We start from the raw sequence: 72,089 nt of genomic DNA, 5'->3' as shown, positions 1-72,089 counted from the left end.
GAGGTAATCTCTTTTATATATACTAACATTATATTCAGGTTTGGTGTCCCGTCCGAAATTATATGCGACAATGGGTCGCAGTTTATTAGCAACGAGACAAGACGTTTCTGTGACGAGTGGAACATAACATTGCTAACGTCAACGCCAAGATACCAGCAAGCCAACGGACAGGCAAAGTCTAGTAATAAGACGATCATTGACACCTTGAAGAAATGACTCACAGCCAAGAAGGGTAAATGCGCGAAGGCGTTGCCTTCCATCTTATGGGCTAATCGCACGACACCGCGCAAGGCGACAGGACAAACACCGTTCTCACTAGTATATGGTTGCGAGGTTGTCCTGCCTTCAGAGGTGAACGTCCCGACTGCGAGATGTGGTCTAGCGACGGAGCGACAGAACTGTGATGAGCTTGTAAACGACCTGGATACCATTGAAGAGTTGCGCAACGCAGCATTGGTATGCATGGCGGCTCAGCAGCAAATAGTCGCAAGGAGTTTCAATAAAACGTCCAAGCCAAGTCCTTTGTCGAAGGTGATTGGGTCCTAAGTATTTCAGAACACACAAGAGGCTAACGCTGGTAAGCTAGGACCGAAATGGGAAGGACCATACCAAATTAGTAAGGTAGTAGGCAATGGAGCCTACCAATTGGTCCGACGTGACGGAAGCTCTGTGCCACGTAGCTGGAACGCTACGCACCTCAAACGATACTTCTTTTAAGCTAATTAATGTGTTTTGTTTTCCCTTCATTATGTAAGAAGTAGATGATAATACTATTGTATCTGTGTCGCCAGTCGCTAGCGACCTTAGTGTTCTCTCACTGGGTGTTGTTGAATTTCAGGGAAGTTGCTCCCATCCATCTTAATAACATTGCGGCGATTTTTACAAGGCAACAGGCAGACTTGCACCTTACTACCATATAAAGTCTTTTGGTCCTCTCTTACCCCAGCCTACGCTACAGCAGGGGCACAGTCATTTTAAAGCCACAACTGCTTGCGACATTTCATTGGCCTTTCTGACAAACACACGTAAGTATTTATATATTTCCTATGTGTACTCTAAGTTACTGAGTCCAAACGATCACGTCTGGACGACCAAGGTCGACTTTCACCTAGTCCAAACGTTACGTCTGAACGACCAAAAACGACTTACTAAGCGCCCGATTATCTCCTAGAAATGTCAGAATAACGACTGAGATACATGCATAGGACGCAAAGTGAAAACATAGGATTAACTTGGCTAAAGACTAAAAGCAATCGTCAAAGTAATGGTCACCCCCATGGGCGACCCAAAAGTTCAAACGTTAAAAGTAATGATCACCCCCGTAGGTGATCCAAATAGTACAAAGCAAACAGTCACTCCCTTGAATGACCAAAAACAAAGTTTGATTAAAAGTTCAAAGTAGAAAGGACGTAATATAGAAACGATTAGAAGTTAAGCATCAGGAGTCTCGTCAGCCTCCTTCTCCGTTGACGCTACAGCTGGCGGGTTAATGGCTGGAATCTCCTTCTCAGTCTCGGGGTCAGGGGGCACATCCGACGCGATGAACCCAGTGCAAGACGGGGGTTCTCATCTACTTTTGATGAAGAATCCCCCGTCGCAGCCATGTCCTCCTCTGACATAGTAGACAATTCGTCTTCATTCTCACTCCTCTGTTCCACAACTTTCTCTTTCCCTCTCGATTTTTCTTGGTTTTTTACAAAAGTCCTAATGCTACGTCTGCTAGGTGCCATAAGATCAGTTGGAGAAGAAAAGAAAATAGCACGAATTAAAGGAAATATCGAACGGAAAGTATGAAATTACCTGGTATCAGTAATCGATTTTCCGGCTGAGAGAATAATGGAAGTTAAGGAAACTATGTTACTTAAGAAGAGAGAAAGATTTGAGGAAAGTGAAGATCTTTAAACCGCCCACGATATTTATGTCTTGGAGAGTAATCATGACATTATGCCAACGGTTATAATTAAAACGGCTATTTAAAAAAGAAAACTACCTTTTTATGTCTTGAGACCATTGGGCTGCCCAATATAACCGCCTAAATGGATTTTCCTTCCTTCCTTGTGTTTCTCCGAAGGATTTTTTCTATAATTGACAAAGCGAGTTTCTTTCTGTGATTTTTGCTAAAATATCTTGGTAACTTAGAAGGTATTTTATGTAATTTATTGATTTCTTTTAACAATTGTCTCATGGATTTGGTGATACCCCGATTCAACAATTGGGGGCAAACTGTTATGGCTGAATTTTTTCACAGGATGACATTAACGCAACGTTATGATGACGCGATGACATGATGACATCTGACATGATGACGTAGTGACTATGACATGAAGACGCAACAGAGAACACAAGACTGGAGCTAAGCACTAAGTAGTAACGGTTTTGCTAAATAAGGAAGGAGCATAATGAGGCATAAAATCAGCCGTTGAGAAGCGGGGATTATGACGTTGGAGCATAAATGAGAAAGATCTCCCATGATTAAAGGACCGGAATCATTGTAATAAAGAGAGAATTTATTATGTATTCGTTGGAAAAAGCCAAAGAGAAAAAGAAGCATACAAAAGAGAGGGTGAGAGCATTAGTGATTTTACACGCAACATTGCTAGAAGTAAACTAAAGAGAAAGATATTTCTGTAACGATTGTCACTCGCTAATAGGGACAGTGAACCATAGTAGATTGGTGGATCTCCATCCACCCGCGGTTTTTACTCATCTTCATTGGGGTTTTCCGCGTCACCATTTTTGTGTGTTCATCCCCTTTGATCCCTATTGCATTCGTTCATTGCATTGTCTTCAACATAATCTGGTTAAATCGTCCCAAACTTTAATTTCGTCGTAAGTGATAAATTTTAGCATAAAGACTAACCATAAGAGGCCTGGTGGTTTGTTGCAACCTTTGCCTATTCCTGCTTGGAAGTTCGACTCGATACTAATGGATTTTTTGATGGGTTTTCCTAGAGCTGCTAGTGGGGAGAATGTTGTGTGGGTAATTCTGGATCGGTTGACCAAAGTGGCTCGTTTTATTGCGATGAAGAACACTTGGTCTATGGAAGAGTTAGCTGAAGCTTATGCTAATGAGATCATTCGCCTTCATGGGGTTCCCAAAGACATTGTCTCTGACCATGATCCGTGACTTCTATCCCATTTCTGGATTGCTTTGCAAGAGGCTTTTGGTTCGAAGTTGAAGCTTAGTACTGTATCTCATGTAGCTACCGATGGTCAGACTGAGAGAACTACCCAGACCTTGGAAGATATGCTTTGTGCTTACCATGGAATTTCAACAGTCTTGGTTAAGTCGCTTAGCCTGGTGGAGTTCTCTTATAGTAACAGTTATCAAGCTAGTATCCAAATGGCTCTGTATGAGGCTCACTATGGAAGGAAGTGTCGTAGTCCTACTTGTTGGAGCGACATCAATGACTCATTGATTTTGGGCCCGGAGTTAATTCATGATACTGTTGAGCAGGTGAAAGTGATTCAAGCTAAGATGAAGGCTGCTCAAGATAGGCAGAAGTCGTATGCTGATTTACGTTGAAAACCTATTTCCTTTGAGGTGGGAGATAAGGTGCTTCTGAAGGTTTCTCCTATGAAGGGAGTGATGTGGTTTGGTCAAAAGGGCAACTTGACTCGGAAGTATGTAGGTTCCTATGAGATTCTTGAAAGGATTGGGGAGGTTGCATATCGTTTGGCCTTGCCACCAGAGCTGTCGAAGGTTCATGATGTATTTCATGTGTTGCAGCTGCGCAGGTATCGTAGTAATCCTTCGCATGTGATTCTTGTTGAGTCAGTATCAGTCGAGCCGAATTTGACTTTTGAAGAGCGACCTGTTTGCATATTGGACCGTCAGAACCGTGCTCTGCGAAGGAAGGTGATTCCTTGGTTAAAGTACTTTGGAGAAGTCAAAAGTACGAAGAAGCTACTCGGGAGGCCAAAGAGTCGATGCTACTGAAATACCCGGAACTATTCGTTTCAGGTATTCTTTGTGTGCTTGTCTTATTTGTGTGTGTTTTTAAAGTTTCGGGGACGAAAATTTATTTAAGGAAGGGAGATTGTAACAACCATAATTTCGCTCCTAGTTTTTCGCTAAAGTTTTCCCTAAAACTATTATTTTCTCTAAACCAATGATTTTTATTTTTTTAAATATTGGGAGACGAATTATTATTTTTATTTTACGACGTGCTAATGTGTGTATTTATATTTTTATTTATAATATAGTTTATTAGAATTATTTTTTATTCTTAAGTATTTTCAAAGTTTAGGCGCGATTTAGGAAGTTATCGGTTTATCGCGTGACAGACCTTTGACGTATGGATCTTTGGATTTGGGCCGAAATTACTTGGTGTGGTTGGGCTTTGGGTCAGCCAGCCATCTGGAGGGAAAATGAGAAGTTTTTCTTCTTTCATTTTTTTTATTTTATTTTGATGACTCTTTCTTTTTTGTAACCTTCATAACCCCCTCATCATTTCTCCTAATAAATTCATTTTATTTATTCTTTTAAGCACTCCAAACTCTGATTAAAAATCATAACTTCATTGCTGCCATTTTCTTATAATTTCATACATCATCATCTTTACCATTCTTTCTCAAATTCTTCCATTTTCACTCTTCATCAATTGTTCATGACTTGTTCTATTTGCCTCTTTATTGTACGTGGTGCTTTGGGGTTTGAAGAAGGAGAAGGGTGCATGCATATATCGGGATTTTTCCAGTTTTTTTCAGTTCGCCTCCAACGATTCATGTAACTAGTAGTTAGCTTAGAATGATAGAGATTAGGGTGTTTTTCGGTATTAGAATATTACGCTAGAAAATTATTTAAAAATAATTTTTGAAAGACATTATTGATGATATTTGAGATGAATATACTTGATGTATGCTGTGTGAATATTGTATGCAGAAAAATAATTTTCGTCTGAGTTTGTATATTTATTCGATTTATTTGGCAATTTATGCGTTTATGGCTTATTTGCAAAATAATTACAGAACTAATTTTATAATTGCTGAAAATTATTTTTCGTGAAGCATGTTATGTGTGTAGTATGTATTTCATGCCTTGGAATAATTTTTGTCTACTGTTTACGGGTTTATCTAATTGATTTATTTATTTTTGTATTTTCGTGTTTACTAGTATTTAAATCACAAATATTATTTTTGCAGGCCGAAATATCTACTTCTTTGCATTTTATGTATTTTCATGAGTTTTGGCATGTTATGGGAATTTTTAGTAATTTTTGGGCGTTTGTTTCTATTTTTAATTATTATATTAGCTTTATGGAGTATTTTTTAAATTAATGTTAAAAATTACTTTTAGAGGCCTAAAATTAGAAATAAAATTTGTACCATGTCAGTTTAGTCATAATAGTCGTATGATAATTTTTGTAATAACTTACTGATTGTTTTTATTAGTTTAATAAATTTTATTCTGTTTTGGTTATGAGTTTGAGGATATTCCTTTTAATTATTTAAGGGTTTATTAACAAGAAATAATTCGTGACCTTTTATGTTGTCGGAAGCTGATGATTTGTAGGTTACCATGGTTATTAATCTTATTATTAAGTATCATTATGCTTACATTTGGTTTATGTAAAAATGATTAGTTGTGTACGTTTCACTGATTTAATAAGCTTTAGAGTTAATTGGTGGTGACGTCAGACGCATGCTGATGCGCCAGATGCAGGTTGGTTAGTGCGCCAGACGCACAGTGTGGCGTTGAGCGCAAGCTCAGGCGCCGAGCGCATAGTTTTGTGTAGTCTAATTTTTCGTATGATCTTGTACGTATGTTCTACTTGTAGTTGGTGATCTTATTTGATGTGATGCATTTCTGATTAACATTGTTAGTGCTGTAAAAACTATTTCATGATCATTATTGATGCTTAGTGATAGTCAAAGTATTGTGGTTGGAGATTTTTGTTATAAGTTTGTAAGTTACTACTTTGAAGATTTTTGAAGAATTATTTTTGATGCATTATGGGTATAAGGTCGGGTGGCATCCCTTCCCGTTTTGACGAATGATTCTGAGTTAGATGATACTTTATGATTTTTATTTTTTTTTGAGATAAGAACATCCGGTGGGATATATTAGTCCCCGGTGAACAACATGCTAACCACCTGGTTTGCGAACTACCTTACATCAGGAGTTTGGCCATTCTTAGACACGGGTAATGGGGAACGTAAGCCTATAGACTGACCGGGAGATTGCGATCTGACAAACCTTAGGAAGTGAATTGTGATTCACTAGCCTTCGGAATCTGACTCAATAACTTGATGTACCTTTGCTTTTATTATGATTTGAGTACTCTTGAAATGATTCATTCATTTTATCCTATTTACTTTATGTTTACTATCACTTGTATTACTTGTAAGTTTTATGGTTTTGGATGCATGTTATAGTTGTCTTGATTGTATGCTTTCCTTACTTATTAATCTATGTCTGAATCATGCTTTGATTTCTTTTGTTCTGGAAGAACTGCTAGTTACTCCCAACTGATTGTGGAATTATTTATTATATCCTTGTAGATGGAAATGACTGCTAGACTTGTGACTGCTTGGGCTAGCAGAGTGTGGGTCGGTAATAAGAGGAAACTGTTTGTAGTCTTTTTGGTAGATGCGTTCTATGCAGACAATAGGGAGTCCTATGTTATGCTACGTCTCAAAGACATTTAGTTTTATTTGAGATCATGTCTCATAGTTTTGGATGATGTTATGTTCTATTATGTTTTGGGATGTTCCTTTTATTAGAATTATAATGTTTGAGATATCTCATTTGGAAGCTATGAAACTTTAGTTTGAGGTTATCTTTACTTATTGTTTTAGAGTAGCATAATCGTCTTGACGTTATTTCCTGCTAACGTCTTTTAATCAATCTAGAGTAGATATTGTTTAGTATCTTAGTAGTAGAAGGACGGGGTGTTACAACAGTGTTATGTTCATATTGCTTCTTGAACTCGCTAATGATATCACCATGTTTTAACATGTTTGGGGTCCATGGAGTAGAACCAGTTTTGACAGGAAGGGTCTGACAACATTGGAAATACCATTGAATAAAGTTCAAGGTCCACAAACTTAATGATCATAGTGGCCTTGAAGTTCCTCAATTGGTACTTGAGATTGTCAGTAGGTTTGAACTTAGGAAAGTCACTCGTGGAAAAAAATTTAGGCAACTTTCCCTTGAATTTGTTGTTCTCATCCAAATCGAAGTAGGACTCCTTATTGGTGACATTTTGAACAACATTTTCCATTTGTTTGGTGAACACAACATTTTCACCACTTTCAACTTGGTGCAGATGGAGAGCGACCCTCCTCGAATTTCTTAGACATTCGTTCGATGACATTAGTTAGCTTAGTAATCTTTTCATCACCCATGTTTGCTTCAACAATTAATTGCATTTCAGCTGCTTGAACAGATCGAGACTTTCACGCACGTGAGAAAGCTATTGGATATGTTTTCTCGATTACCCTGTTTGACAGGGACACATTAACTTAAGGCTCACTCAAAATGGATAGGGTAAGAAATTAAAATGAAGGAGAAAATGTTTTCATAATAGAACTTTTTCAAAAGATCTTTTTAATTTGTTCAAAACTCTTACTAAAAGGATAAGATATGTATGGAAGGAAATCTATTTTATGGAGGGAAATGGATAATGGTATGTTAGATTTTGTGAGATGTTTACGGAAAGGAGTTTATTTTGTTGAGGAAAATGCACGATGATATTTTGGATTTTGTGCTTATGGATTTTAAGGCAAGCGTTATGTGGTGATATTTATGTGATGATGTGAAGAACGATGACTTGGCAAGAGTCTTTCACTAATCAAAATGAAGTTTTAAAATAGGAAAGATGAGTTGTGTAAAAAAACATTAGATAGGGATGGGGTAAGTTGTGAGGAGGATAGGAATATCCGACTTTCTCCAAATTAAAAGAAAAAATGAAAAGAAAGGAAAATCCTAAACATGACTGTTCACCTAGATGAAACCTAATGACAGTGGAACTCTAAAAAATTAGACGAAGAATCTCTTTTTTTACAAGTGAAGTTAGACGCAAGATGTTTTGAACAATCAATGACTCTAATGCATGCAGACAAGAACATTATACGGAATTGGCCACCACATTGCCTAAAGTGACTGAAAACGTGAGATGCATAAAGAACATGCCACGTAGCAAACCTGCACGTGGCGCAGTGTGGTGCGTCTAGCGCAAGACCAATGCATCATGCGCATCCTCATGCGTCTAGCGTACTTATCTCACATACGTTTTCATGACAATTTAGGCGATATTTTGACAAATTTGGCATAATTCAGGATGCGAAGACCGACGCACTAATCATATCAAACTGGACATACTAAAATTGATGTTTTGACAGGTGTGTTATTTTTAGACTCGAACAAAGGTCAAAAGACCAATAAGCATGGAACGAATAGACTATGTGTCACGCGATTGATGTGCGCGGCGCGTAGGCTATGCGTCTGGCGCAAGAACGTTGCGTAATGTTATATTGACGAATGTTCGGGCGAAAACGACGATAGTTATTAGACGCGATTTGCATTATTTTTAGGCGCAAAGCATATCAATATGTTAATAAAATATGAGCATGTATAAATTACAATCACATGTACATGTCAAGTAACATGGATGCAAAAGTTCGCAACCTAAAGTCCAGTTCTACATTTAACTATTGGTCAGGTTTAGGTTAAGGCTAAAAAGATCCATGACTAAGAGATTGATCCCACGTTTTGTACCTTTGCTCAAAAAGGTGGCCATATGTAAGACGCAACGCAGTTCTCAAGTTAGGAAGAAGAGAACAGTGGCATGGTTGGGCAGATTTTCTTATAACTAAGATCTAACACTATCGCTCAGGAAGCTTTTTGGAAGGACAAAGTGCAAACCCCCAGGGGGTGACCTCACACAGAGAACATGTGTTAATGAGGCAAGGTAGATTGTCCTTATGGTGGCTGAACAAAAGTCGTGTGTATGTAAAACAATATATTATTATAAGGCATAAAATAAGAATGAATCATATTTTTCAAGTTTCACCACTCATTTTTAAATTTATTTTAAAAGGTCCTCCCTAGTGAAATCGCCAAATTGTAGCGTGGATTTTTATTTTTATTCCTTTAAAGCTAAACGCAGTGTGAGCGCGTTTATTTGACTACGCCATTGTTAAGGTTTTATTAAAAATATGGTTTTGAAGTCGCCAACAATTCTTCAAAGGAAAAATCATAAAGTTAATTGGATATTGAAACGGTAGGGACATCTTAGGGAATTATCCAATGTAAATATTCCGTCTAGACTCCATAGATGGTTAGGAACCAAAAATTAAGTTTGGGAGTGAAGGTAAAACACAATCAGGAACTATGTTACCCATTGATCACCTCGATAAATATCGATTCGTTATAGATTTTATGTAAAAGTATAATCATATAACGTTTTAATGCACCCTAAAATTATTTAGTCTAGGTTGGTTCAGGAAACTCATAAAAAGACTATATTTTTAGTCACAAGTTATTAAGCCATCATATTACAAGGTTCCTAACAGATTTTCCAAATTATCTGAATGAATTATAACAACTCTTTAGGTCTTGTTTAGCAATAATAGGAAAAAAACACAATCAGGAATATTATATACAAGAATAAAAAAGGGTAAGAATTTACAAAGACTCACGATTATCAATTAAAGATCTACATCATGACAAAAGATGTAAGTAACTTCAATTCAATAAATATAATTGATTATTCAAGGGTACTCATGATTATACCTATGCGGTTTAGACTGAAGAGCATAAAGGCCTTCAGGCGGAGCAATCATGAAACCGGGAACGTAGTATGATCAGGAATTAGAAATTGATTTGAAAGTGTTTAAGTGTTTGGATATTCTTAATAGGATTCGTAAGTATATTTTGCTCGTAAAATCATTAAATGAAAGTCGTGTTTAATTCGGGAAATCAGCCCGTGTTCATAGGCAGAGAAAAACTACACTGCATGCGCGTACTGCGCCAGGTGCAGTCCGATGTGGCAGGTAGAAGGACACACTTGAGGCGCAGATTGGAGCGCCTGACGTGGTATGCCCATTCAGATTTGAACGTTTGTAAATGCGTTTTTGAAAAGATAGAAAAGTAACTTGCGTCTCACACAGGACTTGCGTCAGACGCAGGACTCAGTGTGAGTCACAAGTCCATGTGTCAGGCGCTCATTGGTGCGCCTGGCGCGATCTGACCAATGCGTTGGACGCACGTGGCGCGCTGAGCAGAGCAGCCACGTCCTGCGCATGTTCCAGTATATTCAAATTTTTTTTACGCGTGCTTTGAAGATGCTATTTTATCCCTAAAAATTGGGAGATTGAATTTTACGGGATACAAAATCTGATTTATGCTCAAAGTATTTATTAAAGATAATAAAAGCATTTATGGAAATATTTATTAAAATAATAAATATTTAATTGGGCTCTTAAAATGGACTTAAAACGTTTTACGGGATTAATTTACAATTAACCATCATGGATAATTAATTAGGCTTTAGAGTACTATTTCAAAACACAACATGGCCTGGTTATTTGGATTTGATCTTTCATTAGGCCGCGCCAACTAATACCGCGATATATTTCATCTATGGACCTATATGTCTACAATCAGGTATTTACAGTAGCCAGGAGTGTCCTAAGGATAATAGGATCCATCTCCTATTGGCTCGTTTAGTATTTATGCTCTCATATACACTTATCTTTTAGGTCCACAGACCATTTAAGAGGTAAATGAATCAGGCTGAGGATCATTACAATGACCCAGATGAAGAATATCGATCAGGCGCACGATAGGGACCGATATGCCCTAGAATGTCCATATTATGAAGATTCCCTTCCTGGATCTTTACGCATTAAACCTTGGCGTTTTGACCATGACAGCCTTGGGCGGTCAACAGACTAGTATAGAACTTGGACAACCCTCATACAATGGGCTTCAACTTGTTCATTTAAGCAAGAATCTATCTCTTGTGTCTCATGGATGAAGGGTTAGTCTTGTTTAGAATATCTTTAATAGCTTTTTAGTTATAATAAACCCATGTCATAAAGATAACTCTTAAAGTTAGGGTTTTACATGGTGTAAGTTATTAGTGAAAATAGTTATGTTGTTTTAGTTATTAAATAAACTTGTAAAAGGTCTGAAAGTATGAAAAGAAATTCAATTCCTTGGGCTCCAAGTAGTTGAGTTGTAATCTAGCTAAGATTAGTTCTTTTAGTGGGGGATACAATAAAGAAGAAGCGTACTCCTCTAAGAGGGAAAAGAAACCCAAAAAAAAAGATTTTGTCTCTAGAGTGGAATATGAAGAAAAGATAAAGTGTTTAAAGTGGCAAGTGAGAGAGCACATTGCTTGTAACTGTCCTAGTAGGAAAGCTCTCACAATGCGATAATATGAAGCCTTGAATGAGGTGGAAGACAACTATGAGTGGGTCATAGGAGAAAAGGTGGAACAAGAGTGTCAAGAAGAAGATGACTCTGCAAAAAATAATGAAACTTTATGGGGTTGTTAGGAAAATTCTTCCTGTTAATGTCCCACCTAGCCAATAACAAAGGGAGAATCTCTTTCATACACGGTGTAAGGTGGGAAAGAACATATGTAGTGTGATAATTGATAATGTGAATCATGAACCAATAAAAATTCTTCAGATATGGTTTCTAAACTCAATCTCTCCAAGAGAGATCACCCTTAACCTTACAAGTTGAATTGGCTTGATGATAACACGACGATGAAGGTAAAGAAGCAAGCTCTAGTGGTATTTTTCATAGGAAACTACAAAGATGAATTGTGGTGTGATGTTCCTCCTATGAGCACATGTCATCTTTTACTTGGTAGACCATGGAAATTTAATAGAAAGATAATCCATGATGGTGATTCTAATGTGTATTATATCTTGCTGGGCACTAAGAGGATCAAACTCTAGTAGCTTCTAGTGCTATTGTCCATATCAAGAAAGGGGAAAAGAAGAGTGACTTATTTCTTTCGGCTAAAGAGTTCGAGAAAGAGGTAGATAGGAGAGTATCAAGTATGCTTTGATGGTTAAACATACACATGACAATTTCATCCAAAGCTTCACCTAGCTCTTAATTGCCACAACGTATGGAGGAATTCTCAGATATGTTCCATACTGATTTGTCGCAAGGATTAGCTCCATTATAGGATATTGAGCACCCCATTAATCTTGTCCCAGAGGATCATTTGCCTAACAAGCCAGCTTATAACACTGGTGGAAATGAGGTTATATGTGACGTAAAAACTGATCACGTTAGCACTAAGACGGATTAATTAATGTCAACTGATACGGTTGTCCAAGTGAACCGGATTAGCTGACATTAACTGATCCGGTTGGTCAAGGTCCAGATCAGCTAATGGGTCCTTTAACAAGGAACGAGTCATGTGCAGGAACACTGATCCTTGGGCTTGTTTTGAAAAAAGTGCGGCCTCTCATTTCCCTTCACTCATCCTCGTCATTTCCTTCATCTTCTCATCTCCCTCATTCACATCTCACCTCCCTCATTCGCATCCTCAACATCCACTCATCCTCACTTTCTTCTGCCTCGACTAAAACCAACACCACCAATTTCCTCATCCACCGATTTCCTCCGCCGAGTTCCTACGAGCCCTAATCGTAATCCCCGATTTCCTTCACCAATTTCCTCCTCCACAGACGTTACTCCTCCATCTTCGGCACTCCCACACCTTCACTTGTCAGATCCACCACCGCTTTGTTACCGTCGAGCCAGAAAAAGCTTTGTGAAGCGACTAGAAGGTTAAGGTCGAAATAAATAGGGATTTTTTGTAATTAAGAATTCGATTTTTGTAATTAGTGTTTTTATATAATTAAGGTTTTTTATAATTAGTTTATAATTAGGGTTTCATTTTTTTCCCTTGTTAAGTTTGTTAGTTTTTCGTTGTTGGCTGAATATTGGTGAATTTGTTGTTTATCGATTTTTCGTTTTTACAGCATGAGGGAGGAGAGAGAGTGGCGTGAGGGAGAGTGGCTTTAGTGGGGAATGGGTTGGGTTTTTGTGGTGGGGTGAAAGAGTGGTTGTGGAAAAAGAGGGAAGGTTGTGATTGAAAGATTTAGGGGAAAGATTTAGTAGTTTAATTATTTTAGATTAGAGTAGGTAATCAATACCAATTTCATAGATTAAGCGTATTTAAGTATTTTCACCCCAAAAAACTTACTAAATAAGGAAACAAAAAAGTGTAGCATTTATTTTGAAACATCCTTAAATGGAAAGTGTTGCAAATATTATGGCACGGAGGAAGTATGTATATTATGGCTAAATCTTCCATATTCGGGATTGAAAGGTCAGATCTTCATATGCGACGAATGAGGCGAATTTAATTAAAGCTAATCCACCCCAAGTTCATGTGATAACTTTAGGAGTCATCACACATAAAAAATACATCTTGCAGGAGGCCCTCCAGTTTGATCTGGGACACGTTTCGACCTCCAAACATATTGAGTTTTAACCTTACAAGGTAAAACTCCGGATACCCTCGAAACAAGGTCACAAGTCACCAAAAGATGTGGCTACTTTGATAGTTCAATCAGTAGAATCCCATAAATAAGTTTCAGCTCAAGAACCTCGGGATTTATCATCTTGTGAATAAAGAATTCAACAAGATGAAGTGCATCAAGCCCTCTCTCAAAATTGTGTGGTTTTCGACATCTCAAGTCTCAACAGATTCTCTATCATGTCTTTTTCAACAAGATAGTGTATTCAAATCCACCAAATGTCACCCAAGATGATCATTTGAATTGAATCAACATGTTTTTTGGTAGGAAGATTATGTAAGAAGTGTATCTCATTTTAATGTTGGTGTGTTCTATGTTTTATGTTATAACTGTAATAGCATTATGTTGTAATTTCGTTTTTAATTAATACAGATCTTCAAGATGTCAAAAAAAAAGGACAGGAAAGAACAAAATCCAATTTCATACTCATATTGAATACATTAATAATAACCCGCATTACTAGGGACAACCCCAAATGAAATAACTACTAGTGACGAGACACAGCATTATTAAAAATGATAACAGAAAGTGACTCAAGATATACCAAAAGTATTCGTCACAATATAATCAACATTGATAAAAGAAAACAAATGACAGAAACCAAAAATGAAATGGGATTTTAGTAGATAGAGTAATTCTCACTGACATTCGGCCTCAATTTTGATATAGAGGGAGAGGGCAAGAGCAATTGGCATGAGACCAGCATACGCAAGAGCAAGATGATCAGAACTGCTTGTCCTCGCTGTGATCTGCCCACTCTGTTTGTTGTTCAGGGCAACACGAACAACCATATTCGAACCCCGACCAACAGAAATTTGCGACTGAAGGTTACCTACGATTGCCAAGTCCCCTCTCCATTTCATCAATGATAGCACAAACGAGGACTGATCTTGGCCAATAGGATAATCTGCCTCTCTGAGACGCACTTCCAAATTAGCTCCATAAGCAGCATCCTTTTGAGAACGAACAGTTCCTGTGCTCCCCACCAAAACCAGCCTCTTGCCTAAAGCAATTTGATCTTCAAGCTTCACTCCTGTGGCCACATTCTCCCCCAAAAAGGTAACAGATACTCCCGCAGTTGTCTTATTCTTCTTCAAGTTTTTGAATTTGCTTTCCCCTCTCACAATGTAAGCAAGCTGCTTACCAATAGTTTTTGAATTGGCACTTCTACAAGCTTTGGCCGCTCTACTCCAATGCCCATAATGGCCATCACTTCTTCTGATGAAGCTGCTTCTTCCTTAATGGTCATGCATTTCCTTTTCTTGCTCGACAAGAGGCTGGACAGTTTGCTCATTGGAGGGGTCTTCGTCTGAGGTCTTTCAACCACTGTCCTTAGAGCATCTACTTGGCCTTTCACAAACTCAGCCGCCTTACCATTATCAGTCATCTTTGGCTTCTCTGATTTTTCTCCTCTCCATGATGAAGGTTTCAGAGTGGTGAGATAGCACTCTCTAACTGCTTGTTGGTCTCCATATAGAGATCCAACTTTTTTCCCCATCACTCGAATTTCATCAGCATCAGATGGGTAACAATTACTGCTTTGATATGGTTCAAAGTCGGTCGTCCGAGAATGACCTTGTAGGCCGTCAAATCTCAAACAACCATGAACTTAACGAACAACGTATTGGATGCTTCCTTGTCCCCTACCCTGACAACCAAGGTAACATTTCCCATAGGATGGATTACTCCTCCCCAAAACCCAATTCTGGGATGATGAACTGGGACTAAATCGCCGTCATTGAACTTCAGCCTTGACAAACAGTCCGCGCTTATGATATCCGTCGAACTCCCAGTATCAATTAGAATTCTTCTTACTCTCATATTGACTATCTTCATTTCCACAACCAAAGAATCATCATGAGGAGTCCTCAATTTCCCACGATCCAGATCACCGACGATTACCTTAGGAAATGGGTCAGTCTCTGCTTGATTGGTAAGCATGATCTGGCCGAGTTCCCTTAGGTAATTTTTATGTCCTCAGTTGGTTGGTCCTGCAGCTGCAAAGCCTCCGGATATGACTAGTACTACATCCTCGTCAGTACTTTCACTTTCTTTTCTCTTGCTTTGACGGTCATCTCTTTTCTGAAACTTTCTTCCCCCTTGGGGCAGATATGAATTCATCTTCCCTTTTCGAACCAAATCTTTCAGAGCTCTCTTCAGATGTTTACATTCATTTGTTTCATGGCCACAGTCCTTACGGAAGTGACAATACTTACACTTATCCCTATTTCTATAGGGAGTGTTCATTTCAGCCGGAGCCTTTAATTCATGTTGATCAATAATAATTGAGTATTGATCTTTACAATAGGTTCCGCCAAAGTTTCTGGTCCTCTTCTTTTACTTCTCCTAGACGAGGTCGTCATAGAAGTCAATGCCCAAGTTTCTGCTTTCTTGGGATTGTTCTTCTTTGGTTGAATAGCTTCTTTAGCCTTTTTTTGCTTCTGGGTGCTTTGCCTCTGCATATACGTCTGTTGCGTGGATGAACGCTTCAACCTCCCGAAGGGATTCAGCTAGAGTGGTTTTACTATATCAAACTTGATACTTCCTGGCCTCAAACCCCTGATAAAGGCGTCAAAGGCCACCCTTGCATTCAGATCTTGAATCTGAAATGCTTCTAAATTGAATCTTTTGAAAAAACTTCTTAAATCCTCTTTTGGTCCTTGGATGATCTTACCCAAGTGCATACTAGTTTTCTGTTCTTGCCGATTCGCTACGAAATGACTGGTGAATAGATAGCTAAGCTCTGTGAAATTATTCACTGAGTTAGGAGAGAGGTTATTGAACCACTTATGAGCCACACCTTTCAAAGTGGCTGGGAAATTCTTACTCCATGTAGCATGATCAACCATCTGAACGTACATCTGATGCTTGTATGCGGATAAGTGGTCATCTGGATCAGTTGTCCCATCAAAGGGCTCTATCGTAGGCAACTTAACCTTTGGGAAAGGGGTGCCTTCATGATTCTGGCCGAGAATGTAGTCGATCAGTTAATCTTGAGAGCCCCCGACAGACCCTCAATGGGTATGTGCTTCCGGAGATATTCCTTTAATACGGGATTAAAAGAGGTGTTCGCAAGGTCTGGACGCCTATACACCATAGATTGCAACACGGTTTTTCCTTACCTCGGCTGAATTGCGGATAGTCCTAGACTTCTTCCCTCAGTTTTGGATGGCAGCCTCAACGGAGGGTCTCTTAAATAAGGATTAGATCCTAATGCTGAGCGTTGCAGAGCTGTGGCCTTCTTTGCTTCTAAATACTCCCTTGCATCTCTCTCCATTCTATGACCGCTTGGATGCATGTTGTCTTGAGTTCGGACCACCAACTTCCGGTCCATCTTCCTTCGGTGCTCACTTATCGCCGGCTGCTTTTCTTTGGATGGTCGTTTAGACATTTCCTGACGAGGAGGCCTACTTGGACCTAGTGGACCTTCTAAGGAATATCCCTTTGGCGGATTTACAACAGCTGGATCTGGATTGACCTGAAAAAACAGCATGTTATTCTTGATTTGCTCCTGAACAACAACAGTCATCTTAGTTTGAAAATCATTCAATACATTTTTCAGATGGGCAGGTGTCACTAGACGCTCATGATTTTCCTGGATGACAGGCTCCCTACTTCGTTCAGAGAGATTGAAAATGGTCGGGGGCCTATCTCTTCCTCTCTGTGGCCTTTCATCGTCCACCGTATCTTCTACTCGAATCCCGAAACTCTTGTTTCTTGCAACGTTAGATGAGTGACAATCAGTCATTGTTTCGTCTCCCCACAGACGGAGCCAAATGTTACGTAGCTCTGAACTCGTAAAATACTTCTATTTCCACAACAGGTTCTTCAATAGGAGACTTGTGCAATAATACCCTAATCCGAATAACCCAAACTTGAGCTCCGCTTCCGGACCTGCCAAAAGGGACCCACCTTGGAGGTTTGGGTGGTATTTTCCCCTTCGAAGGTTAAGTCGGGTATCAGGAGTAATAAAGGAAAATTTTAGAGAAAGAAAGTAGAGAGAGAATTATGACAGTAACAGTACACTGCTCTGAAAAATGTACCTTTCTCCTGATTTTAAGGACTATTTATAGTGTCTGAGATAATTGTTGTACCTTGAGGTCACCCTAATTTGGGAGCAGCTGATTGGCTAAGCAAGAAAATCATGACACGTGGCAGACATTTATTGGAGAGTACACATCATCCAACTTTATGAAAATGCTCTTTTGAGACCCTGGGCCTAAGTACAAATCAGGCCAGAAAGATGGGCTTGTACTTCTCCAAATTTGGGAATTGTACTTTAGCTATCCTCCTTTTAGACCCTGTACTTTCATTAACAAAGATGGGACACGTGTACGGGAAAGAGGAACCCACGTGTTCTTTTTAGAGCCGTCCATCTTTAGGCTACAACATAGCCCAACTGATATATTAATGTGGGCCACGCGACCCAGTTGCCCTCTTCCCTCTTGTCCGCTCATCAACAAAATGGCGAAGGCAACTGGTTCCCTCTTCCCTCTTTTCCTCAATTCTTCTGGCCCATGTTCTTTTTGTTCGTAAGTGGTGGCTCGAAGTACCGTCTTCATCATCTTCACCTGATTCGAGAATAGCGGAAACAAAACCCGCAACCTTCCATCCTTGCCACCAACTCCCGCACCGCCACTATGGCATGCGAACTAGGCCACCACGACTCCAATATGCTCTCAGGTCTCTTTCTCTCTCTCTTCTCTCATGTTTTTTCGTGTTCCTTTTGATTTAGGATTTAGGGTTTCTCAAAATTGAATTGATTGGTTTTTGCTGAACTTGTAAATTCACTACATAAAGCAGAATAAGGCGTCGATCGTGGCGTTAAATGCTGAGATTCATCGAAGTAAAGGACGGTTTCTTGAAGAGGTTCCTAAGTTGTAGCGATTGGCGTAGAAAAGGTTTCTTTTTGTTTCTTTTCTGATGCCACCGATTACTTAACTTGTTTTACACCTACATTCAGTTGACATGTGCCTTTTTTTTGGATCCATATGTTTTCTTTATTTTCTCTTTTTTTCTGTTTAATTTTTTATTCTGTTTGATTTATTTTGGGTTTTGATTTAGGGTTTGCTAATTTGTGTTGGATAATCTATTTGAAATGGCGACTTGTGGTTTTTCATGTCTCTCTCTTCTTCTTTTTCTTTTGTTCGATCTAGGGTTATGATTTGTTGTTCATTTGTTTCATGTGTAATTTGATGATCGTATGTGGTTTAAATACGAGACACTATAGGAATATAGGATTAACCTTCTACTTTTAGAAGGAAAAGTTAGAGAGAGTGCCTTCAATATTAACCTGTGCAACATGTTAGCTATTATAGCTAAGTTATATGTTTTAGGAGGGGTTATTGACAATATATTTTAGGGTTTCTAGAGTGTGATTTTCACTTGCACTTGGTTATTTAATTTACGGATTGTTGGATTGGATTAGTTATTTGAGAGTTTTGGACTTATGCTTTTCATCTGTTTGTCATTTAGGGTTTCAGAGTCTATCTACTACCCATTTTTCATCACATCACATTGGTTTCAAATTTAATCATTCACTCATATTCCTAATTCTTTCTCGCCAATTTTGGTCTCTGTGTTTGATTCACGTGATTAAGTTTTTTTTTTTTTTTTTTTTTTTTGCTTGAACATGGATTTCAGTTTCTCAATTGATTGATTTTGTGATTGTAAGTGTGAAAATTTGTGTGCTACATGTGATTCATGTGATTAAGAGTTTTGATCATTTCTAAACTTTTTTTCTTTCGCAATTTGTGTGCTACAATTGATAGTGAAGCTGACGATAATAGAATTTAGCTATTCATGTCCCAAGGAAGGGCAAGGAGGTTGCAAACTCCAGTTTTCCACTAGTCTTTAGTCGGGCATTCATGCATTTGCGAAAAATGTTGTCCTCAGGTATTCTGAAAATCAAATTCTCTCTCAATTAAATTAAGTTTCTAATATTATTGTCCTCTTTTGAAGATTTACGTATATGGCGCTCACATGACTTCTTAGAAGAATGATCTTTCAGAGGAATTGCCTTTTGTGAGTAACAAGGTGAGACCGCAGGATCAACTTTTCTTTTCTTTTAAGCTGAATAATATCATACATACTTTGTTGATAATGCCTGCAGATGATACAGTCGTTTGTGTTATTATCCTGATTTTGGTGTATTATTCACTTGCTCTCATTGATGGAGTTGTAGAGTTTCCCTGGTCCGATCAAACCAGCTTCAAACCAGGTAGTGACAACAGAAGAACCAACCCGCGTGCTGGGGCGGGGCAGAGCTATTTTCAATTTTTTTTTCTCCCCACTTTGAGTACCTTTACTTTCCACTACCCTTTCTATATTTACCCACTTTGTAATATGTAACATTGTGACTTAAATTACAGAATTGATAAACATTATTGAACATGGGTATTTGAAATGTTGTCAACTTGTCTCTCTTATTTAAATTTAGAAAGAGAAACACTAATAATGAAGTTGTTGCAAAAAGTTCTGCCCTCTGCCTCTAGGCATTTGTCAGACAATTGTTCTATGAAAGTCTGCCTTATAGTTCCTACAAATAGTATTTCTCCTCATTCTTCTAGGAAACACACTCTAGGATCCTTTACTTAGTGGATCAAATAGAGAAACTACCATTTTTGAAGTTCTTGGATTTTCATGTCAAGAGGTGAAGCACTCAAGAGGATATCACGCTACAAGGAAATGATTTATTATTTTATGATTAGTATTAGTTTATGCATGAGATCTTGGGTATTTGATGTCATAAAATTGTTTTATGGAAGTCTGCTATATCTCTATACTATAAGGCAACTAAGGGGGGACACCAAAATATAAAAACCCCTATTTTACCCTCACCAAATGTTAAAAATTACAGCTATATATAAGGAGACACAAAAAAAAAATATAGAGGCAACCAACTGCCGATACTTTTTAAAACTCAATAAACCGTAAGAAGTGCATTACTCAGTAACCAGATTATCAACCCAATTTTTTAAAAAAAATTAAAGCCCTGAAATAGTGGGAGAAACTCCCATAACTAACCGTTCAAATCTAATAGAAGTATCCAATTTCACTTCCCTAAAACAGTTAAACTCTCCAAAATTGTTGAAAGTTCTTCCTCTCATCCACTCCCTTATGTGCAAACAACCGACATCATTGTCAACTCTCAATGGTAGTTCTCAATGGAAGAAACAAGTCAAAAGGTAATTCTTTTCTTATTTACTTTGTTCTTCAAAAGGTACTATTTTTTTCATAAATTGATACCTTTATTGGTATGTTTATACTCAGCGGGTAATGAAACCAAATGAAGAGTAGAAAAAAAAAACCAAGAGGAGTAAGAGTGGAAATCACAGGCTAGAGGTAATTCTCAATCACTTTACTTTCTTTATGAGTTGCGTTTATCTGAAAATACAGGTAATAACTAATAACAAAGTATAAAAACAGTGGGTTGTTCTTCATAATAATGCAATATTAATTATTTTTCTGTAATTTTATTTAAGGTACTTCCCCAAGCAATCACTGTAATAATCCAACCACATCGCAGGCAATATCAAGTTCAACCAGCGCCTTCTCAAAAGGTATATATGTGCTCTGTTTTTAAATTCAGATGTTGGTTAATATATGTGCTATGTTGTTAAGATTTCTAATGTATGACACATTTTTTTTCCCTTTTGAGCATTTTTTATTATAACTATAGGCGAGAATGAAGTATTAATAAACTGATCGACACGGAGCAAGGAAAACAATTTGTAATTTGAATCCCTCAAAAAAAAATTGGATACAATCATAAAAAAAAAGTTTGAGACATTTTCACTGTCAACTTCTATAAAGAACCATAATTCGGTTTTAAAACAACAAAAATCACCATCTTTTTATTTACAACATAAATTACCATTCTTTTGAAAGCTAAAATAGATTTGAAACTTAGCAATGTAAATGGAGTCAAATTAAGTTTTGCTCCAAGTAAAAGGGATTCACACCTACAAAAATTGTGAGGGCTTGATTACAATGCACCATCCACTTAAAAAAATAAAAGAACTCTAATGTGTAGCACGAGCAGTAGTTATCTTCCCCAAGATCATGCGTGACTCTGTGTTCTTTTGAGTTTTGAAAGCTAAAGCAGATTTCCCATATTATGAATATCAAAAACTACCCCTAAAAAAATGAATATCAAAAACTAAAAATTTTAGTGGATTTCTCACATGCAATAAAAAGAAACTAAGAAATTCATACTCACCAACAATGCTATAATAGAAACTTTAGTTCTTCATTTTACGCCGTCGTAATGTTGGCAGAAAATGGGCTTTTAAATTCTTCAATTTTGCTTATGATTTTCATATTTTCTTCCAATTTTCCCAGAAGTTGAATTTAAAGAATGAATTAGACAATGTCATGAACACCATGATGGGGAGGTGAACAACGCCAGCGAAATGACAGCGACACCGATGAAGTCGCTATGCCGTGAAACCACACTACATAGAGAGAGAGCGTGGAGGAAGAGGTAGATAAAGTGAACTGTGTTATAAACTCATAAGTCATAACCTATATCTCTCTCCTCTTATTTACTTAAAATCTTGAACAAATATGTGTTATGCACTAGATCCTATAGTTTTTTTTTTTAATGGAACAATGTTTTAGTGGATAGTTATATATACTCATATATTCATACAACACCAAATCCCCTTTAAACTTAGAATTATTGTTGTCTTTGTATATTATGATATACATATTTATGAATATTATTATTATTGTTTTTTGTATATTATGATAAATTTATGTATATATATATTTTTTTGTATATTATGATGAATTTCATGAGTTGAATTGTTCTATATTATTTAAGATTGTTTTACATATAAATCAATACTATTCATCAAAATCTCAAACTAATCACAAACGGATTATAGGTACGAGAGATCATTATTGCTAAAAAAATCATGATATATACAAAGAAATAATCGAAACATTTATTATTGTAATCAAATTGTATTATTTATGGTTAATACTAGATGTAATTACGCAACTAATTTAATACCAATAACGATTTCGCACGCATCGCGTGCATATAAGACTAGTACATCAATAAATGAGTGCATGCACTATTAAAAAGTCACATTTAGATTTCTCTAAGAATAGAAGTTTTGTGAATAGTGGCAGAAAAAGTGGGTGCCAGCGACAACCTCAACACCTCAACTTTAATTCTTTTTGGAAAATTAAGGTAAATTTTGCTATATTTTTTAGAAATAGGTAAGAATACTAAAAGACTCCTCCTAATATTTTAAATTTTTTTTCCTTATTTTCCCATAAAAAATTGGAAAAATTAATACCAATGGTCCAAACTATTGCTCATATTCTATAAACAGACCGAACTTTTGAAAATCCAGAAACATACCCAACTTTACACCCCATATGCCACAAATGGACCTTGTGACCGGTTTACATGTTACTTCAAGTAAATTTTTGTCATGTGACTTCCTTTTCCATTTTTATTATTTTTTCCTTTTTCTTTTATTTTCTGATTTTAAAAAAAATCTTTACCTCTTTTGTTTTTTTTTTTTTCAATTACTTTCTCTCTCCTCACTCACACCACCACCCACAAGTCCACAACCACCGAATTATCACCACCATCCACCACCGTCTTCTCTCGCTCCATCACCTTCCACCTCCATCATGAACTTACCAATTTCTCCCTCCTCCATTACGCAACCTCCAAGACCCACCCCCACCCACGAAAAACCCCACCACCGAAAACACCAACCCCCGCCCATGAAACCCTAACCAACCCCCTCCCCCGAAAACCACCACTAAACCCCGACCAACCCCCCTCCCCCGAAATCCCCGACCCGCGAAACCCCAACCCCCACCCTCGAAATCACCCACGAAACCCTAATCCCCACCCTGGAGAACCACCATTAAACCCCCAGCACACCCCCGAAACCACCATTAAACCCCCCGCCCATACCCGAAATCGCCAGTTGTGAAGGGGGTTCTTGATGATGATGATGGTGGGTCTGGTGGGTTTGGTGATGAACTGATGATGGTGGTTTAGTGCTTAGTTTAATTAGGTGATGAACTAATGAGGGCTAGTTCAATTAGGTGATGAACGGATGATAAACTGATAATAAACACTATGATGATAAACTAACCACCAAATGAACTGATGATAAACTGATGATGAACTGTATGATGATGATGGCTGATGGTGGGTAGTTTAATTAGGATTTTTTTTTCAAATAAAAGATTGTGCTTAATAATAAAAAATTAAGCTAACAAGAAATTAAAGTAATTAATAAATAATTAAAGAGGTCAACACTTACGAATAATGGCATTTTAGCTGAATTTTAAAAAATTAAAACTGTTAAATTTATTTTTCGAAAAATCAGAAAATAAAAGAAAAAACAATAAAAAGAATTACAGATTTTTAAAAAAAAATCAGAAAATAAAAGAAAAAGGAAAAAACAATAAAAAATTAAAAAAATAGCCACATGATCATCACGCGACTGAAGTTACCTATACCAGCAGGTAAACCGGTCATAGGGTCCATTTATGGAAGATGAGGTGCAAAGTTCGGATGTTTTTTGATTTTCGATAGTTTGGTCCGTTTATAAAATACGAGTAATAGTTTAGACCATTGGCGTTAATTTTTCCTAAAAATTTTCTAATTCTGCCCTTGTGAATTTGAGTTTGGTTGTTTGGCTACATATCAATATATCACTACAACATTACGATAGTAAAAGATATTTCAGCAAGTAGCTAGCAACAATAAACTAAAATCCAAAAAGACCTTTCCTCAACAACTCCTACCAAACTTTGTAATAATGTTCAACTAAGCAAGCATATGCTTGTTTGTGAAAAATAGATCACGAGCCGACTCCAAAATCAAACCTGATTTTGTACGTCATTAAGATTTTCTCTAATTTCTCAACGTTAGAATGATCTTATTCATGCACCCAAACCCAATAAGAAACTTTTTGGTAGTGTCGAAATCCAACGCAATTGTTTCTGGCATACACAAGGTTGTAATTAAAGAGTAATAATATAGCTGAGATTCAATCCCAAATTTAAGTATCACCATTTAAAGCTTTATAAGATAAAATAGACGACATTCATATATAAATATTAGGTTTATTTTTGCATTAGTATTACTAAATTGTATAAAAAAAAGTATACTACTACGTTCCAAAAAGATCTAAATATTTATTGGAACATGTAGTTTTCAAAGACAAGTTGTTTTGTGGTTGTCAAATATTATAGGTTTTTTCTACATTATACCCTTATATTTTTTTTTTCAGTTTCTACATTTTACTATAAGCTTTTTAAAATTTCATACCGTATCCTTGACTTTCATTTTTAATGCACAATGGCCCTACCACTATTTATATGTAGTTAATTTCGTTTATTTTTTAAATTTAGTGAAACTAATTTAACTTATACATATTTTAAATCCTGGAGGAAATATTTACAAATTAGATTAGTTCCACTAGATTGTAAAAATTAAACCAAATTAATGAAGTATAATTAGTGGTATTGTTCACTAAAAAGTAAGTTTCAGGGTATCATGTGGAAAGTTTGGGGTATAATTTAGAAACTAAGGAAAACACAAGGGTACAAAATAGAAAGACACCAATGTTGTATTATTAAAAAGTAGAAGTGATAAGAGTTGGTGGATATTTTTCATATAAAAAGAAGGAAACTTGGGTAAATTTTCGTTAATACAAAAAAAGTGTGGGCCAAAAGAATTTTAGAAAACAAATATAATAATAGTAGGTCCAGGATAGTGATGACCATTAGTGTGCGTTGGGCGGGCCTAGCTGTCGGCCATAACCAGCTGGGCTGAGATATTACGGCCCAGGATCAGACCGTAAAATTCATGGTTTGGGCGGGCTGGTCCGCGAGCTAAAAATCTTGGCCCACACCGGTCTGTTACCGGTTTTCACTGTTTGGAAAGCGGTTCTGGCGGTTCGTGGATCTTGTGGGCTGGCAGGTCGGCATGATAAATTTTTTTCAAAATGATATAATCATTGAAATTATTCATTATTGTTACTTAAAATCTTTAAAATGAATTAAAATATATACAATTATTAATATTAATGAATAATTTCATTATTTTTAAATTTGATTGAATTACAATATATGTAATTTGAGTAAAATATATATAATTTGATTAAAAAAATATATAATTTTGTTCGATATTTACTTGGACTGGGCTCGTCCAGTTCATGGTTGGGCTGGACCGGTTTCGTGGTCCGGACTGAGCGGTTTTAGTAGCGGGTTTTAATGGGTTGGGCTCAAGAAATCTGACCTACGACCCACCCACCAATTTCACGGTTCGAGTTGGGCGGGACCGAACTTTTTGCAGTCCCGGCCCACACAGCCCACGAGGTGAGCTGGGCTGGATGGGCTGGATTGGCCAGCACGGTTGGCCATCTCTAGTCCAGGACAAAAATGGGAGTATTCAAAATAATTTAGAAAAAATAGTGAATTAAGATCCAGAAAAGGAAGCTTTCTATCCTATTCAGCGAAAAACGGAGATACTTATGACGTAACAGACAATTTGGTGTTTCATAACAAAGTGTTAGATAAAACTACTATAAAACGACTTATCTATATAAATATATTAAAAGACGTGTCTAAACAAGAAATTTTGTCAAGTGGCGCTTCCTTTAGGGAGTTTTAGTTCATGTAATTCATGTACAATAAAAAAATAGAAATTGCATAGTATTTGATTTGATCTCATGACATTAAGTTCATAATTAAAGTTTTAACCATTACTAGACCAAGTTGTATTTAGTGGTATCAGTTTAAAATTCAATATTATTAAATGAAATTTTTTCTTATTCGAAATATAATCTAAACCTAATAACTAGTTATATAAAGAAAAATGTTCAAACTATTATAATTTATAAGATGGACATACATAGTATTAATATTACTACTATAAGCCCTCAACTACACGACTTTATCCTGGTGCGTAAACAAAATGCTAGGAGAGTGTGACGAATCTCATTTAATAATTAATATAAATCTAGAAGCTCCAAATTCCTATTTCTGACACTACTCCCTTCTTAGTGTTTTTTATATGCATCATTCCTATTTCTGAAACCACTTCTGTCTTCTTGCCTTCTTGGTGCTTCTTATATGCATCATTGCTCTTCATTTGTAATTCTCTCATCTTTCTCCACTTCTAAAACTCAACACTTTTCACGAAATCTCAGATGAAGAAGATCCCTTTATCCTTCTCAGCTGCCTGTCACATGCATTAAAAACGAAGAAGGTATGTTTATGCATTATTGATATCTAGTTTAACACACAGTATTACTATTACTACTCATGTGTATGTGCTCTTTCTGTTTTTTTATTTCTTTGGTTTTGTTTTGGTGAGGTAAGAGAAGAAGATGACATTGAAACACTAGCCTTAATTTTCTACTTTAGGTTTTTTTAATATTTTTGTTAGTTTGTAATTTTAAATGAGGAATATTAAAAAATGTTTTACTTCTGATTCAAATTATCTTAGTTGATAAATTTTTTACGAGTGGTATTATACTAAAATTTAAACTTACTTCCTCCGTCCACATTGATAACTTATGTTCAGAAAATTAATAAAGGATTTCCTTTTTCCTATTTTTCTCAAGTTTTCTACCCCAGGATCACTATTGAAAACAAATAATTATGACATGTTAGATAAAAAAAAAAAAACTAAATATTGAGAATTTTAATTACAATTTGACTTGCGTGAACTCGATTCACATTAATAATATTAGTGTACATCAGGCTAAATATATGTATCATTTCTGAATATCATGCAAGAATTTAGTATATTATTTTGAAACTTACTATCTCATGCATAAACTATATCAGTTATAAACAATCCACTATATCATTTAGAAACTCATTGTATCGTTCAGATACTACATTATTTCTACAATCCACAATAGCATTCACACTCACTATATCATATAGAAACTCATCATATCATTCAGACACTTACTATATCATGCAGAAACTACATTATTGAATATATAAAGCACGTGTCACGATACATACTACACAACCTACATGTTAAAATATTAAAAATTAAATCCTTCGCTATATTGCATATAATATATGATTTTCGTTAATAAAATTCTCTATATGGTATATAGGTTCATTATATCTCTATAAAACTCATTATATGAAGTTACTATCAATTACTAACATAATGTGGACCGAATGCATTTAAATTTTTATTTTTAATTACATGCAATGTATACTTTCATTTTCATATTCCTATTCAAAGTAATTAGTCCACCAGATAACAGTCTATTTTTAGTCCCAATAAGGTTAATTCAGTACTGAAATTTGAATTTTGTTGGACCAGTGTATTTTAATAGTCATTATTTATCTATACTAATATATTAAAAGGTGTGCCTAAACAAGAAATAGTGCCATGTGGCGCTCTCCCTAAGGGCGTTTTACTAGTAATTTACAACAATTTTTTTTTTAGAAATTGTATAATATAGGGTTTGATCCCAGGACCTCAAGAACATATATTAAAGTCTTAACCACTCGACCAAATAACATTTAATGTTATCATCTTAAAAGTATAGTATTATTGAATGAAATTTTTCCTTACCCGGGGTAGTCCGGGCCTAATAACTAGTTTATCGTAAAACACAAACAAAATACCTCCGTTGTTCTGATTTACTTGCGATAAGAGGGTGTAGACACTAGACACGATAATTTAGGTGAGGAGAGAGAGAAAAAGGTGACCCGTGTGATAAGGAGAGAAATATTAGAAAGAAAAAAATATCCAAAGAATGTAGTGTGGCAAGTAAATTGAAACAATCCAAAATTGTTATTGTTGCAAGTAAATAAGAATGCAGGAAGTAATTTTTTTTAGAGAGAGAAATTATACTCATCCATCAATCATCATCTATAAGCATTGAGAATATGCTATTATCGAGAACATCAATAAAATAAATTCAACTAGCACATAATCATCTATTATAGAAGGGTATCGCAAATTTTAACATAGTTGTAAACTCAATCATGGCACAAAAAAAATTCTTCAAAAGAGAGAAATACATTGATACTTACCAAGTAAACATGTAAAGAATATGACTCACAATTTACGCAGTCGAATATGAGAATTTATGAGATTCACTTCACTATGTATGCTTAAGATGGATGTTCTTCAATGGAGGAATATAGTTCTAAGCTTGTGCCTACTGTTGCCGACAATACAATGCCGCCATCCAATTCATTCACAAACGCTTTTTCTTTTTTATTCTAAAACTATTAATTTTTAATTTTCTAGTAAAGGGTATTTTATCTTAAAAAATTATATTTTATCTTACAAAGTTTTTTTGTTGGGACTAGGATTAATTTTAAGAAAATATATTATTTGTAACACCCCGATAATTCTCTGTTTTTAGAAATATCTTTACACTATAAAACTTAGAGAATTACCAAAGCATTATCGCCCATGTGATAACGTATCGGCTTATTCAGAATTTTGCAGCGGAAAACAATTAACTAAATTTTAACTTTATTAAAACTCAATAAATAAATAAACAAGTGTTTAGAACTTAAACAATCTAATTTAATCAACTCAAACAACCTTAATAAAATATGTTCCTAATAATGCATAAAGTAAACTATACTAGTTACACATTTTCTGCATTCCAGATTCCCAATGATGCACATCTGCGAACCTGTAATGTCAATGCTATACTGAATCTGCTCACCATAAAGGATCATAACAGTCAATAAGGCAAAGCCATGATCACACACACAAACAAAACACGTAATCAGCAAAACTGAGTACTACATACTACTTCCTCCGTGTTTTTATTCTTGCTACATAGAGAAAGTGGGGGGTTTTTAAGAAAGGTAGAGAGAGAAAGTAGGGGACCACCACTTTTTGAATAAAAAATCATTTGTTAAGGAAAAAATATGAGTATTTTAAAAGAGACGGTGGGGGACCACCAACTTTTTAATAGTATTTTAAGATTATTATGGTGAGAAGGAATCCATTTATGATATGTAGCATCTATTATGACATTTCCATTTAAGGGAAATGTAGCATCTATAAAAAAACGGAGGAAGTAAAACATAAGCATTCCTAACATGATACTAAATAATAACGTGCAGGGACAAATAATAGTATAATCATACAACGTTCTGCAAACAACTCTTACCGAACTAGACTCTAAACATCTTTTTATTACTTTAATTGGAATAGTTATTGGAACGAGTTGACTTATCTACTAATGCCTTCATTAAGAAGACGAAATGCGGGAGCTACCACGTATTCCAGAAATGACCTGCGATATCGAGGAACCTTTGAAATAAAAGAGGGATGGTGATTGGTGATCAATCCATTCCTAGAAAAGCCATGGGCTACCACCATATACTCCAACCCTTAATGTCCAACTCTAGACGTGCACCGGTCTAAAGTGATCACACTTGTTATGACTCACATACAAAAATAATAATCACTTGTTCTGCAGCCATGGGTTACACTTTACGTTAATTTCTAATTATCACTTGTTATGACTCACATACAAGCAATACAAAAATAATAATCAGACAGTCACAACTGAACTTCTTTTATCTTAGAATTTAATAAGTGATCACAATTTACAATCCAAGACTTACTTTCTTTTAATCTTAACTTTCTTATTTGTTGAACCTAGCCAACAATAATCTTACCTTTATATAGGCATACTTCCAACTTACCAAATAAGGCCCACAATCCTCATAGGATAATAAAATAATACTCCCTCTGTTTTTTTTTATCATTCCTACTTTTCTGTGCGCGTCTTCCAATGCACGTTTTAAAACTTAAATATCTTTCATTATATATTAGTAAAAATTATAACGATTGAATATTAATAAAGTACTAATTGAGACGAATCAAACAAGACCCCACATGACTATGTTTTTTCTTATAAATTGAGAACATTTGAGAAGATTCTCTCTATGCATGAATAGTGTCAAGATTCCAAATGAGAAAGATAAAAAAAAACAGAGGGAGTACTTGACAGGAATACATGAATAACATGATTCAATTCTCTATAACGTATATCAATTCCTCATATGAATTAATAAATAAACTTTCTTTTCATGCTTGTATCAAATAATACATACAAACATGGAATCCAATACTCATAATAAATCTCAATTCACATGCTGCACACGGGCATAAAACATGTAACAACCAAATACTGGAAATCATATATATATGAACATAAAAAGTTCCTATACATGATACTAAAAATCTCTTAAACATGATACTAATCACATAGCACGCAATTATGTACGTACCTCGTGTAAACTAGCCTGTAGGCCACTTTTAATCCTTTAAAAGTCCTCTACGAGATATTCTCCGCCTAGAAATCAATATAGTCGAAATTAATAACCTTAACTAAAAATTACAGCAGCCTTAGAGTACTTAAAACCCCCTTTAAATACGTTTAAAAGTTGATTTTAATATCAAAAATTGAATTATTTTTAATTCTTAGCATAATACTACCATACTAGTAATTAAAACTCTTAAAAACTCTATAAATAAACCCTTTCTGAAATTACAGCAATTTTAAAAAATCAATAAACCTTCTTTAAACATATATAAACATGTTTAAAATCATAATCTAAATCAATCTCATAGTATCTAATATGCTACTATGATTTTATAGTAATTAAAACCCTAAAAGTTCATGCTTTCATGATTAAAAACTAAAATATAATCATCATAACAAATCTGAAATTTTCTTATAATATAAAATATATAAAAATCAAGATTACTTATTAAAACAGTAAATTAAAACCAATAATCATAATTAAAATTAAAAGAAAGCATAAAAATATAGTCTTTAATGGAATACTTGAGGAAGAAGAAAAGAAAAAGGGAGAAAAAGAGTAAAATACCGAAATCACGAGTGAAATATGGCAGCAAAATGCGAAACTTGCATAGGCCATAACTAATAGAATAAGAATCGGAATTGAGTGATTCTTGATCCTAAATTCAATAACGTTTCGAGATCTACAACTTCCAAGAAGGAAGTTTTCGATAAAAATAAACGGAACTATAAGAAATATGGCCAATTAGATTCGGGTGAGAGAAAAAAACGAGTGAAGGGAGGGAAAGAAAACCATGAGAAGAAAGAGAGTAAAGAGGCCGAAATTATTGAGTGTGAGGAGAGAGAAAATAATCTTTGTGTGAAATAAAATAATTGGGTATTGGGATATTTATAAAGGGCTCCCTTTTTGGGCTTAGGAAAAGGAGATAAGGCTTAATGAAAATTGATGATGAATAGGATAACAAATTAGAACTTTAATCATCAATATGACTCATTTTCCTTATCCTTTTAGGATTTTGGGTTCCTCAAGTCCATTAGACTTCTTTTCCAATATAAATTAGTATTTAAATTTTTTATCAAAGCATGCTTAATTAAAATATTCTCGACTTTATTAAGTCATGAAAATAATTTCATTTGACTTTTAGAATAGTCAACCTTTTAAAATAGTCAAATCATTTCAAAACTAATTTGGGTTTAAATGTAAATATATAAATACTTAAATGTATTTATAAAATCCTTTAAAATTATGGGGGATAACATTATTCTTATCTAACACCCCGAGGACACCAGTTAGCATTTGCCTTTACAATATGAGAACATTTAAATGGACCAAGTGAGCCAATTTCGTGGTATAAGGGAGGGCGAAAGAGTGATAAGTATTTATTGTAACCGTAAAAGTTGGAAAAAGGTTGATGAATGAGTTAGGATTTTCTGAGTGTACATGCTCGAAATTTTATCCTCTAGCATTGATGCGGCGACTCATAAAAAGGTTGGGTTAAGCAAAAAACTATTAATGGAGAAATAAGTTTATTTCAACAAAAACAAATAGGTTGGACAAAAATTAGTTGAAAAGATTAGAGCCTTATGTTCATGTCTGTGATAAACAATAAAGTATTGTTAAATATTAATTTTACTATATATATATGTTGATAAAGTTATAATCTTTGACACCAAACAAGAGCGGATCGTTCAAGGGGGCCTATCCAACTCTTGGCCCGCCCCCATCAACAGAAATCCGTTAAGTGTTAAATGTACAAAATTTCAAAAGGAAAAGTTCATAGGACTCTTGGTATTTGTTTCTTTCTATATTTTTTAGTTGCAACATTTTCTTTTTTTAATAAAATGTAATATAAAATTACTAAAAACATGAATAGCTCCACCAATACAACCTATAGCCCATAGCAAGACAAGCCCGTGCTATTGCTAAACAACCTCAACTAGACAACCTCATCTAATATAAGAAACAACTAAATTCTTAAACCATTCTACTTCGTCCCTTTTCTATTGATCAGTTATACATTTTCTAGTTCTACATCATAATCACCTGTTGAATCTCTTTAATAACCTTTTAAGGGAAAGGAACAACCGGTTGCCATAGTGAGTGATTCTTGGCTTTCCAAATGGAATAAGTCACAGCAGCAAGAGCAGCATAAGCTACCTTCTGTTGCTTCTTCTTCTTGAACTTTCTCCCCCATTTTTTTTCCAAGCAGTGTAGACATTCTCATCAAGGCTTACTTTGATCTTCAACCAGCTCATTATAGTAGAGCAGATTTGTCTACTATAGTAACATCTGAAAAAAATAAGTACAAGCACTCATCATGACCATTCTCATATAGGAGACACTAAGTATCTTGGCAAATGCCAGCAGGAGCAAGCACACTTCTTGTCTTGAGCTTCCCAAGCATGACTAGACAAGCAATGAAAGAATGCTTGTGTATATTACCAGAGTTCATACCCTACAATGTCAACCAACCTTCTCAAATTGTCCTTTCAGCCATAAGTAACCGTCTTTTGTAGAATATGACTTAGTTCCATCTCTCCAGTTGTTGTTTACATCATATGTAGCTCTAAACATTTTTTTGACTTTACACACAGTCTTCCATACCCAACTTGCACTACTAGCGGCTTGATATCCCCACCAATATCTGTCTTGAATGTACACATTATGCACCCACTGTATCCATAGTACTATAGTAGGTCTTCTCTTTGTGAGATTTTCCTCATATACTTTCCAATGGCAGAAATATTCTAAGTAATACAATCTCTAATACTAAGCCACCATTCTCCTTAGAAAAACACACTTTACTCCAAGCAACCAGAGGAGGCTTACCTAGAAAAACTTTACCCTCCCAAAGATAGGATCTGCAAATTTGGATAATTCTATGCATTACACCTTATGGGATTATGACAACCTTAGCCCAGTAGGTATGAAGGTTTAGCACCACATAATTCACCAACACTACTCTAGCAACATAGGATAAGTACCTATAACTCCAACATATTATCCTTTTCAACATTTTATCAACAATGACATCATAATCAGCCTTTGATAACCTCTTAGAAGTGATTGGAAAACCTAGGTATATATCTGAATGAGAATGCTCCTCTTTGAAATCCTGTCATCTGCATAATTATCTCCTGAACTTGCAAGTCAACATTACCAAAGTATATTACTGATTGAACCTTTAATAAAGGCTTGGAAAGCTTTCCTCATAAGCAATGTAGAAGCTACATCTCCTTTACGGAACAACATGACATCATGTGAAAAAATCAGATGAGACATACCCTAAGGAAGCACATCTGTAGTGAAAAGTGAACCCTTTCTTTGTGCTCATTTTCTTCAAGATTCTGTGAAGTATTCCATGGCTATAACAAACAGCAAGGGGGGATTGGATCCCCTTGCCTTAACCCTATTTTACCATTGAAAAACCCACATAAACTGCAATGTTCAAAGAAAAGTCGGGAGTTGTCACACACACCATTATCCAATTAATGAACTGAGATGGGAAGTTCATTTTAGTCAACATCTCATGAAGAAAGTCCCAGCATACTGAATCATTTGCTTTTCTAAGATCCACCTTAGATGGTGCATCTTGATGGTTGTGACTTTCTTTTATATTGCTTTAACATATCTTGCAAATGAATATGTTACGCATTATAACTCTAGTTTCTACAAAAGCACTTTGGACCGGATCTATAACTCTAGGCAGAATTTTCTTCAATCTATTGCTAAGAATCTTTGAAATTATCTTATATAGCACTTTATAATAAGCAATCGGGTTGAACTGACTTAAATCCTCTGACTGATCACACTTTGGCATTAAACAAAGAGTTGTGGCAGTTATATGCTTTAGCAATTTACCAGTTTGGAAGAATTCCAACACAACAACTACAATTTATTCTCCAATGTATGGCCAAGCATGCTTATAAAAGCCACTTGTATACCCATCAATCCCATGGGCCTTATTCTTATCAATGTCAAACAATGCACACTTAATATCTTCACTAGTAAACTCTGCACACAACACATTCTGCTGCTGTGTGCTGAAACACACCCTAATTCACAATGTGTTGACAAACATGATCCATCTCTATCTGAGTTGTACCAAGAAGTTGCTCATAATACTGCAGGAAAGCCCGCTCAAAACCCACAACATCATCTACCCACTCACCATACATGTTTTTTAGTCTATAAATGGGACTATGAGCCCTCTTTTTCTTCAAATAGCATGGAAGTAAGCTGAGTTAGAGTCACCAAAATGAATCCAATTTTCTTTTAGTTTTTGTTTCCAAAAACTTGTTCTACCTTCATTCAACTCCCCATATTTCCTTTTGATCTCCTTTCTTGCATATAAAGTTCATGGCTGCTAGGATTGTCATGAATCTGCTTTTGAATCATATGCATCCTTTTGAAAGCTACCTCAGTTTCCTTCTCAATGTCAGCATACTTATTCTTGTCCAAATTTTTAAGCACAGGCTTCAGATTTTTCAATTTCATCAACAATTTTATACATTTTAACTCCCTGAACAACTTGATTCCAAACATTCTGAACAATGCTATCAAACTCCCCAACCTTTGCCCACATGTTGAAATATCTAAATGGCTTAGGCTTTGAAACTATCTGAGCGTCCATATTCACTACACAAGGACAGTGATCAAAGACGCTCTCAGTGAAGAAAATCACCTTAGAATCAGGTCATGTATGACTCCAGTGCACATTGACAGAGATTTTGTCAGTTATGGAAATAACTTTTCATTCCCTTCCTGCTTGTTAGACCAAGTGAAAAATGGCCCACTTGCTTCATGCTCCTGAAGATTGCACTCTCTCATACAAGTTCTGAAATTATCAAATTCATCCAGAGTAATTGCTGAACCAATTCTGTCATTCAAATTGAAGATATTATTGAATTCTCTACCAATAATCCAAGCACCTTCAATGCCAGTACTAAGAGTCTTCAATCAGTTCCATAACTCTACTATCTCCTCAGCTCCATTAAACTCATAAATCAAAGGTAAACCAAATGCAGTGTCAATAGCTACATATAACACCTCAAAATGAATCAGTTGAGTTGTACAATGTACCACATTCACCTTGAAAAAGTTATGTTGCCATATTACCCATACTCTACCACAAATGGTGGCTTTGATAAATGGTTACTATGCTCCACTATTCATCAAGCTTAGGGAAAACCTTGCCAAAGTTACAAGGTATAATCCTTATCTCTAGGAGACCAAATAGTCCACATTTCTGACTACTCAGGAAGCATTTGAGATCATTATGTTTGACAGGACTATTTAGTACCCTAGTGTTCCAAAACCTAAATCTATCTATTTGTAGGAATCACTTCCTCCCTCCTATGAGGCATTATAGCCCCCATCTTCTCATACACTGCATTATTTGCTTAATCATTGATTCCTTGCTCTTTGTGCAACATACCAATCTCATTCCCAGCCATAGGCTCCTCAGCTTCTTCTGTTTCACCCTCTTTCTGTCCTTCTGCTATAGGTGCCAACACCTGCACTGACAGTTGCTGCATAGGTCGATAGGCTTCCTTTGAACCTGTTGCAACTGACCAACTTTGGAACCCATTGCTTTACATGTTTAATCTTCCTTTTTTCCACCTCAAACCTTTACTGTCTGCACTCTTCCATGGTATGTCACACACCCTTATAATTTGAACATGTAATGGGCTTACATTCATGCACAACCTTCTGAACTTGTAGGTTGTCACACTCATCATAAAATGTAATCTCATTGGGAATGTCTTGATCCATGTTTATCTTAACAAGAACCATGGCAAATTCCATGATATCATTTTGAGCAGTGGCTCTGTGTGTTCTTATTGGCTTTCCAATGAGTGCTGCCAATTTGTTTAGTGAATTCTGTTCCCAAAATTTCAATGGTAACCCAAGGAACTTAATCCAAGTAGGAACCACTTGAACATCTATAGCCTTAAGATCCAACCCAGGTGACCAGTTCTTGATAATTACAAGTAGTCTATCATAGAAGATAGGCCCAGCATCCATGGTTTTATTGTTTGCATCCATGCTACTGAATCTAACCATGAACACCCCTGACTCCAGCATAGCTACTTATACTACCTCAAACTTCTTCCAGACCCTCCTAATAAAGCCATCACGTTTTCCCATTATAACTATCCGGTGGACCATATGATAGGGACATGAGAGGGTAAAAAGAGGAAAAAAAAATTCCAAATAAGGAATAAAGTAAAAGAGGGAAGATCTTTTGGAAATGCAACGGAAAGAGGGAAGATCTTTAGGAAACGGAGGGAGTAGAATAGAAAAAATAGGAAGTGTACCTGAGATGATGAGAGAAAAGGAACGATCGAGAAGATAAATTAATGGAGGTGAAGTGAGAATTGGAATATCAATATTGTAATGCGGATTGAGCTAGATGACTAAAGGAAAGCGAAGAGACGTGGGGCAGTTAAGAAAAATAATTTTCTAGAAAATATTTTTCTTTTTGGGGAGAATAAAAGATTTAAGAAAAACAATAAATAGCTACCAAAGCGGTAGGCCGGAAATAGAATAACCATGACATGTCACGTAGGATAGTCGTTCTGGGGAAAAAACTTAGTAGTGTTTTTTCTTTTAGTATACAGTAATAGGTAGATGTGATTTCTTTTTGTATGTGTCTGTATGTAATATATGCTGAGCATATGTAAATATTCTTCCATTATGCTAGCATTTTAATTAAACTTGATACACATTTTTGTACTAAAATAAATCAAAGTTCTTACTAGTAGTGTTTTGTAAATATAGGACTAATATATTAGATTATGCATGTATTTCTGTATGTTCTGATTGTTCTCTATAAAGCTGAATGATTTTTCCCTTGGATATGGCAGGAAGTTGAAGCCAGAATAATCAAAACAAGCAAAGAATTTGAATATGACATATGATTCTTGGATTACCTCTCTTTCATGTTCAAAACCAATTGCATCAGACCAACTTTCATCTTCACATATATATGAATGGGCCAAATTCATTTTCCTTTCCCCATGTCCTCAAAGAGCCCTGCTTTGTTTCATTGATTCCATATTCTTACTCGTAGTCTTTGGTATCTTTCTTAATCGCCTCGTGAGTAAACTCGTCTTGAGGAACTATCATGATCCAAACATAACGAAGACTTTCACAAGACCTAGAAACCGAGTTCAAGTTCCAAATAATATTTGGTACAAACTATCCTTCATTGCAACAATTTTGTTAGTAGTTGTTCATTCACTAATTACTATCATAGCCTTCAATAATACAAACAATGCGTTACAATGGAGGATTGTAGAGAGAACATTTGGGATTATTCAAGTGATAACATACATGGTAATTGTAGTCTTGATTTCCCCTAAAAGGTCAGAGGCACCTGAACACCGATTATCCCTCCAAGTATTTTGGATTGTTAGCTTCTTGACCTATGCATTGTTTCTAGTTTCAGGGTTAATACGTTTAATAACCTTAGGAAAAGAAGCCTGGAGTTATGATTTGAGGTTGGAGGATATACTTTCCATGATATCTTTTATACTCTCAATTGTTCTTCTTGTGGTTGGCTTTAGATCAGGGTCGACAGGTGTGATGGTCTTAAGACAAGAGGCTTCCGTAATCAACGATGGAACTTCATTCATTCATCCACTATTAGAGAAAACATATGTAAGTGATTATACAAATGCGTCCTTAGTGTCCAAAGTCTTCTGGTTGTGGATGAACCCATTGCTTAGTAAAGGTTACAAAACGCCTCTTGGTGTTGATGATGTACCATCTCTTTCACCTGAACATGAAGCTGAAAAATTATCTTTGCTCTTTCAATCTAAATGGCCTAAGCCACATGAAAAGTGCCAAAATCCGATTAGAACCACCCTTTTCAGGTGCTTCTGGAAAGAGCTTGCATTCACCGCTTTGTTGTCAATTATTAGAATATGTGCCATGTATATTGGTCCATCTCTAATACACAAATTTATTGATTTCACTTTAAGTGTAAGAAGCTCCTCCTATGAGGGGTACTGCCTGGTCCTCGTTCTCTTGCTTGGAAAAATATTAGAGGTGTTGACTTCACATCATTTCAACTTTAACTCTCAGAAGCTCGGGATGCAAATACGTTCTACCCTCATTACCAATTTGTACAAGAAAGGCCTAAAATTATCATGCTCGGCCAGGCAAAGTCATGGAGTTGGACAGATTGTAAATTACATGAGTGTAGATGCTCAACAACTCTCTGATATGATGTTGCATCTCCATGCTGTTTGGCAAATGCCTCTGCAAGTATGTGTAGCATTAGCTCTACTCTACAACTATATTGGTGCCGCTGTGGTCACTGCCTTGATTGGAACTCTTGGGGTTCTCTTATTTATGTTGTTTTGTATGAAAAGAGAAAGAATTTTTCAATTCAACGTGATGAAGAATCGGGACTCTCGAATGAAGGCTACTAATGAAATGCTTAACTGTATGCGAGTTATCAAGTTTCAAGCATGGGAACGACACTTTAACAAGCGCATCCAATCATTTCGGGAATCAGAATTTAGTTGGTTAGCCAAGTTCTTGTATTCAACTGCCACCAATATGGTAGTTTTGTGGTCCTTACCTTCAGTGGTATCAACCCTCACATTTGGCACCGCTATATTTTTCGGTGTCTCATTCGATGCTGCTACAGTTTTCACAACTACCACACTTTTTAAGATGTTGCAGGAACCAATTAGGACTTTCCCCCAATCTATGATTTCATTTTCACAATCGATTGTTTCACTCAGGAGACTGGACAATTTTATGACAAGTAGAGAATTGATGGAGGATTCAGTGGAGCGAGTGGAGGACAATGGTACTATAGCAGTGGCGATTAAAGATGGGGTTTTTAGTTGGGATGAGGAAGACGGAGAAGAGTTACTAAAAAACATAAATATAAAGATACATAAAGGGAAGCTTGTCTCTGTTGTTGGTATTGTTGGATCAGGGAAGTCCTCTTTACTTGCCTCAATCCTTGGTGAGATGCACAAAATTAAAGGCAAGGTATATATATTCATCTATACATTAGTTGTATGAAGTATAAGATTTAAGCTGTTATAAAATTTATAGCTCTTTTGATAGGTGGTAATAGTAATAAATCTATTATTAATTTTGTCTACCATCCATATCCACTTTAGGTGGTCTTGATGTTAATGAAAATTTATAAAGAGACAGACATCTCAGCTGATAAAGTTTCATCGTCATGGATATTCACCTGAGACTTCATATACAAAATTACACATTTGATTCATTACACTTGTTACAATTATAATTAGCTGCCGAATTCACTGTTATATTACATAATTACTAATTTTTCTAAGATTTCAACTTTATGGTTGATTCAGGATTCAAGTGAGAGCTCAGTGTTAAAGCACCCACCTTCTAAGCATGAAGTAGTTTGGGTTTTGTGGTGCTTTTTTTGTAGGTAAAACTTCCAGTTTTTGATCTTAATGCCTAAGATTTTCTTACTTTTTTCCTGCAGGTAAAAGTTTGTGGCTCTACAGCGTATGTAGCTCAGACGTCTTGGATACAAAATGGAACTATTCAGGATAATATTTTGTTTGGTTTGCCTATCAACCAACACAAGTATAGAAATGTTTTAAGGGTTTGCTGCTTAGAAAAGGATTTGGAAATGATGGAGTTCGGTGATCAGACTGAGATTGGAGAACGTGGCATCAATCTCAGTGGTGGGCAAAAGCAACGTATACAACTTGCTAGAGCTGTCTATCAAGATTGTGATATTTATCTGCTTGATGACATCTTCAGTGCTGTTGATGCTCATACCGGATCAGTTATTTTCAAGGTTTTGAATTCTTTTGACTTGATAGTTATTCTTTCTTTCGTACATTCTTATTTATGTTTCATGTTATGTTGCTCTAAGTTTTTATATTTAAGACGGACAAAAGGTTTATAACGTGGTAGTGGCAAGAATCTTAAGCCATTTAAGGATTTAATTGTGCTCAAAATCAAAAAGTATATGAATTTTGACATGTATCTTTGATCCATTGCAGGAGTGTGTGAGAGGAACTCTTAGGGAGAAAACAGTTATACTTGTAACCCATCAAGTGGACTTTTTGCATAATGCTGATCTTATTTTGGTGAGCCATTCTTTATGTATAATGCATCTTTTACGGATAAATTATGTTTGCTCATAGAAGCAATTTTCATCCCTTGTGCAGGTCATGCGAGATGGCACAATTGTGCAAGGAGGAAAATACGACAATCTTTTAGAATCAGGCACAGAATTTCATACCCTTGTAGCTGCACACGAGACTTATATGGAGCTCATTGAATCAGGCACCACCATGGACCTTTTGAAAGCTTCACCCCGACATAAAAGATCTCCTAAAGTATTGTCAAGTCATGGTGAAGCCAAAAGGGAAAACAACTCTATAATAGATTCGAACACTACAAAGGGTGAATCTAGGCTGATAGGAGAAGAAGAAAGAGAAACTGGAAAAGTCAGTTTGCATGTCTACAAGGTTTACTGCACTGAGGCTTTTGGATGGTGGGGTTTGGCGGCTGGTTTGTTCCTCGCTTTATCATGGCAATCTTCTATAATGGTTGCTGATTACTGGCTAGCTTATGAAACCTCTGAAAAACGTGCATCATCTTTCAATCCTTCTTTCTTTTTAAGTATCTATTCAATTATTACAGCTATATCAATTGGATTAGTTATCTTTCGATCCTTTTTCATCATGTATTTTGGTCTAAAGACCTCCCAGATTTTCTTCACCCAAATTCTTCATAGCATTCTTCATGCTCCCATGTCATTCTTCGACACTACTCCATCAGGAAGGATTTTAAGTCGGGTGAGCTTAAAGATAGTATTCTTTACTTGATGAAATTATTAAAATTATGCAGGGCTTATAACTTTCCTAATTATGATTTTTTTTCCTTGAGTGTCAACTGATATACTATGGAAAACAATGCATATCACACACTTTCATAATCAGAAGTTGTTGCTTCAGGTTTCTAGTGACCAGACCAATGTTGATGTGTTTGTGCCTCTATTTATGAACCTCGCACTTGCCATGTACATGACACTATTAAGCATCATCATTGTCACTTGTCAATATGCTTGGCCAACCGTGTTCCTCTTGATTCCACTAGGGTGGTTAAATATGTGGTATAGGGTAAGCATACTTGCTTCTCCTTAATTAAATTTCTTATATGGTACTTCCTTTCTGAGAAAAGAAAAGATGATTAATGACAGAATAATCTTGGCATACATAATATGTGTTGAGGACATATCGTCGCTCTTTGTAGGATTACTATCTTGCAACATCACGTGAACTAACTCGTCTTGACTCAATCACAAAAGCACCTGTTATCCATCACTTCTCAGAAAGCATTTTGGGCTTTATGACAATCCGTTGTTTTGGAAAGCAAGAAGAATTTATTCGGGAAAATGTGAATCGGGTGAACATAAATCTTCGCATGGACTTCCACAACAACGGGTCAAATGAATGGTTAGGCTTCCGTTTGGAACTTCTTGGGAGCTTGCTTCTTTGCACATCAACACTATTCATGATCCTCCTTCCACGCAACGTCATTAAGCCAGGTTCTCTCTTTTGACTTCAGTAGTTCACTGATAAATTTATCTGTCTTCCCATTAGATATGAATATCATTCCTTTTCTTCATGTATGGCGCATTAAAAAAAGTGTTGATAGTTTTTTGCATGATTCAGAAAATGTTGGTTTTTCACTTTCATACGGGTTGTCCCTCAACTCGGTGTTGTTTTGGGCAATATACATGAGCTGCTTTGTGGAGAATAGAATGGTTTCTGTTGAGAGAATAAAGCAATTGACTAAAATCCCTTCAGAAGTTGCATGGACTTACAATGATCATGTTCCTCCACCAACTTGGCCAGCTCTAGGCAATATTGAGCTACATAACTTGCAGGTGTAAGAACAAAAACACTAAAGTTTTCTATCACATTGTACTATTTGCTATATTGGCTTTGATTCAGCTTGAAGGCCTCTTAGAAAGTGTAAGCTTTTATTTTACAGGTCACATATAGACCTAATGCTCCTCTTGTACTTAAGGGAATAACATTAAGTATTAGAGGTGGAGAAAAAATAGGCGTGGTTGGGAGGACAGGAAGCGGAAAATCAACTTTGATTCAAGTGTTCTTTAGGCTCATCGAGCCCTCTAATGGCAAAATTATTATTGATGATATAGACATATCAATGGTAGGGCTCCATGATCTTAGGTCTCGATTTGGGATCATCCCTCAGGAGCCTGTTCTTTTTGAAGGGACGGTAAGGAGCAACATTGACCCTACTAGCCAGTACTCAGAAGACAAGATCTGGAAGGTAAATTGAAATGATTGAGGCATACTCCCTTCGTTTCTAAGATAAGCTAGCATCTATTTGTTGTATAGAGAAAATATTGGGTGGCCAGATGTGAGGCCATCTTTTAGAAAAAGTTCGAAAGAAAAACATTTGAAAAAAAGGAATTCATAGGACGTTAGGAGTGCGTATTAGAATATATCATCGAAAGTAAGCTAAGCTACTTGATTATATGCTTCATTCAGAGTCTGGAACGATGCCAGCTTAGAGATGTGGTAGCTTCAAAACCCGAAAAACTTGATGCTCCTGGTATGATAGTCTTTTTTTTTTATTCACCACTTGAACTTTGTAACTTCTTAAAATCGTTACACATAAAATTTCTTATTCATCTCATTTAGTTTCCTTTTTTTCCTTTGTTAACCTCTGAAAGTGGTTGATAACGGAGAAAACTGGAGCGTGGGGCAGAGACAACTTCTTTGCTTAGGCCGAGTATTGCTGAAGAAAAGCCAAGTTTTGTTTATGGATGAGGCAACTGCTTCAGTAGACCCTCAAACTGATGCTGTGATTCAAAAGATTATTAGAGAAGACTTTGCAGCTTGTACAATAATAAGCATTGCTCATAGAATACCTACAGTTATGGACTGTGATAGAGTTCTTGTTATTGATGCAGGTATATTATATACTTGCTTCTTTTGGCCTTCATCAGAAACTTACTACAGATATGTTTGCTTATGTTATGTTAATCATGAACAGGCAAAGCAAGGGAATATGATCCCCCATCACATTTACTCGGGCGGCCATCTCTGTTTGGAGCATTGGTTCAAGAGTATTCCAATCGCTCGTCTGGATTCTGATACATCCTATGCTGTTATATGAATCAGATATATAGCTCGTAATTGTTTGGGATATAAAACTTTATTCTTCGGAAGAAATGGTTGGTCATAATTTTGAGATAAGATCTCTTGCTATGATTCATGGAAAATTGACCTGCGTGGAACTGCTATAATAATTAAGTTGGTTCAAACCATCTTGGGGCATGTATTGGGGTTATCTTTTTGGATATTGTGGAGAAGGGATTGAATGAGTGCTGTAGTATGTAGCTAATGCCCAAAAGAGTTGTAGTAGCTAACGTTGTAATAGCTAATTACTGGAAAGTAATAGAACTAGAATATCGAGAAGGGATTGAATAAGTACATTTTTATCCCCTATTCTAAAAAAAAAGCACGAACTACAGAACTATTTAGTGTAATAAATAGTAATCTTCAAGTTCAAAAGCATCAACTCGATGTAATCAAAAACTATAATGCATTCAATTTCAGAGGATGAAGCTTTAGCTTTCCCAATGCATTTGTCAATAAGCATGGCTGCAGTACAAAATCAGTGCTCAAAATTACAGACCAGATGAGCGATTTGCGTATTCCTGTACTAGAGCTCCAAAAAGTGACGGCCTCTCGAGCAATCTTGCTGGTGAATCAAATTCTTTTGCTCTTCCTGTCAATAGAATTGTTTTCGCACATCGAATTTTAATACAGTTTGAGCAAAAGTTATAATACTAAGTCACTCAATTGGTCAAAATGAGCCTAGTATATACCTGCATCTACAACAAGAACTTTATCGCAGTCCATAACTGTCGGTATCCTGTGTGCGATACTGATGATTGTGCAAGCCGCAAAGTCTTCCCTGATTATCTTCTGAATCATGGCATCAGTTTGAGAATCTACAGAAGCAGTTGCTTCATCCATAAACAGCAACCGGCTTTTCTTTAACATCACTCGGCCTAAGCACAAAAGTTGTCTTTGCCCTACACTCCAGTTATCTCCATCATCGGACACTATATTGGCCACATATATAAAAAGAAATTAGTAACTTCCAAGTTTAACATAGTTATTGCAGACGCTATTAATCTAATATGGTGATTATACCAGGAGCTTCCAGTTTTTCGGGTTTGGAAGCTACTACATCCTTAAGCTGGCAGCGTTCCAGGCTCTGTGAAATATGAAACAAAAGTTAATTTGCTAGTTTCTGAGAAGCATCATGTCCAATACCCTTTAACATGGATAGTATAGCCACTAATTTACGAGTCTTCCAGTTGTACTGCCAGGTTTTCAGGTTTTAGTTTCTTTTTTGGGGTGTGTTCGGGGGGGGGGGGGGGGGGATTTTTAGTTTTAACTAGTGACTGTCCGGGGAGATGCCCCGGCTTGTCTTTTCGTAAATTTTTGTCCTGTGAGGAAAAATTCGACATCATAATTTGAAAAATACAAGAAATTGGAGTAAGAGTTTATGGCTCGAATAGTCTATTATCATTACCATTAATGTGTTAGGTATCTAACTACTCGTGTAATCTTTTAATGAGATATTGTTAAAGTTGATGCCTTGAAACTTCGTCAAAATAGGTTTTCGCAGGCCCGCCCGACCGGATCGAGCGGGTACGCCCGATCAGGGGTCCGTCACTAATTATGACCGGGCAGACATCGATCGGGCCTGCGACGTCAGTGGCTTGAGGAATTTGCTCGCTCGATCGGGCGGCTTAGCTTTTACGCGGTTTCAATTTTTCTCGTTTTGAGTTATCTTTTAGGGTTTTGTACAGGGTTCTTTATGTCATAAAAGGGCTTCCTGGTGTTCATTATTTAACACACAACTTTTGAGACACTTTTAGCCTCTAGTATTCTTAAGAGTCCTTGTAATTATTCTCTCTGGTTTTCTCCATTATAGTAAAGAAGTTCTAATTCCCCACCTCTGGATGTAGGTCTAATTTGACTGAACCACGTAAATCCTTATGTTCTTTACTTCTTCATCTTTATTGTTTTATCACCTTTATTATTTCATTGATTTTGTTCCATATAAATGAAAACAGATATAATTACAAGATGTTATTATATGTTATTTTGAAATACTAAATAATGATGTTATGTTGGATCAATGATTAAGCTCCCACTTTTCATTTCATAAGTCACGTGTGGGAACCAAATATTCTGTTTTCCGTGTTTTGTTTTTAATTTCCAAAAGTAAATGAAGACTGAATTTTTTTTTTAAAAAAAAAAAAACGAATAGGCCCCAAGGGGTTTGATAAGTTGAAACTGCTAACTAAAGGTCTATTCTTTATTGTTTTCGCTTTCAGTATTCGGTCAAACATGATTTTTTTTTTTTTTTGATCCATATGAGCCACGAAGGCAGTACAAAGTACAAAGAAGGGGGGAGGGGGGATTCGAACCTGTGACCTATCGTTCACAGCACCTCAATCTTAACCACTAGGCCAAGACATCCTTGGTAACATGATTAGTATAGTAAGGGTAATTTTAAGTTTGATATACAACCTAATGACTTCTAACAGAAATTGACAATGATACCGAACGAACCTTAAAGAGCTCTTATTAGTTGCATTAATCAGTGTTTCTCTTTCAAGTACTGGAGACTTAAGTGAGATATTACCTTCCAGATCTCTTCCTCTGAATATTGACAAATGGGGTCGATGTTGCTCCGAACAGTCCCTTCGAAAAGAACAGGCTCTTGAGGAATGATCCCAAATCGAGACCTAAGATCATGGAGGCCTAAAATTGAAATGTCAATATCATCGATGATAATTTTCCCGGCTGAGGGTTCAACAAGTCTAAAGAACACTTGAATAAGAGTTGATTTTCCACTTCCTGTTCTCCCAACAATGCCTATTTTATCTCCTCCTCTAATGTTTAATGATATTCCCTTCAGTACCAGAGGAGTGTTGGGCCTATATCTGACCTGTTAAACATAATTTACACTCCACGTCAAGCAACACACAAATCATTAGAGATGGTTGAATTTCATTCTGCATGTCAAGTTGTCAACTAGGCTGACCTGCAAGTCCTTAAGCTCGACGTTGCCTTTGGTTGGCCAATTTGGAGGAGGTTGACGGTCCTTGATAGTCCAAGCAGCTTCAGGTTCAATTTCAGTAAACTGTCTTATCCTCTCAACAGAAACCATTCTATTTTCGACAAAGCAACTGGTATACATGGCCCAGAATAGCACGGAATTGAGGGACAGTCCGTATGATAGTGATAAACCAACATTCTCTGAAATACAATGTTAGAGATCAGCTTTGTCCGAATTTTTATTTATATGGACCATAGTTTAGTGATTCTAGAGAAGAAGTGAAAAACTGAAAATATATATATTACTGAAGTTAGAAAATAAACCTGGCTTGATGATACTACTAGGCAACAGGATCATACATAGGGCTGATGCGCACAAGAGTAAGCTCCCGAGCAGTTCCAAACGGAAACCTAACCATTCATTTGATCCATTGTTGTGAAAATCCATACGCAAGTTTGCATTCACCCGATTCACATTTTCTTGAGTAAATCCTTCCTGCTTCCTGAAACAACGTATTGTCATGAAGCCATAAATGCTTTCTGAGAAGTGATGGATAACAGGTGCTTTTGTGATTGAGTCAAGGCGAGTTAATTCACGTGAAGTTGCAAGATAATATGCCTGCAAAACAAGCACATCTCATCAGCAAAGTGTATATGGCTAGTAGAATTTACGCAGACTGAGACAATTTCAGAACTGCTTTAATCAAATTAAATCCTGAAAGAGCAGTTTTCTTTTCACCTACATATGTTAAGGACTTGCACGTCAGCCTAGTTCACGTGCAGAATGAAATTGGTTTTAGAATTTCCTTCATTATATCATGATAAATGACAAACCAAAAACCTTATAAAATTGCTTATCAACAGAACGCGACTAATCAAATTTTAGAAGGCTGAGTTCATCCACCATACACCCGGGTTTACTATGTGCATGGTACATCCAAAGCTATTTTTTGTTCATTTGCTTATTTGGAACTTTTTTTGAAAGGAACTTATTTGAAGCTTTTACAATTGTTGCTCATTTATAGTTTTTCAAATGAGCAATAAAAGAGCCTTGGGTGTACCATGCTCATGGTACACCCTGATATATGATAAAAGTTGTATTTGACCAAGAATACCATATAAGACCTACTATTAGTTAACAATCCTCTGAATTCAATTAAACCAGGAAATGGGAGAGCCCATATCATCTCCCATATGCACATGACAAGGTTTTGTTCATACACTAACCAACCCCTCTGCTCCTTAATATCTTCCATGTTTGGGTTTGGCTAATCACGTCAAAAAAGAATTAACATGATGGCTAGAAAAGAAAAGGTTTACTTGATATAGAAGGGTGAATTTATTTGGGAAATTCCTGTTACGCAAATGTAAAAGATCACACACTTCACCTAGCATTAGATAAGATGTTTGGCCATGGCATTCCAAGAAGATGATCTAGTTGTAAAACTGATGAACCCATAAAATGATTCAGAAAGTGCTCTTGCCTTGATGATACATGATTTCTCCTTATTTCAAGAAGAAATAGAGATCCAGAAATTCCAATTTGGCTCAAAAACCGCATAAAAAGAGAATGTTTCCTACACTTTTGTTTTAATTAAATCTTCGCCCTTCTTTTATTCTTTTTCAAACATAGAAAGTCAGAGAAAGAAAGGAGCGGCCTGTACTCTTACCCTGTACCACAAATTCAGCCAGCCTAGCGGAATCAGGAGGAAGACAGTTGGCCAAGCATACTGGCAAGTGATAATGATGATGCTAAGCAATGTGACGTACATTGCAATTGTAAGATTCAAAACAAAAGGTACCAACACATCAACATTGGTCTGATCACTAGATGCCTGAAAGCAATAGGAAGCTCGCATCAGTAAATCAACTTGGTAGTTGGCATAGCTGAAAGATATGAAACCTAAAGTAGGACATTCTAGGTACCTGAATAATAAATGACTATTGAAAAATATATTACAAGAGAATTGAAGGATAAAGAAAGCTCACCCGACTAAGAATTCGTCCTGTAGGAGTAGTATCGAAGAATGACATGGGAGCATGAAGTATAGAGTGAAGAATCCGAGTGAAGAACATCTGGGCTGTCTTCAGCCCAAACAAAGTAATAAAGAAGGATCTTGCAACTATTAATACAACAGAAAATAGTGCAATAATAGAATAGATAGTAATAAAGAAAGAAGGTGCGAACAATGAGGCACGCTCTGCAGCTGTTTCATAAGCCAGCCAGTAATCACCAGCCATCATAGTTAATTGCCACGAAATAGATAACAGCAAAGCAAGCACAACACCCCACCATCCAAAAGCTTCTGTGCAGTAGTCCTTGTACACACGCAAATTGACTTTCCCAGTTTCTCTCTCTTCCTCTTTGATGAGTTTAGCATCTCCCTTATCTGATTTCTGTCTTGTATCTGACTTAGATCTAGTCAAAGAACTGCTCACGCCGTTACCCTCACTGTGATTAGGTAATGCTTTAGGAGAATTCTGTTGTCGTGGAGAATCTTCTGGAAGCTCAGTGTTGTTGCCTGCTTCGACAAGTTCCATAGATGTGTCATGGGCCGCAACAAGTGCATTGAAATCTGTTCCTGCTTTCAAAAGATCAGCATATTTTCCTGCTTGCACAATCATACCGTCTTTCATCACCTGATCAGGCAACAAATTTTGTCATTGAAAGAACAATTATTTTGGTGACCTGAAATATTGGTAAAAAGAAATGGCTCACCATAATAAGGTCAATGTTATGCAAAAAGTCCACTTGATGGGTCACAAGTATGATTGTTTTGTCCTTGAGAGCTCCTCTTACACATTCCTGCCGTAAATCAAAGAAAAACTTAGAAACGTAGTAAAGAGCCTACATTTGTTAATGTATTTGTTCCTCAAGTTCTAAAGCACAAGAAAATCAGATATGTAAACAAGTCATTAAGTGGAAACCAGAGTATCAGACTATTAAAAAATCTCTGATTCCCCATTAAGATAAATTATAGTGTCCCCAAATTGAAGCACTACTAGTATATATGACATAATTCATTATTGTTCAGACACCACATTTAAAGTTTCCAACTTGCTTGAGTAGACCTTGAATAGCAGTGATGCAATCTGATTGCTCAGACTGGTATGCTCAATCTGATCTCACAAAAAAATGGAGATTGAGCTAGACTATGCCAGATAGGGAAAATTACACTGTTAGCGATTAGAGTTATGGTAAGTATATTATATTAGAGTCTTAAACTAATAAGAAGATGAGTATAGTTTTCTTACGATTATTATTTAAATTAGATTTTATATGACTAACTATAAATATCCCCTCTAGTGAAAACTTTTTCCTTCCCATCTTTTAACATTCAAGTTAAGATCTTGGGTAAAACTCGAAAATATTGTTCTCTTGCCGTGGGTTTGAGTTTTAAACCCACCTACTGGACTTTTCCCTTCAAAGTTGAGAATTTTTTTTTTTTCCCTCTTTCACCATCTTTAGTTTAACCATCGATGTTGTTTGTTGGCACCATCGTAGTGTCTTAAAAGTAGATTTTTTTTTGTTAAAACCACGCATGGCTCTCTCTTACCGTTACTGTTTCTCTTCAAAGTAGTTTTTGAATATGGTTTACTAGTAAGTTTTTCCACTGCTGTTGGTGTGGTGCTCTTACTGTGCCTTTGGCATCTTCTTGGCCCGTTCACTTTCATCTATTGGTGTGTTTTTTTTCTCCGTTTCGGTGCTGTACCTTTGTTCATCTATTGTTGTCGGTCTTGCACAGGTATGCGAGAATATATCTGTCTAAGGATATCTGAATCCATATGTGGGTTGTGAGATAAGAAAGACTTCTACTTTATCTCTCCTAATATAAATTGCACTTGTCCCAAGTTTGTGGGTTTGCAGATTTCTAGGTTTTTCTCAATTTGTTGTTTCATGATTTACCACCTGAGATTTCGTTTTTGGCGGTAATGAATTAAAGTTAGTGTTGATGATTTTGTTTCTTAGTTTAATTTTTGCGGTGTATCTATGTTGTTCGTCTACTTTAGATTAACAAAACAAGTCGTGTTCGAGTGGTATGTGTTGTCTTCTCTTCTACAAGTGTGCAGTCTTGTCCTGCGTGGGTGTTTGTCTTTCTGGCCTGGTTTTGTTTGATCAAATCTGTTGCTGTCACGTTCCCTATTCTTAGCATCTACTATGTGCGAGATTTATCTGCTTTGTTCGGTTGATGCAGTTGTGCATCATTTCTACAAACCCTAGTTGGGTTTGTGCGGTTACGCATCGTTATTGTGATGCGTTATGTTGGCCCATCCAAGTTATTGTGTTGGTGCTATTGAGCATCGTGTTGGTGTGGTTGTGCATCGTTGATGACCTAAGTGATGAATTGGATCATGAAGGTTGATTGGTTGTCCATAATCCAAAAAGGGTATTTCTTAGTTATCCCTAATCCAAAATGGTGTTTATTGGTTGTCTCTAATCCTAAAGGGTGGTTATTGATGGCGTTGATTTTGATTCACGTCTTACTGGTCTCCTAGTAATTCTTTTATATTTTTTTCAATCGTAGTGTTCGTGTTACTACTCTACAATTAAGGGGAGTATTAGACTTATGGTAAATTACACTAATAAGGAAACGAGTATAGTTCCTTATGATATTAGGTAAGTATATTATTAGTATTATATTTAGATTATGATATGTTTTCCTAGTTCTACTTAAGTTAGGTTTTATATGATGTACTATAAATATCCCTTTTAGGGTCAATAATAATGAGAACCTTTCCCTTCAATCTATTTTAACGTTAGCTAAAAGACAAACTAGTTGAGGGTCAGCAAGATCTAGTTATAGCCCCATAGATAACTAATTACAGAGAGTTATGGACTAATTCTGTTTTGCTAGCTCATCATTGTTTTTGCCCGTTGGCAAGCTCGCCATTTCCTTCCTTCAGCTGATATGTTGCGATTATTAACCTTCAATTGTTGACTTTGTATTCCATTGACCTCAAGGCCTTGACTTAATTTCCATTTGACCTGGTGCAAGTATTGCATCATGCTCCCTCCATGAGAGGATCATTGACCTCAAGGATCAAATGTAGGATGTGTTTCCTCAATGATAACAGCATCTTTCCAAGTAGCCACCTCAGGAGGTAGATGAGACCATTGGACCAAGCATTGAACCACAGCTTGGTTGTTTCTTTTAATAATCCTCTTGTCTAGCACAGCTTCATATGTGTAAGGGGTGGATTCAGGAGGTGTGGGAGGGGCATTGCCATGGTGTTTTTTAGGAGGGAGACGTTGAAGGTAGGATGAATTTCGAAAGTGGTAGGAAGTTGTAATGTGTAAGCAACTGAACCCACTTTTTGATAATTAAGTAGGGACCAAAATACTAGCAACGAGCCTTTGGAGGTCCTAGCAATAACCCAGAATTGTCTGCATGGCTAAAGCTTAAGATAGACCCAGGCACCTTCTAGAAAGTGTCTTTCAAACTTACCTTTGTCTGCTAGTTGCTTCATCCTGTTTTGGGTTTACACAGCTGCTCTCTAAGTGTCATGATGGTGGCTTACCTTTACTGGAGGCTCTTGTCCACTGTGTCTACCACACTAGTGCCAGTAATGTAGGGTTTGTGAAGGGGTGGAGCTTGACCATACATGATTTTATATGGAGTCTTCTTGATGGCAGTGTGGAAGTTGGTATAATACTCAGCTATAGGTAACCATTTAGCCCAGGTGTGAGGAGCATGTAATTAAAATTCTCCCGTCTCGTTACAAAACATGAAGGATTTGGATTTGTCGTTTCATAAATTCCATTATAGAACACTATAACAAAAATCACATCTCGCCGTATTGTCCGTTCTATAACGTGAACTAGCCGCGTTAGAACGTTTTTATCCCCGTTACGTCCGTTCTTTTCAAACATTGGCCAAAAATATTATATGAATTAACTATATATCTGATGAAACATGATATTCTGATAGATTTGATTATATTATGTTGTAGTAATGCTTCACAAACTAAAAAAAATGCAACCAAGGTAGAACATATTAATGTCGCCATGTCGGCCGCGATTTGTTCCATTCATCCGTTACATGCTGCTTTCGACAACACAAACGTTACCGTTATTGCGACTGCGAACGCAAGCTTTTTCCTTGGTGAGGATCTTCATGATACATGCACCTCAAGTAGGATTCCAAGCATCTGTTAAGGACCTCAAATTGGTCATCTAGATAGCTTGAGTTGGACCTCTTGCAACTTCATGAATTCAGACTAAAAGGTGCTCATGAACACCTTGTCCCCGTCTGATACTATGTTGTGAGGGAACCCATGTAACTTATAGATGTTATCTAGGAAGCATTGGGACACCTTGAGTGCAATGAAGGGATGTGACAAAGCACAAAAGTGTGTATATTTGCTTAGCCTATCAATAACCATCATTATCACTTCTTTGCCTTGGGACATAGGAAATCCTTCGAAATCTATAGTGATTTATTCCCACTCAGCAGTAGGAAATTAGGAATAGGTAGTGGTTGCAGTAAACCCGCGTAAGCACTATTCTGACGAGTGATGCATTGCTTAATGTAATCTGCAATGGTTCGTTTCAGGCCATGCTAAAAGAAAAGGGTTTTCACCTTTTTATAAGTGGCATCTACCCCTGAAAGCCCCCTTATGGGGAGCCATGCATCTAAATGAGTATCATGTGCTAGCGTACCTACTACTACCTTTTCTTTCCTTTTCAATAAGTTATTTTGCCAAGAATAGTGAGGATGAGTGGTAGGGTTTATGCTGACTTCTTCAATTAATTGCTTGCATTGAGGATCCTGGTGCCAGAATCCCTGTAGTGTCTCTAATAGAGAGGAGTGTATAGCAGAGACAACATTAGCCATGAGTTGATACCCATAGGCCCTAGATAGAGCATCTGCAACTTTAAATTTAAGCCCTTGTCTTGTATTCAACAGTGTAATCAAAGGCAAGCAAGCTCATAAGTCGTTTTTGCTGAAAAGGGGTAGCAAGCTTGTGATATATACTTAGACTTTGTTGGGTTGTTCTTATGACAAATGGCTACATCAACAGGTTGTGCTAACATTTTTGAAGTGCAAATACAATAGCCAGCATTTCTCTCTCACAAGCATAAAGGAGTAAGTGTGAGAGTTTGAGAAAGCTTTACAGATGTAATCATTAAGGTGGCACATAAGAACTACTCCCCTGAAGCATCAGTCTCAATAAGGAAGGGCCAAAACTGGTAGCCGGGGTGGTCATAACGGGTTTGAGTTGGGAAAAGGCTTGATCAGCTTGAGTATCCCATGTGAGGGCATCCTTCTTCAATAGACTAGTGAGGGCCATACAAATTTTGCCATAATCCTTCACAAAGCGCCTGTAGTAGCCTCTGGAGCCTAGGAAGCCTCTTTGTTGTTTAAGGTTCTTGGGTGCTGGCGAGTCTAAAAGTGCACTAATTTGGTCTGGTTTGGTTCAGTTTGTACACCCTGCTGAAAGATAAAATGCCTAGTAGCACCAAATAAGAATTTTTTTAGGTTGGCATGAAGGGAATGGGTAACCATGAGGCATAACATTGCTCTGAGGTGGGTGAGTTTGTGCATCCCATGAAAGGCTATAGATTAGGATGTCATCCAAGAAAACTAAGACAAATTTTCTTAGGTACGACTTGAATTTATGGTTCATGAGGGCTCGGAAAGTGAAAGGGGAATTAGTGAGGCCAAATGGCATCACTAGGTACTCAAAGTGACCAAAGTGGGTCTTGAAAGTTATTTTGTGGATATCTTATGGATGGACTCTAATCTCGTGGTAACCAGATTTTAAGTCAAATATAGAAAAGTGTTAAATGTCGTACAATTCATCTAGAAATTCCTGGAATAGGGAATTTATCTTTAATATTAGCTTTGTTATGGTTCCTGTAATCAACACACATTTTCCAATCCATCTCTTTTTTGACCAGGACAATGGGTGTTGCAAAAGGGCTCTTACTGTGCCTTATCACCCCTTGATCCAGTAATTACTAAATCATCTCGTCAATTACATATTTTTGCAGCACAATGTCCTATATGGCAGCTTCATTGCCCTCCTTTAGAGGTATGCGGTGGTCAAACCCTTCCCTTGGAGGTGGTAATTCCTCAAGGGCCATAAAGACTCCTTCATATTCATGTAACAAGGTGTGCAGAGATTTAGGGAGGTTAGCAATGTCATCCACACCCAAGGAAGCTAACTGAGGGGAGCTTCTTGTGTAGAGTGATTCATCACCTTGCTCAACCTGTCCACGTTGATGCTCCTGAGTTTCTTTTTAGTTGCCCCTCTTAACTTCACCCTCTTTCCGAGATAAGTGAACTCCATGATCAAGTTCATAAAATGCCATAATAGTGGTCCTAAGAGGGAGAACCATTGTATTCCCAACATTAAATCACTCCCACTACTCCCACTTAAAGGCTGGAGTAGAACATTAGTAATGAATTATATGCCTTATATTTTCCAATGAAATCCTCCAATTGTGGTATTACATTGCAAGTGGCCTTCATCAGCCACCTTAACTCATATAGGTGAGATTGTCTCCACCTTACAGTCTAGCTTAACAACTATAGAAATATCAATGAAGTTGTGGGTACTCGCACTGTCTATAAGTAGCTAGAGGGCCTTTTCCCATGGTACCCAATGACTCTCATGGTCCGGAAGGAGGTGGCCCCATCTAAGGCCTAGATGGAGATTTGTGCACACACAGTCACACTTTCATTCTGTTTGTCTTCCATCTCCTCATTATCTCATCGCTCTACTTCCAAGTGGTAGAGTTGTGCTCTTTTGCTCTTGCACTTGTGCCTGGGTTCATATCTCTCATTACAACAGAAACAAAGATTCTTGGCTCTTTTTTCATTAAACTGGGAAAGGGTTCTTTTATGTGGGTTTGATGTTTGGTGTGGGTTTGGAGGGGGTGGATTTTATGAAAGAAGGTGAGTTAGCTATAGGTTTGTGACTGGTGGGGTTAGGTAATAAAGGTGGCTTTTTGTTCTTCTTAGCCTTGCCAGAAAGGTTCTTGCAATTTTGTCAAACACAGGGCTCTACTCCCTGCTGGCATGCTGGACAGATTTTGGTGTCAACCTCCTCACACTTATCTGGATGTCCTCTTCCAGCCCACTAAGGTAACAACTGAGCTGATGCTCTTCAGTCAGATCAAACCTACTCACTGGTGCATCAAAAGGTGTCATGATACTCCTAAACGGTACCTATTTGCAATAGAGCTTTAAGCTCTGCCATAGGGTCATCATACAACTCTCCAAACCTGACATGTATATCCTCAGTATACTTAGCCCATGTAGGTGGAATGTTTTTAAGTCTTTTCATGTAAGTTTGATGCCATAGTAATGCTCTTCTTCCACATCAATAGCAGCTAGTTTAATTCTATTGCTATCAGTCACATTATCCAACTCAAAAAATTGGTTACACTTGTATAACCAAGATTTCAAATCATTACCATCAAACTTGGAGAAATTCTACTTTCGTTAACATAGTGGAATAATGATTTGAGTGTTCTGGAGCTCTATCATTTCTAGGTGTTAACCTGGCTAACTTGTAGGGATAACCCCATAATTAGATCATTTAAATCACCAATAGATTGAGCATCCTTTGTAATATTTGCAAAATTATTATTACATGTTTCAGTTATTTAATTACCTTTATCTAAAAGATTTTTGAGAGTTCCTCTAACTTATGTAAGTTAGTGTTTATTAGATCACTATCAATGTTCCTACTGTGCACCATTTTCTCTTTAATGATGCATTTGACCAGTATGCTCAATCTGATCTCACAATGAAATGGAGATTAAGCTAGTCTATGCCAGAAAATCAACCAAAAGAGAAGGATAATTGTGAGGACAATAATCTAATTAATATGACAATGATAATTTTAGAGAATTAGATGTAGAGATAGGGGGCCTTTAAATAGTCCTCCAGGAAAGGAAAACTACATTATTATCTAAAAGACAAACTACTTGAGGTCAACAAGATCTACGTACAGCCAGGGACGAAGCCAGGATTCCCAAGCATGGTAGCAAAAAATAACTATTAAAGAGCGATGATAATACTGAAATATAATACACGTTAAATACTTATAGCTCTTTTTTAAATAAGGGCATGATATTAGTATAGGAAATTATTTCCCATGACTAGTTAATTCTTTTCAATTGTACTTGAAAGTTTGGGCTATGCGAAAGGGGTTATTTATGATAATTTTTCTCTATTCATACCAATTAAATAATTTTTTGTATTAATTCATGGGTTATATTCAATTGGTATACAGAGTGGTGCAATTTGTAGTACTGATGGTAAGAAAATGTCCTATTATGTTACCAACTGTAACAAAATATCAACTTTATAAAACACTTACTAGTTTATTTATATATATATATATATATAATATATATATATATATATATATATATATATATATATATATATATATTATATATATATATATATATATATATATATTGATAGTTAAAATTGTGTATTGATAAATGTGAAATTTTTTTATAGTAGTACTGGAAATTTTCCTTAAAATAAAGTTTGTTATGATATGCTACTTAGAACTCACAAATTTATTTGAGATTTTAAAGAAGATGGAAAAGATAAGGGGAAAAAAAGGAGAAAATGGGGAAAAAAAGAACAACCACAACTAGAACTAGAAGAATGGGGTTATTAATGAAAGAATGTACCAAAACTATCTATAAAAGAGAGTAGAATACGAGAATCGAACCTGGGTTGCTGGACATAATAAATACATGTTGAGACAACCAATCACTACGACACGCTGAACTATACAAATATATGTTGCTGGTTTATTTTATATATACCTATTTAATTCTTTTTCAGTTTTTTCCAGCCATTTTTATTTTTATTTTTTTTAGGGGCAGCATATGCTACCCCTTGTTACTTAATAGATCTGTGCCCCTGCGTACAACCCCTAGATAACTAATTACAAAAGGTCAAGGACTAATCTTGTTTTGCCATCTCATCATTCTTTTTGCCCGTCGGCCAGCACACCATTTCCTTTAGCTGAGAGCAAATCCAATGGTTAAACAAAATGAAAGTTGGTTTAAAGTGCCATCTAGGTTTTCTAGCTAACTCAACTTTAAGCCAAAACTCCCAAAATGGTTAGCTAATATACTTGTTGCTTGAGTAGGTTCCACTTGAAGTAAGATAGTTTTTTTTATAGATAAAAATATAGAAATTATTTACCAAAATTGCCACATGGACCCACAACTTTAGCTCAAGCAAATTGACTTAGTTAAACTATATTGACTAGCAAATGAAATTTCAGCTACTCACTTCAATGGTTGGGCTAATTGCTTAACTTTGTTTTTATTTGTTAGCAAGTCCCTAATGCTCACCCTTGAAGTTGCTCTCATATGTTGAGATTATTAGCCTTCAATAGTTGACTTTGTATTCCATTGACTTCAAGGCCTTGCCTTCCCAATCCTAGACTAATTTCCATTTGACCTGGTGTAAGCAGCTTGTATATAGGGTAATCCTACTGGGTGCTGGCTAGTGTAAGGACTTGCAAGGTTAAAATCTCTGATTGTAAGATTTTTGTTATTATATTTTAACGAAATCAGTCAATTGGCTACTTTAAATGATAAGGGTGCTTTGATGTTTGATTTTACAATCTCCTAGAGTTTATGGCCACTCTTGCTATGATATCAATTTCTCCTAATCATCCGTTTTGTCCAGATGCAAATATTGGTAGTTTCAAGTAACGCACTAATACATGCTAGAATGTTTATTTGTGACATGTCCATAGATTTTCTGTTAAGACAAAAAAAAAATCTCGAGAAGATACTTTTGCATGGTGGGAGCCTCTTATTTCTTTTGTACCTAAAATGGGTCAGGGTTTTAGGATATTAGGCATGTCAACTCCTTGTAGCAGTGTAACCTACTTGTTGTATCGTAAGAAAATTTGATCAATTAAACAAAGACCTAAACTTAAAGGTTGTGCCAAAGGTTTCATAGTTTGTAGACAAGGTCGGGTGACTATTATCTCAATTTACATAAAACTTCTTCCCCAAATAAAACCAAACACATGGTATTAGGTATCAAATTCCAAACCTATACCACCATGATTTTATTCCTGATTTCAAACTCATACCACTATATGAACCAAACGCCCCCTAACTAACCTCTAAAGATTATATAATAAACAAAAATCACTTCAAGTAAAAGAAACATGATCAAGCGAAAAAAAACATCACTGACCTTAAAAATTTCCGATCCAGTATGAGCATCAACGGCACTAAAGACATCATCAAGAAGATAAATGTCACAGTCCTGATAGACAGCTCTAGCAAGTTGTATCCGTTGCTTTTGGCCACCACTAAGATTGATGCCACGTTCTCCGATTTCAGTCTGATCCCCAAATTCCATCATTTCCAAATCCTTCTCCAAGCAGCAAACCTTGATAACTTCTCTGTATTTTTCTCTGTTCATAGGCAAACCAAACAGGATATTCTCTTCAATGGTTCCATTCTGTATCCATGATGATTGTGCTACATAAGCTGTAGTCCCACAAACTCTTACCTGCAGAGGAAAATTTTAACCATTTATAAAGTATATTTTATCCAAGTTACTATGTAAGTATATGCAAACTGTTATACCTTTCCTCTTATTTTGTGCATCTCACCGAGAATCGAAGCAAGAAATGATGACTTCCCTGATCCTACAGTACCGACTATAGCAGCAAGCTGCCCTTTCTTTATATCTACATTTATATCTTTTAGTATCTCCTCTCCATCTTCATCATCCCAGCTAAAGACACCATGTTCAACCTTTACAGCGGTTACACCATCACAGCCCTCAATTCGCTCCACCAATTCCTCCGCCAGTTCCTTACTCATCATAAAATCATCTAGCCTTTTGAGTGATATCATAGCTTGTGAAATTGAGATCATAGACTGAGGGAAAGTTCTGATTGGCTCTTGCAACATCTTAAAAATTGTTGTAGTCGTGAATACTTTCCCTGCATCAAGGGGGACTCCCAAAAGGATAGCCGTGCCAAATGTCAGGCTTGATATCAATATAGGTGTGGACCACATCACCACGATATTGCCTGCTATAGAATACAGGAACTTTGCTAGCCAACCATACTCTGAATCCCGAAATGATTGGATCCTGCTGTTGAAGTGCTCTTCCCATGCTTGAAACTTGATCACTCGCATATAATTAAGCATCTCGTTTGTAGCCTTCATTCGAGAGTCACGATTCTTCATCAAATTAAACTGGAACCTATTATTCCTCTTTGTGCCAAAGAAAACAAACAATAAAACCCCAATGATTCCAACAAACGCGGTGATCATAGCTAAACCAACATAGTTGTAGAGAAGAACTAATGCCACCGAAAGTTGCAAAGGCATCAGCCAAATGGCGTGAAGCTGGAGCATCATATCAGAGAGCTGCTGAGCATCAACAGCCATATAATTCACAATTTGTCCAACTCCATGAGCCTGCCTTGCCGAGCATGTTAATTTTAGCCCTTTCTTATACAAGTTGGTGATAAGGGTAGAACGAATTAACATACCAATCTTTTGAGAATTAAAGTTGAATTGATGTGAGGTTAATACCTCTATCGACTTTGCAACAAGAAGAATGAGGACCAAGTAATACCCTTCATAGGGAGAGCTTTTCACACCTGAAGTAAAGTCAACAAATTTCTGAAGAAGAACAGGACCAACATACATTACACAAACTCGAATAACTGCTAAGATAGCAGTAAATGCAAGTTCCTTCCAGAAACACCTTATAAGGGTGGTTCTAACCGGGTTTTGGCACTTTTCATGTGGTTTAGGCCACTTTGATTCAAAGAGGTTGGACATCAACTCAGCTCTATGTTGTGGTGAAAGAGATGGTACATCATTTAATGTAAGAGGCGTTTTGGATCCTTTACTAAGTAGGGGGTTCATCCATAACCAAAAAACCTTCGAAACTAATGAAGCGTTAGCAAAACCACTAACATTCGGTTTCTCCAAAAGGGGCTCACTTAGTGAAGTTCCATTGTCTAATGACAAACCCTCATGCCGTGGCATCACTATGCCTGTTGACCCTCTAAATCCAACCACAAGAAGAACAATCGCAAGAGCGGAAGAAACAAAGGATACTATGTCCTCCAACCTCAAAAAATCAAATCCAACACCTTCTTTGTACGAAATATAACGGATCAAAGCCGAAGCTACAAACAGGGCATAAATTAAGAAGCTAGCAACCCAATAAACTCGAAGCACGAATGGGTGCTTAGCTGCCTCAAACCTCTTCTCATGAGCAATTAAGATCACTATCACAACATAAGTTACAACTTGAGCAATTCCAAATGTTCCATCCACTACTTTCCATGAATACTCATGAGTTGCACTACTAAAAGCTAAAATAGCAACTAATAAATAAAGAAATGCTAACAAAATGGTTACAATGAGGGATAGTTTATACCAAACATTTGTCTCAACACGAGCTCGGTTCGATGTTGTGGAACTTTTCCCAATGCTGGACTCATGATGGTTCCCCAAGATGACCTTAGAAATAAATTGGTAAAGAAAGATGCCAAAGACCACAAGCAAGAAGATGGCATCAATTGAAGTAAGCAAAGCTCTTTGAGGACATGGAGAAAGGAGTATGAATTGGGTCCATTGTAATATAGATGAAGATGAAGATGAAGATGAAGAAAATGGGTTTGAACATGAAAGAGAAGTGATCCAAGAATTAGCAGACATATTTGATGTTTTTCACAATATTGCACATAGATCTTCCACACTCACTTCTTATTTATTAACATATCATAAGAGTTGACTTCAACTTCCTGTGAAAAAAAGTGAGAAAAATAATTTAAAGCAAAATCACACAAATCAAATCAATAACAATAATTGAAATAAAGTGGGGTACATTTAATATGATTACCCAAAAGGTACCAACTTTTAGCCAATCTAGTGGGAATGAAAGTGTTACAAGCTATGCAGAGCATTTGGCTGATGCACATAAAGTATAATTTCTAAAAGCTAAGAAAAACATGAAATGTGAGCTTTCGTGAGCGGGTGCCTACATTCTAGAAATGGGAGCAGGAAAGGGTAGAATTTATCACCAAATAAACATAGCTTTTTCTTGTCTCATCACTTTATCATAAATTGATGATTGGCCTTACTTATGCATGACATGATAACAAAAAAAATACTTTATATTTCTTTAAATACTATATTATAAGGTTTTCCAGATCTTTTCACGCTCTTTTATAATACAAAATTATGAGAATATGATATTATGTTCCTAAACATTAATATAAATTTAAGAAAATTCTATATGGTCATATCTTTTAAAATTGTGTATCAATAGACTTAAAAACGTTATCGCTAATTATTAAAAGAGATGGTCTAATTTTAATATAAAAGTAGACTTAATCACCAAATGGATTAAACTAGTCACTGAAAGAAATCAATCTAATCACTATTGGACTAAATATGCTTTTAATATAGAATTTGTCATTGCCTAATTTTAATTTAAAAATAGGCGGTCTGTTACAAGACTAACTCAAACCAAACTATACACTTACGAAAAGTTTGCTTTCTAATGGGTATTTGTACCTCATTTGGATAAAAAAAAAAAGGTTTGCTTAAATAGAACAACGTTACAGAAGTGGGGAATTATAGTAGAATAAAGAAATCAAATTTTTTGAAAGTTTGCTACCTACTTGAACCAAACCAAAATACACTAAAAAAAGGTTCAACGTTGTCCTTCAAGCATTTAAAATTTAGTGATAAGCATCGAACTACGTATGAACTGACCGTAGCATGCTTGCCATAATACATCATGTTTATTTCCAACAATGAATAATAATAATATTATCATAAATTTTCTATCTTAATTCACTTAGATCTCGGCATATCACGCACATTGAGGGTTGATGGAAATATAAGTGATTCTCCATCTTCAAAGAGCCCCTTATAGTTATAGGATTTGATCATGACAAATGTCATAACTAATTAACTAGCATATTCCTTCCACTAGCCAAAAATTATTCTATTTGCAGAGTATATTTTACCAACTCTGTTTTCATTTAATTGTTTGATATTCACATGTCGCGAGTTGTCGTTGGACAACTTTTCTTTGATTAGAATCATTATATTCTAAAAAGTAGTATTTGAGCATCCTTACTAATGACTTAAAAAGATCATCAAATATCACTAAAAAAAATTCTCCCACTCATGATCAAATTCAGTGACAGTTTGGTCAACTTTGGGTCATAGTTGACCAAACGTAAATTTATTCATCATGTGACCAACTAACTTGCTAAATTTCCCTATTTGATAATCATGACCTACACATAAAAGTTTACTAATATTTTCATTTTTCATCAATGTCCTAACTATAAATTTTTGTTATTTTCCCATACGATTATTGTCTAACATTCTTCTCCTAGTTCTTATGTAAAAACAACAAGCAAACGAAACAAGTAAATATAAACATTACTTTATCTCTAGTACTTCCCCATCTTTAATTAATTTTTTCAAAGGTTAGATAATATTCCTCGCACAAGTGAGACATATCGGGGTTACTACTTTACAAGAGGCAATAATATAACCCTTGTCACAAAGTGAAAAGAGGACTCCCATCAATCAGGTTAACTTATATTCTTCCATCTTTAATTACTTGCCAGTTGATACATTGTTGTAGCCTTGTAGGCACAGAGAAATATATATATGAGAATTATAACTTATAAGTAGAAAATGACAAGAATAAAGAAACATATTGATACTTTTTGGTCAGTCGTAATCATTAAATAAAGAATATAACAAGTAAAAAAAAAAAAAACACAACTATTCATGAAAAATACACAAGTAAAAACGAACTTTGCTCCTCGTGGGGCTCAAGCCCTCGTATTTCTACCCAAAAGTCCAAAACCCTTAAGGTGATGATGGATGCGTCGAAGACTGACCAAAATCGATATGAAATCTATCAGAAACTAAATATTGCATAGAAGTAATTTTTTTTTTTTTTTTTTTTTTGTTTTTTGTTGGTGCAACTAAATAAAGCAAATTTGATAAAAACGAATCTAATTAGAATTTAATGTAGCAGGAGGCCATTGCCTGATAGCCATGTGAAAACAAATCTCTTTCCTTCTCCAATCCCCAAACACAGACTAAAGAACAGATAGAAAAAAGCCCAGATTATATTATACGCAATTGAAAGAGAAAGAACACTTACATAATATATCAAACTTCCCAAATCCCAAATCAGACTGAAGAAATTATCAAATTTCCCGCCACCAGTAAGAGGGTGTGTAAGTTTTACAATTAATTAATAATATTAGCAAATATTATAATGAATATTCTAATAAATAAAATGAAAGGTTTTACTAATTTTATGCGGTGTAACATGATTGAGATTTGAAAGAACTAATTAAAAAGATGATGAATGATGAGACAAAGGGATGGAGAAATAAATAATGAACACCCATATAGCATGTATATAAGTAAATAAAGATGGTAATAGTACAGCTGTAGTGCTGTACAAGACAAGATTAACAAACATAGTTTTTTTTTTCTTTTTTTTTTTTTTAGGATATCAACAAACATAGTAATTAATGAGTTATGACAATAATAAAGAGCACAAACTAACCTTTGTTGGAAAAACCCTAGCCTCCCTCTTTCTTTTTTCTCTCTAAAACCCTAGCCTCCCCTACTTCTTCTTCATCAGTTAGGGGCTGCCATGGATGATTTCATCCATGGTAAGCCCCCTTTTTCCTTTTATTTTCAGTTTTTAGTTTATTTTCTTGTTTTGTTGAATAAATCAGTATCTCTTTATGAGATTTCTTCAAACCCTGTTATGGGGTTTTTAGTCTTTGTTGTGGAGATCTCCTTCTCCTCTATGGGAGTTGTGAGTGTGGTTGTTTTGTTTTTAGGTATGAGAAATTGTTCTTGTTGGTTGAAGTTCAAAACTCAACATGAAGGTATTGGAATCTCGGATGCGGTTAACATGGCTCGATCAAGAAGACTCTTCCCAAACTATGTCAGAATGATAGACTTCCTCATCAATAGCTGTTTGATTCAGCAAATACAAGGGGGCTGCGCTGTATTGCTCGATCTGGTTCATTATAGTTTCTTCGAAGACGAATTTGATTTAACCTTGTTTAATTGTATCTTGTTTTTCTTTAATATCTATTGTAGATGCCGTTTGGCCTTCAATTAATGAAATTTCTCTTTCAAAAAAAAAAAACTAACCTTTGTTGGAGTTTAATTTCTGAGCAGAAAATGTAAGATAGAATAAGGAAAACAATATGAAGTAGGTATGTTTTACTGGTGGTTGAGATTGATACAATCAAACGTGATTGAAGTTGTGGAGATGCGAGATTTAAGCTGGTTATGAGATAAGATTATAGTAATACTAGTCAAAAGATCAAGGTGTGGACTTTAGAGAGAAACTGAAGAGTGGTCCAAAAATTATTTTTTCCATTATATTCTATTCTGTATTTCTATTATATATGAAACTAGTTTAAAACACATGCAAAAATACACGGATGTTAATTGTTTGAGTTCATTTTTTTAAAAAAGTTAAAAAGTATGAATGTGACATAAATAAAACAAAAAAATTTACATAATATTATAAAAAAAACGCAGCTATCGTATAATATGCAACAAAATAGATGATAAAACAATTGTGAGTGATTATATGAACACATTTAAAGAAAAACTAAGCACATAAATTAAAACTTTTCATAATACTTATTACACGTTTTGAAGTACTTCCTTATATATACTACATTTGTGGTAACACATGAGTTCCCACGTTCTTTATCACATATTAAAATTTTAACACCCTTTTTGCTTGTAACCCTTGACATGGTAACATATAACTGTCCGTGGTTGAATACTGGATGAGTGAGATATAATCATACGTGAGCTAGAGAATGTCCTTGTCTTTATTTATCGGCATCGCAAAACATACAATCAATGAAAACTGTCTTCTTTTGAATTTGATCGGAAACTTTATTGCATCTGATGGTGTAAGTGTCATCCTGTGAATTAAAACTTTGTCCCCCACATTACTACTGGATACAACAACAGCCTCAATGATGGATTGAAAAGATAATTGACGACTAACCTGGTATTATTACATAGCCCAGAAGTTTGGTCGATACTCCTTAGAAGCATCACCAGTTCCCCTACCTTCAATCTTATATTATGATTTGACAATGTTTCACACTTGATCGTATTTAGAAATTCAGTATAATACATCATATGAACTCCAAAAATCTCTTCCTCGAGTGAAATTGCATCTGAACTCAGATATGTTCAATCATCACCTGGTAAGCGAGACAGTATGTGTTCATTAGCCATGTTAGCAATTTTATTATTAGTTGGACCATAATATCTCTTTCCTGAAAATATTTTGCTTCCCATGTGTGGTCCTCTAGGTCAAGATACGTACGCTTGACTGTCATAGAAATAGGGTCATCTCTTCTACATATTAATATCTCATGAGGAATTTCTTCATCAGCTTCACCGTTATTTGGTTCACCAACTTTGTCGTCTTCAATGTTCATAATCCACTTGAAGAACTCCATAATTTCACCCACATTCGAATTACCGAAACCTGTTCTTAGGCGCATATGTTGCATTAATCTTAGCACATGAAAAAAATCTCATAAGTAAGAACTGTTGTTGATTGCTGAGAAGACAATATTTTGTCTTGTTCTTTTAAGAACGACATGCAATATCTGTCTTAAATCACCAACGAACTTCATGGAGAGTTTTTTGTTTTACAAATTGAAGATTTTGTTAAGTTTCTCCTAAAATCATGGTGATGAATATAAACTTGTGATTTTAAAATTTTATAATCATGTATTGAGATTATTATAAAGCTGACTTCTGACCTGTGTGTTTAGTAGTTGATGTAGTTATGTCATGGCAGATCACGTTACCCCACCAATATTTCTGAAAAGAGTTGATTGAAATAGTCTTTGTTATGTCTACTGCTTCCCTTAAAGTCCCACATAAAATCACAATCCGCACCATCGTTGACACTCAGCCACACACCCGCTTATGCTCCCACTTTTGCCGTTCATCCTCTCTCTTCTCTTCTTGCACCACCGCTACACCATATTTGGCCACCCACTGACCACTGCCTACTTAGCCATGATTTTAATTTTATACTTTTTTGTTTTATAAATTTAAGATTTTATATTATTTTTCCTAAAATCAAGGTGGAAATATTGTACCCGTTAATCTATAAAGCGACAATAGTAAAGTTAAGAATATAAAAAATAAATAATATATACATAAAATTTTCAAAAAAGCTAAATTTTAATTTGCTATTCACCATATACAAGTTTTCTAAAGCATAGGTTGTTAGATATAACAATTGAATTCATGATTATTTACTTATTGGCGCACTCTAATCTTTAATCTTGTTAGCTTTGCTTGTTCAGAATCTTAAATGCAAACATTTGTTCATCAATTTTTTGTAATATACCTAATAAATTAAGTATATTCAAGCATATCTTATACAACATTATTGACACATACAGAGTATTGAGATAAAATTATACTAAAATTTTCAAACTTTGGACCTTGTAATGAAAGTGAGTGGATATTCTTTTTGTATATTACCATCAATGTCAATGACTATAATTGATGCTTTTAGACTTTGAGAACAACTCTATTTACATTTCAAAACTAATAACTTATGATTTATATTTTATGATCTTGAATTGAGAGTAATGAAAACTGGCTTATGACCCATATATTATACAACTATGATTTTCGTAAATTGGATTTGCTATCTGAAAATTTTGTTCAATACTTTTAAATTGGCCATAAGAAACATTGTTTACATATTACCATCAATGTCATTGATTATAGTCAGTGCTTTTAAACTTTGAAAATTCCATGAGAATAGTTCTATTTAAATTTCAAAACTAATAGCTTGTGATTTAGATGTTATGATCTTGTTTTGAGAATAATTAAAACAGGCTTATGACACATACGTTGTAAAATTATGATTTTTGTCTTCCCACCCTTTGTCTCTTACTAGCTTGCACTACTGTTGCATTGCACCTTTCCAACATCCACCAGCCACAACCACCACTAAGTGTCTCTACACTTCAACCTGCAATCTACATGTATCCTTTTTTCTTTCACTGCAAATTTTTTCTATTTATTTTGAAATTTGTTGATGGATTTTAGTTAATTTGCAAGAAAGTAAGTTAAAGTACTGAATTTTGACCGATAAAATTAGAAAATTATAGCTATCATTAGTCAATTTGCAAGGAAGTTAGTCATACTACTGAATTTTGATCCACACATCTTATCTTATCTGAACTTAACTTATTACTTCACTTGCCATATCTTATATATATGAACTTATATTGTCTTATTTAAACTTATTTTATCCCATCTTATTTGAAAATATGTATACTTTACTTTACTTATATTTAGTACATAAGTTAAATTATTATATCATTACCTTTACGAATAGTATATATGGTACACCTTAGGAGTACATAGAGCTATGTAATCTCAAGAAACAATCTCAATATATTTTTCATTTCTTTAGAGTGATGCCACTTAAATTAAATGGATTGAGAGTACATAGTTCTATATACTCCAAGGTATACGTGTCTTACTTTCATGTCTTTGATATTACATTAATTATCTATGGATATGTACACTACAATTTAAGAAAATTATCATAAGTTCTTAAATAAATTTAATACAAATCTCACAAATAACATGCACATGTCCAAAAGTTAGTCCAATATAATATGAAAAGTTCCTTAAATATTATTTGTATGGCTCCTTAGATGGACGTCTAACTTATCATAAAAGATATCCTTGGTTGCCTTTTAAAATGTTGGGTAAAGAATAGTGCATTTAGCTCCTTATATGCGAACTAATCATAGACTAAAATGTTAATTATTGATTTGTGCTATATATCTCATTATGTAATATTAGGCAATAATCACGTCTATATATAAATGCACCTAGTATCACACGTTATTAGTTATGAGTGTATAACATATTTTTTTGGTATATTTGTTATGTGCCTTGTAATTAATTACTATTTCCCTTTTTATGTTGATATAGTCCCTAAAATCATGCCTATTATCTAACATATAAATATTTATCAAATCCTTTTTATAACCTGTATACCTTTTTATTTTGTAAACTTAATTTATTACTTCCTAAATTCATGGCTACTATTAACTTATTTAGACATTAAGTGAATCAAATATGTAATTTTCATTGTATCTTATTATTAGGTAAGATTTCGTCTAGTTCAAAAGTTAAATGACATATTAATAAAAAAACAAAATTAAGTCTAAATCTAATGACAAATTAATAATTATAAAGCTAACTAAATAACAATAAGGGGAAAAAAGACAAATTAAACTTCTTTAAGAACATTTCACAAACATAAAAAAATGATAGGATTATTAAGACTTTTCTTTTAAGCGCTACTCTCTCATATCCCCAAATAACTTTTCGCTTCCAATTTTGACACTATTAATACATAAGAAAATTCTTCTGAATTTAATCCAATAAATAAGAAAAAACATAATCGACGATCTTGTTTATTCTTCTTATTGAATCCATATTGAAGAGTCAGAATCCTTCACATGATCACATCTTTCCATCTTCGATTAGCTTCTTCTAAACCAATGTTAGATGTAATCAATAACTTTGATATTTCTCTTAGTGTCTCTTATGTAATCACCGGGACAAAGACAACTATACAACTTGCTTGAACAAAGATAATCGTATTTCGTGAAGAAAATAACATTGGTATGTAAAAATATTTTGTTTGAACAATTTTTTTTAAAAAAAATTCGTTCAATAGAAAATATTACATCTTCATCCATGAGGAACATTTCAAGACTATATGTTTCGCGAGAAGTTATTAAAATTGGGTTTGTCCACACGTGAATAATCGTACACGTAATATATAAATCTTAAAAATTTTTAAAATTTCACTAATCATGATAGACTAATATTATATTATTTGTTTAAGTAGTAAGACATATTTGATATTCGGAAACTAAAAAGATTTTCTTTGTTTTAGCTAGATTGATTCTCTCTTTTATGTCGTTATTTGATTTTTTTTTATTTTTTATTAAATTGTTTTTGAGTAAATTCACAATCGATGAATATTCAAAAACTAATCAATTAATTTCCTTTATTTTGGCTACATTGATTCTCTCTCTTATGTTGTCACTTGATTTTTTTGGATATTTTTTATTGCAAAATTTCCATGTCAATTCACATTTTATGAATAATGTTTTACATCATATATTTTTTAATAATAAAAAGCGTCATGACAAATTTGATTAAATTGTAGCTGCAAGTTTGAATCAATGATGTGCATATTCCTTGTGTATAATTTTTTCCTTGATGTGTGCTAATTGATTTGTTCTTTGATTATCTATTAGTTCTACTATGATCACCTTTTCGTTGTGCCTCCTTCTTGACTTGTAACTCTTCTAATATGATTTCTATAATTCATATTCAAATAACCTTTTGAATTTTGATTTGAACAATAATTGAACATGCATGTCAATATTTAATCCATCCGCACTACCATACAAATCTCATAGGTTTAGCACAACAAAGAAAATGTATATATTTTCATCCTTTTGTGTTACATTTTTTTGCTAACAAAATTTTGCATATTAAAATATACTTGTTCTCATAAATTTAGAGCATAATGTTTGTTACGGCATACCAAGAATATGACTCTCATTCTAGCTTTTTTCAAAAGAAAATATTTATGGTTTTTATATTTTACATGATAAAATTATTTATAAGTGTATTATACTCGTATTGTCATGCATATGATGGTAGTATTATTGGACCTTATCTGAAATCACAAATCTTATATTAAATAAAATTAAGGTGAACAAAATAGGGTCTTCTATGACTTAACTTTTATCGATATTTTCAAAATTATCATTATCTTTTTTTTTTCTACGTAAGTAATCATACTCATGAAACTTTAATTATCATTATCATCCATGTATTGTTAAAAACAAAAAAGTAGTGTACATATAATAATAGGGTTTTTCGCCAAATACCCCTGACAAATTTAAAAATTCACCATATACCCTCAATGTTTAAGAAATGCACCATATACCCATGAATTTCGAAAACTGTGCACCATATACCCTTTTCCTAAACGTCGTTAACACACCGTTAGGTTTATTTACGATTTTACCATCATTAAGCCCTAATCCTAATCTAACCCTAACCCTTACTCTAATCCTACCCTAAACCCTTCCCCTTACCCTAACCCTAACTCCTTCGCAGCCCCCACCCCTCCCCTCCACCCCACCCTCCCCCTCCCCCACCGCCGTTGCGCGTCCATTCATTGCCGGCCTCCCCTCACCCCTTCCCCGTCGATTTCCCAGCCCCGATCCGATAACCCTTCGAATTCCCCACCCACCCTCCCCCTTGAACGCCAAACCCCCACCCTTCCCCTTCGAGCACCAGCGACCATGAAGCTCGAGAGTTGATGACAACCATAGCAAGCTGATTTATGTTTGAATTCGAAGGGATGGCGACCATAGCAAGCTCGAGAATTCGAAGGGTGGCTGGGGAAATCGACAGGGAGGGGGTGGGGGAGCAACTGGGAAATCGACAGGGAGGGTTGGGGGAGCAACTGAGAAATCGACGGGGAGGGTGGGGGGAGCAGTGGTGAAGGGGAGGAGAGGGGGTGGGGGAGCGGCGGTGAAGGGGAGAGGAGGGGAGGGGAGGGGAGGGGAGGGGGTGGGGGCCTAGGCTGGGGTGGAGTGGAGGGGGATGGGTTGGGGTTGGGAGCTGGCAGGGTGTTAGGGTTACGGGTGGGTTAGGGGTTAGGATAATGGTTTAAGTTTAAGATTAGGGTTAGAGTTAGAGTTAGATTAGAGTTAGTGTTAGATTATAATTAGGGTTTATGGTTAATAATGGCAAAATGGTAAATAAAGCTAACAACGAGTTAACGGAAGTTAGAAAAAGGTCATTTGGTGCACGTTTTCGAAAACTCAAGGGTACATGGTGCATTTCCGAAACATTGAGAGTATATGGTGAATTTTTAATTTGTCGGGGGTATTTGGTGAAAAAACCCTAAATAATATATA

The 72,089-nt window shown here is 35.7% G+C and overlaps 2 protein-coding genes and 1 long non-coding RNA gene across 4 annotated transcripts; 1 reads left to right on the top strand and 2 right to left on the bottom strand.

Moving 5' to 3' along the window:
- Positions 1–26,372: 26,372 nt before the first annotated feature.
- On the bottom strand, positions 26,373–28,852 carry LOC125499372 (uncharacterized). Its single transcript, XR_007276224.2, has 2 exons — positions 28,582–28,852; positions 26,373–26,752 (listed from the first exon to the last, which is right to left on the bottom strand). It is a non-coding gene; the product is annotated as an uncharacterized LOC125499372 (long non-coding RNA).
- On the top strand, positions 26,643–44,585 carry LOC104899086 (ABC transporter C family member 14). Of its 2 annotated transcripts, XM_010686219.4 has the most exons (12): positions 26,643–26,779; positions 37,719–39,864; positions 40,343–40,663; positions 40,872–40,958; positions 41,040–41,672; positions 41,832–41,996; positions 42,130–42,424; positions 42,552–42,766; positions 42,874–43,179; positions 43,401–43,464; positions 43,586–43,825; positions 43,909–44,585. In XM_010686219.4, the coding sequence occupies exons 2-12, from the start codon at positions 37,762–37,764 to the stop codon at positions 44,007–44,009; spliced, it is 4,530 nt and encodes a 1,509-aa protein (XP_010684521.1). In that variant the 5' UTR covers positions 26,643–26,779; positions 37,719–37,761; the 3' UTR covers positions 44,010–44,585. The 2 variants fall into 2 exon arrangements, with proteins under 2 accessions (XP_010684521.1, XP_019106392.1); XM_019250847.3 differs by having other exon boundaries at positions 43,586–44,585.
- LOC104899084 (ABC transporter C family member 14) lies at positions 44,444–64,434 on the bottom strand. The gene is made up of 12 exons (XM_010686217.4): positions 64,184–64,434; positions 59,599–61,787; positions 59,201–59,521; positions 49,720–49,806; positions 48,990–49,640; positions 48,671–48,835; positions 47,325–47,619; positions 46,987–47,201; positions 46,585–46,890; positions 45,078–45,141; positions 44,747–44,986; positions 44,444–44,646 (listed from the first exon to the last, which is right to left on the bottom strand). Exons 2-12 carry the CDS (start codon positions 61,699–61,701, stop codon positions 44,546–44,548), a joined length of 4,548 nt encoding a protein of 1,515 aa, XP_010684519.2. The 5' UTR covers positions 61,702–61,787; positions 64,184–64,434; the 3' UTR covers positions 44,444–44,545.
- Positions 64,435–72,089: the final 7,655 nt, after the last annotated feature.

This window comes from Beta vulgaris, chromosome 7 (assembly GCF_026745355.1).
Source record: "Beta vulgaris subsp. vulgaris cultivar EL10 chromosome 7, EL10.2, whole genome shotgun sequence".
Taxonomy (NCBI): domain Eukaryota; kingdom Viridiplantae; phylum Streptophyta; class Magnoliopsida; order Caryophyllales; family Amaranthaceae; genus Beta; species Beta vulgaris.
Note: the sequence above shows the minus strand (reverse complement) of the source record. Positions and strands in the feature narration are given on the sequence as shown.

Coding starts and splice junctions, on each gene's coding strand:
- LOC104899084 (XM_010686217.4), bottom strand. CDS start 61,701: ATGTCTGCTAATTCTTGGATCACTTCTCTTTCATGTTCAAACCCATTT. Junction 59,522..59,598: donor TGCACAAAATAAGAGGAAAG/GTATAACAGTTT, acceptor TTTCCTCTGCAG/GTAAGAGTTTGTGGGACTAC. Junction 48,836..48,989: donor CAGGACGAATTCTTAGTCGG/GTGAGCTTTCTT, acceptor TATTGCTTTCAG/GCATCTAGTGATCAGACCAA.
- LOC104899086 (XM_019250847.3), top strand. CDS start 37,762: ATGACATATGATTCTTGGATTACCTCTCTTTCATGTTCAAAACCAATT. Junction 41,673..41,831: donor CAGGAAGGATTTTAAGTCGG/GTGAGCTTAAAG, acceptor TTGTTGCTTCAG/GTTTCTAGTGACCAGACCAA. Junction 42,425..42,551: donor ACGCAACGTCATTAAGCCAG/GTTCTCTCTTTT, acceptor TGCATGATTCAG/AAAATGTTGGTTTTTCACTT.